This window comes from Rattus rattus, chromosome X (assembly GCF_011064425.1).
Source record: "Rattus rattus isolate New Zealand chromosome X, Rrattus_CSIRO_v1, whole genome shotgun sequence".
Classification (NCBI taxonomy): Eukaryota; Metazoa; Chordata; class Mammalia; order Rodentia; family Muridae; genus Rattus; species Rattus rattus.
In genome coordinates, this window is record NC_046172.1 from 62,061,260 (window position 1) to 62,133,348 (window position 72,089).

Genomic DNA, 72,089 nt, shown 5'->3' on the forward strand with positions numbered 1-72,089 from the left:
TTTGGGTCCCTTTCCCTAGCTTGGTTGCCTTGTTGTTCATCAGCAGGAGAGGATGTACTTAGTCCTGCTGCAACTTTCAGTTCCTGTGTAGGTAGGTTGGTACTATGTGGGAGAGACTCCCCTTCTCTGATGAGAAAGGGAGGGAAATAAGGAACTGGAATGGGATGGTGGGACTAGGAGAGAGAGGAACTATGATCTGTAATTGGAATATAAAGTGAATATATTAATTAATGAAAAAATTGAAACTGAAATAAGAAAACCAACTCCTAACGACTTACCATTACACACATAGATTGGTATGTTTCATTTCTTAGTAGAGAAGCTTCTTTCTGCAGTAGTGGTTTCCATAGAAACCCATAAGTACTCAAAAGAATAAGAAACTGTAGCATGCTCAACTCTAAATGATACAGCTACATCATCATTCTCCTTTTATTATTATATATGCTATTTATTTACATTTTAAAAGAAATCCCCCTTTCCAGTTTCCCCTCTGGAAACCCTTTATCCTATCCTCCCTTCCTGCTTCTATGAGGGTGTCTCCCTACCCACCCACTAACTCCTGCTTCCCTGCCCTGGCATTCTCTTATACTCCTACATCAAGCCTTCACAGGACCAAGGGCCTCTCCTCCCATTGGTGTCCAACAAGGCCATCCTCTGCTACATATGCAGCTGGAGCCATGGGTCCTAACAAGTGTAATCTTTGGTTGGTGGTTTAGTCCCTGGGAGTTCTAGGGTGTCTGGCTGGTTGATATTGCTGTTATTAATACTCAAGGGAGGAAATACAGAGACAACATGTAGAGCAGAGACTGAAGGAGAGGCCATCCAGGGACTACCCCAGCTAATGATCCATTCCATATAGACACCAAACCCAGCCGCTATTGGGGATGCCAAGAAGTGCTTGCTAACAGGAACCTGATATAGCTGTCTCATGAGAGACACTGCTAGAGCCTGACAAATAAAGAAGCAGATGCTTGCAGCCAACCATTCTCCTTTGAAGATTCAGGGATCACTGTGGAAAAGGGAGTAGAAAGATTTTAAGAGCTAACCCCAGTTGAAGGAATCTTAGAAAGGACTGGAAGAGCTTGAAGGGCTTGAGACCCCATATGAACAACAATGCCAACCAACCAGAGCTTCCAGGACTAAGCCACTACCCAAAGACTACATGGACTGACCCTGGGCTCCAACCTCATAGGTAGCAATGAATAGCCTAGTAAGAGCACCAGTGGAAGGGGAAGCCCTTGGTCCTGCCAAGACTGAACCCCCAGGGAACGGGATTGTTGGGGGGAGGGTGGTAATGGGAGAAGGGGAAGATGGGGAGGGGAACACCCATATAGAAGGAGAGGGGTAGGGATTAGGGGGATGTTGGCCTGGAAACTGGGAAAGGGAATAACAATCAAAATGTAAATAAGAAATACCCAAGTTAAAAAAGATGGGGAAAAAAAAGGAGCTACAAATGGTGGATGAGTACAAAGAAACAGTGTTTTCTGGACATTTCAGGGAAGTTTCACATATAAATTCATAATGGTGTGGCAGAAGTGTAAGACCCGTGCAAGCCTAAGCCAGCACCAAATCCCACTATGGAGATGTAAAGTAGACAAGACCTACTTCCTGATATGGAGCTATTAACAAGTGATTATGTCTGAGAAAGGAAACACTGTTTTCCTTTATGAGTTTGATCACTTGCAGTTTTACCATGTTTCAGTAAAAAGCCACACATCCTTGTGCACATTGACAACAGAAGTGGTTCTTGAAGTGTTTCTAAGAGTGGAAAAGAATAGGATGCAGTATTGGGTGAGTAGACATGTAAGGAATATCTAAGAGGAGTTGGGAGAGAGTAGTGAAATTATCAAAATGCATTCTACAAAATGATCAAAAGCTGATAAGCAATGAAAAAAAGGCAAACATGATAAATGTGATTTACTAAGACCCATTTGGTAGCATGAAATAGCATAGAGTGAGGGCACAGAGATGGATATCAAGATACCTTAAGTCCATTTTAGTTATACCAATGATCTGAATAAAGAGAGAAGCACCAAAAATGAAAACAGATGGATCTTAGGACTTGCCTGTGGAAATTAAACACACAGAGCTTTCTAAAGCTGAATACTGACTTGTAGTATTGAGCTTTGATAATATGAAAATTATGATGGACACAAAATATAAGAAAGTATCCAAAGAGTAAATATTTTAAAAATTATTTAAAATTTAAGACTGAAAGACAAAGGAGGGTTTGAAATAAAAAACATTTGATCTTTAGGAGTTATCTTCGTTACTGTTCTATTACTATAAAGAGATTCCATGAACAAGGGAACTCTTATAAAAGAGAACATTTAATTTGGGGCTAGCTTATAGTTTCAGGGGTTAAATACTTTATCATTGTGGCCAGAAGCAGACAAGGAACAGAGCTGAAGCAGTGGCTGATAGCTTTAACATCTTGATCCATAGGCAGCAAGTAGCAAGAGAATAAAACAATAAGCATGGCATGAGCTTTTGAAATCTCAAAGCCAGCTCACTCTCAGTGGTACAGCTCCCTCTAACAAGGCTACCTCCTTCAATTAGACTGACCATTCTAATACTCTCAAAAGAGTTCATCAACTGGGGACTATGCTTTTACCTACATGAGCGTATGGAGGCTATTTTCATCCAAACCACCACAGAAGGCCTGATGCAAACAAATTTAATATTCACACCATTTCTTTTCACATTGAAAAATAACTCTAGAAATACTCATATAGTATATGGTATTATATATTACAGACAACTGTAGAAAATATCCACATTGAAACTCTCTTGGGTCATCCCTTACTGCCATGTTGACTTATTAACTCCTCTGTCATAGATTTGTTTAAATGTTTCTTAAACTGTTGATCACTCCTGACTCTCTACTTCATCTGAAATATTTTGATATATAATGAATTGCTCCAGGTGGTAAATTTGTTATTTCTTTGGTATCACTAATGTTTAATTTTAAGAATCTCATCAGTTTCTGATGACCAGTGTGCACATGTGTGTGTGTGTGTGTGTGTGTGTGTGTGTGTGTGTGTGTGTGTGTGTGTGTGTGTGTGCCTGAGAGAGAAAAGAATGTATGAGAGGGAAGGGATGTGGGCGACAGGGAAAGGAAAAGTGGCTTGGTGAAGATAATAAACAGTACTATAAACATGATCCATGATCAGAAATAAAACTCTTTGTGGACCTGTACTTTCAAGTAGAGTGTCCTTCTTGGAAACATTTTCTTTTATATTTTATGGAAAATATTTTTATAAATATAAAAAACTAAATGCTAAACTTCAAATATTCCCATTAAATCATTCCCAAGAGAGACCTCATTTAGTGTTATCTTATAGTGAAGATATATAACACAGAATTCAGCTCTTAAATTATAAAGTAATCTTGAAAGCAATAATAATTTTCAGATCTATAATCAAGCCTTCCTCCAGATGAAAGATGAACTATCAAAAGTTATTATTGATTATTAGTTTTGTTATGCATAAACAAAATAATTTATAAGGAATATCAAAATTCTTGAGCTTAATCTACCATCTGCCTACTTTTATGGAGTTACCCTTGAATTTTCAAAGATATCTAGTTTGTTAGCAATTAAATCTCATAGTAATTCGTCTTGGTCAGTTATCTCAGATAGATATAGTTGTAATGGGATCCAAGTCAGAATATCAAAGGAGCCACCTAGTCCATCAATTTAAAATCTCCAGTGTTCCAGTGTTCACCAACAGGTTTCAGTAATTGTGAGAAAACAATAGCATTAGCCTTAACTAATGAGGTCGGTCAAAGATCCTGGGAGAGAAAAACATCAATGTACCAGGTCTGCATATATTTCCTTCATACAGGTGTGGAAACATTTTCAAGGAAGGGAGATAAATACTCCAGAGTTTGAATAATGATGTAAAATCACAAATAATCAAGACACTCAGAACTGGGTAGTTATTACATAAAAGGAACTATTGGTCAGTTTCTGTAATTAAAACTGTCTTGAAATTTTTCATTTCATGTCTTCTTTACATATACATTTCTTTAGCATAGTTCAACTGTTGATTTTTGGAAATGGAGTCCAAGGCATTTAGAACGTATCATTTTATAATAAATTTGAGCATAATGTCATATGAATTTGTATTCTCCTGAAATATATATTCACATTTAATGACTATAATATACTAGTTAAGTAAAGCTACATTATTTTAAGATATAAAGTGAATTAACTAGGAAACTGGAATCATTTGTTAATAATCATTTAGTAAAATTATTTCCAAAGTCAGGTTTTAATTTTCTACTATTTGGGGCTGCAGAGTACATAAAAGTAGGTTGACAGTAGTGTTTAATGTAGAAAGAATATATACTTGAACATGAATGGAAGACTGGCATATTGAATAAACCTTCTTCTAAATCTTAACCTCTTATTTTCTCTCTTTTATGTATACTTTTAAAATAGAATCCATCTGAATTTAGTTAATACTATTTTAAAAGACCCTTCATATTTACTGCTTTGTATTATATTTTTGAAATTCACTAAAAAACAAAACCGTTATCATTATTTGAAAATCATAAGCTACTAATTTCCAGACTCATACCAGTTCCAGGATAGTGCATTTAGACCAGTTGTATAAGATGTAGTATTTCCTATTTGACTCCAAGCTTCAAGACTTTATACTCATCATACTGTCAGTCTAAACCACAAGGTCTCATGTTTAAAAAAAGAGACTTAACCTAATGTCTACAGCTTCAGGGTCAATGTCCAGATCAGAAAAAGTAAAACAAAATTTGAGTTGTACTCAAGATCACATAATCTGAGGTAGAGTGGCTTGACACATTTGATGTCACCTTCCACTCCTATCTCTATGCATATTTCCCTGAGATTGTCTAGCATCATGATAACTGCTATGGCCTCAGATTCCAGTGATGCTTAGCTATAGGTTTATTTCTGAAGTTCTACCATCCTAGGGTTACAGATTCTAGGATTATAATAGAAGATCCAAGAGCTATAGGAACACCTTTATTTAAGCCTCTATCCTTGTCCCAATATCAGACTGATGCTTAAATACAATCTACAGACTATCCCGTATGGTTCTAGATAGCAATATCTCCCCATTTAGATTTATAGAAATGTCCTATTCATGCCCTAATTTCTAACTAGATTATATAGACATAAGCTCATATTTTATTACTTTTCTAAACACAGATTACAGACTGATTTAAGAACCAAGTGGATTCAAGGAAGCCAGGTTTTAGGGTGGTACCCACAGTCAAAAGACTTCATCCTTGCCTTCAAGGACTCAGTAGATAGGTCCATCACAGTAGATACAAATAGCAAACATAACTATGTATAAACTGAATCCAGGTGTGTTCTAGATAACTCAGCCTTAATTTCTGTAAACACAAATGTCACCCAGATAATGAACCAGCTTGTCTAAGTAGCTCAAGAGCAAGATTGCCTATCAACCCTGCTAATGCCTGACCAAAAATCTAAGCATATTAACCTATAATTATGTTTTGTGTTTAAATCAAATGTATAGAATCTTGATTTATGCCTATGTAAATAAATATGCAGATACTAACAAATGGTCATAATGATTATCAACAAACTAATAACCTTAAAGAAATGAAGACATAGTTACATCCAATATAGCTAAATATAATCTCAAAGAAGTTCCATGATTAGAGTAATTTCAACATCATTTGGGGATGGAAGCTCCTGAGTCTCTGTATACATTGGAACACGGTAAGGTATATATCATGGTATGGCTTATTTAGAGATTCTTGACCAGTTTGTGTGCAAAACCAAACAGTATATGGGAAGATAATGCTTCCTGGATATAATTCATTTAAGACAAACAATGCATATCATTGAACATATCCACAGGCACACACACACTCACACCCAGAAGAACACACAAGTATGTATTTGTTAGGGTTCCATTGTCTCCTATTAGACACATGCTGAATGGCTGAAAAATCATACATTTTCAATGATATATCAGATTCCAATAACATCAAGATGGAAAAATCACCAAGAACATCTACTGAGACCTACAGTTTGGACCCTAAAATGAGCCATTCAGGGATTTGACAATTCCAAATATACCATGCCTATTCTAGCCCAAAGATTCACTTTCTATCTTGTAGTACGAAATGCACTCAATTTATCTTCAAGAGTCTAAAGGTTTTACCAGCTCCAATATTGCTCAAAAGTACAGTCCACAAATCTCTCTGTGATTCAAACACTCTTAGTAACATAAAACATCAAAAATATGGTATTTTCTGGTAGAAAAAGAATGAGATGTGCTCCAATATGTTTCTTTGACTTTACCATACTCAATGACGTTTTCACTTGAGATTACCTGAATCATGCTTTTCAATAATTGCCTTTGATTATAGGAATAGGTCTTATGGATAAACCCCTGGTGACAAGATTATCAAGTTAATCCAAGCAACATCATCATGCTTGTGATTGAAAATAGCCTGCTGGGCCAATAATAAGATAACTGTCAATCAGTGTATCCTGACCAAAATTACTACCTTGCAAGTCATTCAGCTACTCAAGGTATGTTGATTCTGCACCTTTGCTACTGCCAGTCTTTTCAATAAAATAGCTGTCAGATTCTCTACCAACTATATATCTTAGCAACTACCAAACTTATCTAAGTTTATTTGGTAGAATATTTTATACCCTTTCACTTTGGGACAGCATCAGATGCTTTCTATTAGTATATATTAAAGCAGAGAAACAGCCCCTAGGATTTATCTGTCTTTAGATTATGATTACTTGTAGATCCTGTTCAACAGGTTCTTGGACTTTTAACAGAGTATATTGAAAATTTTTCTTCCTTGTGTGTTATTTCAATACTTTGGTTCTACTCATTTTCATAAGAACATATGATATTCTATTAGAATTGTTATACCAAATAGCAAGAAAATACATAAAATGAATAAAAAATCCAGGAAGCTCAGAAGATTTTTTACTTTACTTTGTGTACTAAGGCAATTGCAAAACTAAGTGCATTCTATTAGGAAACCTAATAAGAATTCTAAACTATTGACCTAACTACATATATTATAAGAAGATAATTTACTACTGTAATTTAATATGATTTACATTTGTATTAAACACAAAAGAGAAGTGACTCAAAGAAATCACTGAAATATTTTTCTATTTTACAGATAAAATTGATTTCTAAAGGATCGGAAATTTGCACCATCAATTTTCTTCTAAGTAAAGGATTGAATTTATAAGCAGATATCAAAAGAAAGCTCTTTTGAGATGGTTACAAAATGTTGAGTGGGAAGAATTAACTTAACTAAAGAATGGACTTAAACTTATTCACCCTAATTCTGGCTTCCTACTCTCCTGCAACTCAGTCATTTCCTTTTCCTAGACAATACAGCTTGAACAATATCAAGAAAAATATTCCACTTCAATATTCTAATGAGTCTGAAAAAGGTTATTCTTTTTGGCACTTGCATGCACATCCAGTTTTGAGGACACTTGGGAAAATTGTAACTCTTGTTTTTTTTTATTATTATTTCTTTTATTTTTTACAGTCTAGTCATAACCCCTCCAGTTGTACCCTTCCACAGTTCCTCCTCCCATTCCCCTTCCTCCCTGTCTCCAAGTGAAGCAGCCCACCCACCCCCTGACAAGTCTCCTTACTCCCTGGGGCCTCAAGTCTCTCAAGGTTTAGGCATATCTTATCATAATGATTACTAATAGGTGGCAGAACATTTTACTACCATTTTTTTCACCTGGTAAAGCACTGGTAATAATACATAATTTTCAGAGGACTACTAAACAATTCAACCAGGCTAACCCCTAAATGTAGGAGTAGCTATACAGAAGGTGGATACTAACTGAAACATGAATTGCAACAATAGAAGACAGCTTTTGAGTCATTATAATAAATATATCTATTCTATGAGACCTCTAATTTGAATTACCTAAGAAAAGGAAGTTAAATAAGGTACAATCAATATCAATGGCAACTAAGGACCATTGGATGTGCTTTGAATTTCCATAGATGATTTCACACAATAATGCCTTACACCTTTTAGTTAACTGAGGCAATAGATTTGGATTATTTTTGAGTACTTACAATCTTTGAATTACAATAATTCAAAGAAGTTAAAGTAATAAACTTAGAAATCAAACACAATACAGACTACAACAATAATATAAATGTAAGAATACTGAACAATACACTTTTGAACTATCATTCATTGTAGAAATTGGGGAAAACGGGAAAAAACTAAGAATGAAATAAAAATAAAATGGTAGTAATATGTGACCTGTGGGATATGGGAATGGCAGATATAGGAATTCAAATTTTTTCTTCAGGTCTACATTAAAATGAAATTAGAGAGACCTCAAATCAAAGATTTAAAGATGCACAAGCAAGCCTTACAAAAGTAAACCAATGGGGAGAGAGAGGTTGCCCAAATACCTGTTAAGAATACATACTACCAGATATCTTCTTCAGCTGATAAACAACTTCAGCAAAATGTCTGGATATAAAGTTAACTCAAACAAATCAGTAGCCTTCCTCTACTCAAAAGATAAATGGGCTGAGAAAGAAATTCAGGAAATGACACCCTTCACAATAGTCACAAGTAATATAAAATATCTTGGTGTGACTATCACCAAGCAAGTGAAAGATCTGCACTACAATTACTTCAAGTATCTGAAGAAAGAAATCAAAGAAGATCTCAGAAGATGAAAAGATCTCCTGTACTCATGGATGGGCAGGATTAACATAGTAAAAATGGTCATCTTACCAAAAGCAATCTACAGATTCAATACAATCCCCATCAAAATACCAACTCAATTCTTCACAGAGATAGAAAGAGCAATTCTCAAATTCATTTGGAAAAACAAAAAACCCGGGATAGTAAAAACTATTCTTAACAATAAGAGAAATTCAAGGGCTGGAGAAATGGCTCAGGCAGTAAAGACTAGGCTCACAACCAAAACTATAAGAGAACCTCTGGGGGAATCACCATCCCTGACCTCAAGCTGTACTATGGAGCAATTGTGATAAAAACCTATATGGTATTGGTACAGAGACAGGTATGTTGATCAATGGAATAGAAGTGAAGACCCCAAAATGAACCCACACATCTATGATCACTTGATCTTTGACAAAGACATTAAAACTATCCAATAGCAAAAAGACTGCATTTTCAACAAATGGTGCTGGCTTATGACAGGGAAGTAGAAGAATGCAAACTGACTATTTTTTTTTTATTGTCTTGAAATTTCTTTTCATCAGATAAAAACAATCCAATATATTTTAATTTAGCCTTATGTAAAATTTCCAAACATGGGTATAAAACAGACAGATTCTTTGCCAAAATATCACATGAATGGGTCACATGAATGGGTACTTCACTTGCTTGAATCCTCTGAACCCTGTCTCCCTGTTCATATTATTGTCAGCACTATTTTCCCTAGGCCATTACTACGATCATTTGTTATGCTCATGAAGCATTGTGTTTTCTTTTTCTAACTAAAAAACAGAATACTCCTCCAAAACATGACATGATCAGTTCTTTGCAGACACAATCCTACTTTCCAGGTAACAGTTCCTGTATTACTTACTGTCTTAGTCAGTGTTCTATTGCTGTGATGTGACACCATGACCATGACAGATCTTATAAGAAAAACCATTTAATTGGGATGTGTCTAGTTTCAAAGATTTATTCCATTATCTTCATATGGGGAGCATGGCTGCGTGCAAGTCACACATGGTAGCTGAGAGTTCTAAATCCAGATCCAAAGGCATCAGAAAGAGAGTACTACAGAGCTTGGGTTTGCTTTTCAAACCTCAAAGCCCACCCTCAGTGACATACTTTCTCCAACAAGGCCACATCTCCCAATCCTTTCAAAATGTGGCACTTCATGGTTCAAGTCCAAGTGGATCAAAGAACTCCACATAAAGCCATATACACTGAATCTCTTAGAAGACAAGTTGGGAAAGAGCCTTGAGCACATTAGCACAGGGGAAAATTTCCTGAGCAGAACAACAATGGCTCGGGCCCTAAGATCAACTATTGACAAATGGGATCTCATGAAATTGAAAAGCTTCCATAAGGAAAAAAAAACAAAAAAACAAACAAAACACTGTTAATAAGACAAAACCACAACCCTCAGATTTGGAAATGGTCTTTACAAAGCCTACATCTCTGATAGAGGCCTAATATCCAATATAGACAAAGAACTCAAGAAGTTAGACTCCAGAGAACCAAATAACTCTATGAAAAATGGAGTACAGAGCTAAACAATGAATTCTCAGCTGAGAAATATAGAATGGCCCAGAAGCACCTAAAGAAATGCTCTCCATTATGTGGATACACCCCATTTTTTTAATCCATTCCTCTGTTGAATGGCATCTGGGTTCTTTCCAGCTTCTGGCTATTATAAATAAGGCTGATATGAACACAGTGGAGCATGTGACTTTGTTGTATGTTGGAGTATCTCTTGGGTATACGCCCAGGAGAGGTATAGCTGGGTCCTCAGGTAGTGCAATGCCCTATTTTCTGAAGAACCTCCAGACTGATTTTCAGAGTGGTTGTATCAGTTTGCAATAAAAAAAACAATGACTTCATGGAATTCATAGGCAAATGGAATGAACTAGAAAATAATCATCCTGAGTGAGGTAACCCAATCACAAAAAAACACACTTTGTATGCACTCTTCAATAAGTGGATATTAGCCAAAAAGCTCGAATTACCCTAGATGTAATCCACAGACCACAGGAAGCTCAAGGAGAAGAATGACCGAAATGCAGATGCTCCCACTCCATCTTAAAAGGGGAAAAGATATCCATAGGAGGGGATACGGAAGCAATGTTTATAGCAGCGACTCAAGGAACGGCCATTCAGAGCCTGCCCAACATGTGACCCATATATATATATATATATATATATATATATGTAGTAGAGAATATATATGGGACACACACACACACACACACACACACACACACACACACACATATATATATGGGTCATATATATATATGGAGATATATATATATATATATATATATATATATATATATATATATCCGCCAAAACTAGATAAGATTGATGAAGCAAAAAAGTGCATGCTGTAAGGAACCGGATATAGATCTCTCCTGAGAGACACTTCCAGAGCATGTCCAATACAAAGGTCAATGCTAGCAGCAAACCACTGAACTGAGAATAGGATCCCCTTTGGGGGAATTAGAGGAAGGATTGAAAGAGCTGAAGGAGCTTGCCATCCCATAAGAAAACAATGCCAACCAACCAGAGCTTCCAGGGACTAAACCACTACCAAGAGACTATACATGGACTGACCCAGGGCTCCAACTGCACATGTAGTAGAGAATAGACTTGTTGGGGCACCAGTGGAAGGGGAAGTCCTGGTCTTGCCAAGATTTGATCCCTAGTGCAGAGGAATGTCAGGCAGATGGTAAGGGGGATGTATGGGGGGGATACACATATGGGGGGTGGGTGATGGGATGGGGGGATATGGACAGGAAACTGGGAAAGGGAATAACATTTGAAATGTAAATAAAGAAATATATCTAATAAAAAAAAGAAGAAATGTTAACACCCTTTGTCATAAGGGAAATGCAAATCAAATGACTCTGAGATTCTACCTCACACCCACCAGTCAGAATGGCTAAGATTAAAAATCTCAGGTGATAGCAGATGCTTACAAAGATGTGAAACAAGAGGAACATTCTTCCATTGTTGGTAGGTTTGCAAGCTAGTACAACCACTGGAAATCAGTCTGGAGGTTCCTCAGAAAATTAGACACAGTAAAACCTGAGACCCCAGCTATACCACTCCTGGGCATATACCCAAAAGATGCTCCAACATATAACAAGGACACATGCTCCACTCTGTTCATAGGAGCCCTATTTAGAATAACCAGAAGCTGGAAATAACCCAGAAGATGCCCTTCAACTGAGGAAAGGATAAAGAAAATGTGGTACATTTAAACTATGGGGTACTACTCAGCCATTAAAAACAATGACTTCAGGAAATTCACAAGCAAATGTATGAAGCTAGAAAATATTCTGAGTGAGGTAACACAGTCACAAAAGAACACATGGTATGCACTTACTTATAAGTGGATATTAAGAAGGAAGCTTTGAATAGCCATGATACAATTTACAAGCCATATGAAGCTCAAGAAGAAGGAAGACGAAAATGTGTATGCTTCAGTCCTACTTCGAAAAGGGAACAAAATAATCATGGGGAGGGGGAAGAATGGGAGGGATTTGGGAGGAAGAGAGGAGGGGAGAGGAAAGGGGGGCAAGATCCAGTATGGGAGGAGACTGCGGTGATATGTTGAGGGTTAAGAAATTGAATAAAGATATGTGTGTAGCCATGGGGGATGGGGAAGTGCAGATAGCCAACAGAAATTCCCAGACTCCAGGAAAGCAAGATACTTCCAGGACCCAAAAGGAATGATATTAGCTGAAGTACCCAACAAAGGGGAGAAAGAACCTGCAGAGACCGTATCCCGAAGGCCTCCGGTTTAGGGATGAGGTCACCTATAGTTCTCAAAATTTTAACCTAGAATTGCTCCTGCCTAAAGGAAATACAGGGACAAAGAGTGACCTGAAGGAAAGGTCATCCAGGGTCTACTGACAAATATAGATGTGAATGCTTGCATTCATTAGACTGAGCACAGGGACCCCAGTAGAGGAGTTAGGGGAAGGAATGAGGGAGCTGAAGGAGTTTGCAACCTCAACAACATCAATCAACCAGACCTCCCAGACCTCCCAGGGACTAAACCACCACCCAAAGAATCCAGCTGCATATGTAGCAGAGGATGGCATTACCTGGCATCAATGGGAGAGGAGTCCCTTGGTCCTGGGAAGGCTTGATACCCCAGTGTAAGGGAATGCCGTGGTGGTGAGGTAGGAGTGGTGTGGTGGGTGGGGAGCAACATAAGTGGGGGGGTAGGATAGGGATTTTTGAAGGGGGAAACCAGGAAGGAAATAACATGAAATGTAAATAAATAAAACAACCAATTAAAAATTACAAAACAAAAAAATGCATACTACCCTTCCAGAGGACGTGTCTTCTTCCAAACATTCAAGTTGAGATGTTAACAAGCAGCTGTGCGTTCAGCTCCAGGGAATCCTATAACCTTTTTTGTACTCCACAGGTACCCAAACTCATACTTGTACGTATAAGCATGTTCTCTCACACACAATCACACACATATAGCATTAAAAAAAGAAATAAATGAAAAATTAGAAGGAAAATTAATAAAGATCAGAAATGAGATTAATTAAATAGTAAGAAAAATACAACAAAAAGAATCAATGAAATATTTAGCTCTTTAAAACGATAAATAATATTAACATATTTTTAGTAAATATGACCACATAAAGGAAGTGCTGATTTGAATAGAAACACCAACCCTTATGCATGAATCTATTTAGATAATAGATTCATGAAATAGGAATAAAGCCTTATGAAGTTAAATACTTTGTCTCTAGCTGGTTAAACTGTTCTAGGAAATTGTCAGTGGGTGAGGCAAGTACTTCAGGGTTCATAATGTCATAGTCCTTTTTGCTCACTCTCTGATCTCTATAAGCAGCTAATATGTGCTCTCTCGGTTTCCTGCTCATGTCATCATGTTATATCTTCCTGCCATGGTGGACTCTTTATCTTTATAAAATTATAAGCCAAATAAACTCTCTTGTAAGTTGTTCATGGTCATAGAACTGTACCATAGCAATTGAAATGGAATAAATATAAGGAAAAACTTGAAAATTAATAAAATTAGAGAAGAAAGGGGCATTAAAGTCAATCTCAGTGAAAGTCAAAGAATCAATAGAGGCTACTTTAAAAACACATATTCTAATAAAAAGGAAAAAATGTAATAAATAGACAAAATTCTAGATATATTAAGAAATAATATTGAGCAAAGGTAATATAAAATATTTAAACAGATCAATGGTAAGCATGAAAAATAAAGTAATACTAAAAATTTTCCGTCTTTTGCTCAAAAATCTATGTCTGAATGAACTTATTGGTGAATTTACTTAAAGAGACCTATCATGAATTTCTTCAAAGTAGCCTAATTTATAGAATGGAGAGGATCACTTTAAACTCATACTTAAAACAGTCATTGTTACTTTAATATTAAACACGGATAAGGATTCCAAAGCATATGAAATATGAATACCCATTTCCAACATGAATGCAGATGACAAAATTCCTTAAGATGAAATTCAACATTTTATTAAAAATGTTATTAAAATAAGCATAACAGTATTATCAAAATGTTTTCATTACAGGAATACAGACACTATTCAACATATATTAATAGATAAACATTATATAAGATATTTACAGAACAATGGATAAAAGTTACATGATTATCCTAATAGATTCAGAAAAAACTTTTGAGAAATTTAATATTCTTTTATAATAAAATACACCCTAAGAATAAACATATTAAACAAAAGTATGATGAAATCATTGTGTTCTATATTATACGAAATGGCAAATTTTAAAACATGTTTTTGCATAAATAAATATCAATACAAGGTTTCCTACTTTTACCTCTATTATTTGGCATAGAGCTTGAAATCTTAGCTATAGCACTAAGGCAACAGAAAAAAGAATAAAAGAAGCTCATAAGAAATAATGTCAATTCACCCTTATTTGGATATGGTATGATCTTATATTTAAACTATAGTCATAGTTCTGCTAGAAGACAATTATATCATAACATCAACAAAGATGAATGCTATGGCGACTTTTTATTTTCAACTTCCTAAAATCTTGAATGACCTGGGAAGAGGCTCATGTTTTGGTTGGCATGAGAGAACATCAGTGGTGAATTGCCTTGATTTAATGAATTGAGTTGAAATAAAAGCATACAAGCAGGCAGCACCACACCGCGGGGCTGAGTCCTGAAGTATATTAAAAAGGAGAGTTTTTATATTTTTGGTTGTGAGCCTAGCCTTTAACGGCTGAGCCATCTCTCCAGCCCTTATACCCAAAAGATGCCCCAACATATAAAAAAGACACGTGCTCCACTATGTTCATAGCAGCCTTATTTATAATAGCCAGAAGCTGGAAAGAGCCCAGATGCCCTTCAACAGAAGAATGGATACAGAAATGTGGTACATCTACACAATGGAGACACTTCAGCTATCAAAACCAACGCCTTTATGAAATTGGGAGGCAAATGGTTGAACTGGAAAATATCATCCTGAGTGAGCTAACCCGATCACAGAAAGACATACATGGTATGCATCACTGATAAGTGGCTATTAGCCCAAATGCTTGAATTACCCTAGATGCCTAGAACAAATGAAACCCAAGACGGATGATCAAAATGTGAATGCTTCACTCCTTCTTTAAAAGGGGAACAAGAATACCCTTGGCAGGGAAGAGAGAGGCAAAGAGTAAAACAGAGACTGAAGGAACACCCATTCAGAGCCTGCCCCACATGTGGCCCATGCATATACAGCCAGCCAATTAGACAAGATGGATGAAGCTAAAGAAGTGCAGACTGACAGGAGCCGGATGTAGATCCATCCTGAGAGACACAGCCAGAATACAGCAAATACAGAGGCGTAATGCCAGCAGCAAACCACTGAACTGGAGAACGGGGACTCTGTTGAAGGAATCAGAGAAAGAACTGAAGAGCTTGAAGGGCTTGAGACCCTATATGTACAACAATGCCAAGCAACCAGAGCTTCCAGGGACTAAGCCACTACCTAAAGACTATACATGGACCGACCCTGGACTCTGACCTCATAGGTAGCAATGAATATCCTAGTAAAGAGCACCAGTGGAAGGGGAAGCCCTGGGTCCTGCTAAGACTGAACCCCCAATGAACTAGACTGTCGGGGGAGGGCGCAATGGGGGAGGGTGGGGAGGGGAACACCCATAAGGAAGGGGGGAAGGAAGGGATGTTTGCCCGGAACCGGGAAAGGGAATAACACTCGAAATGTACATAAGAAATACTCAAGTTAATAAAAAAAAAAAAAAAAAGGAGAGTTTTATTTTGTTCTCTGTCCCTAATTAAGAATGCAATTTGTACTGTTCCCTCAAGCTTTTACTGCTGTTATCTCCATCTTATGATGGAGTACTACCTAGAATTTTCAGTAAAAGTAAACACTTTCTCCTCCAAATTGCTTTCATCTGGATGCATAATTAGAGAAATAGAAAAGAAAATTAAGGAAATGGACACATAATTACAGAAATAGGAAAGAAAATTAAGGAAATGAAGAATACAAATTAATTATAAAACTTACTTTCTTTTAGACATTAAAAAAAAGCATAACAAAGTATCCATAAAAATGTCATTCAAAATAACCTTAAAATATCTAGAAGTAGATCTACTCATTGTCAAAGTCATTAACAATGAAAACCGAACAGAAAATCATTGGTGAAGAAGACACTAAGAAATTTCTAGAATGAATAGTGCTATAATGGTCAATCTGTACAATCTTTCTAAAAATTCATTGAAATTACTTATAAAATTATAAAATCTGTTCTAAAATTTGTATGAAAGCACAAATGAACTCTAGTTTCCAAAGAAATCCTAATGAGAACAATACTAAAAATGTGGTAGTACCCAAGTTCCAAGTCAACTACATATGGGGAAAGGAAGCTAAGTAGATAAATGGCATAGAATAACCAAATAGAAACCTATACATCTATAGTCAAAATAACTTCATCAGAGGGCTTAAAACATATAAGAGTAAAGATCCTCTTTTACAAATTATACAGGGTAAAGGTGATAACTACATGAAGAATATTGAAAGCAGCTTCCAATACCTCATGCTTGTAGACAGGAGCCTAGCACAATTGTCCTCTGAGAGGCTCCACCCAGCAGCTCACTAAAACAGATGCAGACACCCATACCCAAACATTCAATAGAGCTTGGAGACTTTTTTTTAATTATTCCTTTTATAGTCTAGCCATTGCCCCCCTTCCCAGTCTCCCTCCCACAGTTCCTCATCCCAATCTTCCTTCACCATGTTTCCAAGAGGATTTTCCCCCATCTCAGGCCTCCCTACTCCATGGGGCTTCAAGTCTCTCCAGGGTTAGGTGCTTCTTCCCCCACTGAGGTTAGGCCAGGTAGTCATCTACTATATATGTGTTGGGGTTCTCGGACTACCAGGCTCCTTTACTCTGCCTGGCTCAGTATCTGAAAGATCTCAGGGGTCCAGGTTAGTTGAGGCTGCTGCTCTTCCTATGGGGTCATCCTCATTCAACATAATTAAGGGTTTCCCTAATTCAACCACTGGGGTCCTCGACTTCACTCCATTGGTGTGGTATATGTATCTGCATCTGACTCTCAGCTGCTTGTTGGGACTCTCAGAGTACAGCCATGCTAGGCTCCTGTCTGTAAGCACAGCATAGCATCAGTGATAGTGTCAGGCCTTGGAGACTCCCCTTGAGCTGGACCTCAAGTGGGTCAGTCACTGGACCTCCTTTCTCCCAGTCTCTTTGCCATTTTTGTCCCTATAGTTCTTTTAGACAGGAACAACTCTGGGTCAGAAATTTTGACTGGGATGGCAACCCCATTACTCCACTTGATGCCTTGTATTTCTACTGGAGGTGGACTCTATAAATTCCCTCTCCCCACTGTGGGGCATTACATCTAAGGTCCCTCCATTTGAGTCCTGAGAGTCTTTCGCCTCCCAAGTCTCTGATATTTTCTAGAGGGTTCCCCGACCTCCCACCTCCTGAGATTGCATATTTCCATTCATTTTGCTGGCCTTGGGGTTTCTTTTCTGTCTTTCCACCCCACACCTGACCACATTTCCCTTTTCCAATCCCCCTCCCCTCTTCAATCCAGGCCTCTTTCCCTCTGCCTCCAATGATTGTTTTTTCTCCCTCCCAAGTGGAATTGAAGCATCCTCACTTGAGCCCTTCTGCTTGTTAACCTTCTTGAGTTTTATGGATTGTTTCCTAGGTATTCTGTACTTTGGGGGCTAATGTCCGCTTATTAATGAGTATATACAATGCATGTCCTTTTTGGGTCTGAGTTAATCCACTCAGGATATTTTCTAGTTCCATCTATTTGCCTGTAAAACTCAGGATGTCCTCTCTCTCCACAGCTGAATAGTATTCCACTGTGTAAATGAATCATTATATTTTCTATATTTATTCTTTGTTTGTGAGACAACTGATTGTTTCCAGCTTCAGACTATTATGTATAAGGCCTCTATGAACATACTGGAGCATGTGTCCCTGTGGCATTGTGGGGGCATCTTTTGGGTATATGCCCAAGATATAGTTCGGTGTTTGGGTAGATCTATTTCCAATTATCTGAGGAAACTCCCTTATGGAAGAGTTGGGACAAGAATCGAGGACCCTGAAGGTGATAGGAACTCCAGAGAAAGACAAACAGAGTTAACTAACATGGACTCTTGGGGACTCTCAGAGACTGAACCATCAACCAAAGAGCATACATGAGGGCCTGAGGACTCAAGCCCATATGCAGCAGATGTGTGGTGGGTTTTTATGTGGTTCAGCCGACAACTGGAGCATGGACCGTCCCTAAGGCTGTTGCCTGTCTGTGGCATCTGTTCTCCAGCCTTCTGTGGTCTGGGTGGGAAAGAGTGCAACTAGCCCTGCAGAAGCATGATATACTAGTGTGGGTGGATGCCCAGTGGGGGGCCTCCACTCTCTCAGATGAGAACGGGATTAGGAGGAGGGATTAGGAGGAGCGACTGTGTAAGGGGCAGACCAGGAGGGAGTCAACAATCATGATATAAAATGAAAAAATTAATTAATTTACAAAAATAAATGCAGTATCAAATGCCTTCTAAATTCTGGCCTCTCTACTGCTAGATTAATAGAGACCTCAGACTTAATTGGGAAGGATTTATTTTTACAGTGGATAAAAGTTAACTGAGAACATTCTAACTAGTCAAAATAGAGAGAATGAGTGACTACTGACTGCTTAGCCACAAATGGGATGTTTATATCATACTCTGTCCCCAAAGGTCAGTGTCCATATTGCAAAAGATATTGGAAATTTTCTGAGAACCAGGTCAGGGGAATTGGAGCAAAAGACTATCCTATGAACATGAAAGGAACACATACAAACTCACAACAGCTGTGGCTGTCTAAGAAAGTCATTACCAGCATCAAGCAAGTCATGGAAGTGGAAGCATCTTAAGAATACATTTAATGACATTTGGGTGAGGGAAAGTATTTTCTTTAAGAGTTTGTTTCTGGTAGGTAGGCCACTCTCTAGTGGATGGTTCCACACCTCAAAGACTCTCAACAGAACAAACATGAATTAATAGGCAATTAATATTTAAAAAGAGGACACAAAGTTGAGGGCTAAGGGGAGTTGGGATAAATCTGGGGTTAAAAGAGTGAGATATACAGACAATCAAGTACATTGTTTGAAATTCTCAATGAATTAATAAATTTTCTTAAAAAACAAAATATGATACATATATGTATAAAGAACATATCTATCAGAAACAAAGAAATGAAAAACTCATTCAATTTTCAGATAAAAATAAAGGAAAAGACTATGGAACACCAATCTATGTTTGTATAGTATCACTGTCACAGACACTTCTGATCTTAAAAAGGTCACTACCTCATATATGACATTTGTCTTCATTTTAAAAGCAATTACAGGGGCTGGCGAGATGACTGAGTGATTAAGAGCACCTGCTAATCTTTGAAAGTGAGTTCAATTCCCAGAAACCATATCGAGCGGTTCACAACTTTCTGTAACTACAATTGAAAAGAGGATATCATTACATCTTTAGTCCTGCCACAATATATGTGTCACCCATACATGTAGAACATACACTTATAAGACATCTATATATACACATAATAAAATAAAAATAAAAATTAATAACTTACTGAAAGTGATTGTAGTGGTGAAACTTCATAAATATTAGAGAACATTATATACAATAGGTTATAGTATATAATATCATAATAGTTTACAAATATTTATTATTCTTAAAGGATAGCTTTTTGTTTAAAATATCAATATATATTAAATTTCTTTTTGATGATGTTTTGAACTAGAGAATATGTTTTGAAAATTAAGGCTGAATGTACAAATATAAATTAAGGTAAAGATTAGAGGAAATAAAACAGTGAAATTTGAAAAATCTAAAATCTTTTTATTGTGGTAAAATACATACAGTGTCAAGATATTGTTTTCATTTTAAATTTAAAGTTACCTGACATTAATTGTATGGACAATGTACTCTAATTACCTCTGCAATCTATTTGCAAGGCTTTTACATTACACTAAACTGAACATTCGTATCCAGTAACTCATTTTTCTGTTTTCTCAGTGCGTGATATCATCTAACCCACAGTTTGTTGTTTCTTCATTTGTTTGTTTGCTTTGTCTATTTAAGCAGAAATAATATGTAAAAGTGAGATGTCTATTCATTTTCTTCACTGTACACTTTGCTCTGGGATTGGTGATTCTGTTGGTCAGCTGTGCTTATCTTCCACAATGGTTTTTAAGTTCTATGACAAAAGTTTGTAAAACATATCAGTGCAGTTAAATTTCTTTTTGTCCAACAGCAAGAGAACTTTTAGCTCCTTGAAATTGTTTACTGGTAACTTCCAGAAGCTTCTGGTGAGCATTTGCTTTTTTTTTCTTTCATAACTAACCAATACTGGGAGTCAAATCAACACTTGGATCTTATTCACATCCTGTTGTTCAAACTTCTAGGTTCCCTTCAAATGTGCTTAATTTTGACCCTTAAGACTAACTAGTGTTGAAAGAAATTCCTTTGATTTTTGTTTTTGTTTTCGTTTTTTTAATGAAAGTGAGAGGTGAGAGAGCAGCCATGCCATTTTTCAGAAGATGGCAGCCACCTTATCGGTAGGGAAAGGAATAAGAAGAGCACTTAACACAATTAGTTTTAATATGTGTGGGTGTGTGGAATTAATGTGTACTTGCTTGCTTTGTTTGAATTATTAAGTCTATCAGCCCTTCCCCATCTTTGGAGACAGATGCAGACGGAAACCCAAGGAGAGAAGAAAATAATGCCATTCTAACTAGAATGAAACACTGTGGTCATCATACCTTCTATTTCATTTTACCTTTGTTTTTCTTTACCTTTTTATTATTATAGTTGTGAGCATGAGTTGTCCAAGTGTTCTACTTTCATTTTAATCTCCAACAGTATTTAAAAATCAAGAAATATAAACAAAAACTACTTTAGGATTTTATCTTATCCCTGCCATAAGGCTCTGAGGTAACAAAAAAAATGTTAACAAATGCTGCTGGGGAACTGAGGATAGGGAACACGTCTTCATTTTTAGTCAGAGTAATAACTTATATAAGATCACTAGGGAAGTCATTAAGGAGTTTCCTTAAAAATCTAGAAATTCAACTACCAAGGTGTATCACGCTTGGATACATTCCTAAAATGTTCTATATCTGCACATTAAGGTATTTACATGTATACATATTATATAATATATTAACACATTATTGCTATGTATATTATGTAAATTATATAACATTAATTATGCTACATTTTAAAATTATACAATATAAATGATAATATATCATATAATGTTTTTATTTGTTTTTCTATTTAATTTTATTGGATTTTTTGTTTATTTATATTTCTTTTTTAATTGGATATTTTTTATGTACATTTCAAATGTTATTCCCAGTTTCCCGTCCATAAACTCCCTATTCCATCTCCCCTCCCCTTTTTTCTATGAGGGTGTTCACCCTTCCCAACCACTCACAGCTTCCTGCCTCCTTGCCTTGACATTCCCCTACATTGGGGGCGTCCTGCCTGGGCAGAACCAAGGGTGTCACCTCCCATTGGTGCCCAACAAGGCCATTCTCTACTACATATGCAGCTGAAGCCATGGGTCTGTCCATGTGTACACTTTGGATGGTAGTTTATTCCCTGGGAGCTCTTATTGGTTGGTATTGTACTTATGGGGTTGCAAGCCCCTTCAGTTCCTTCAATCCTTTCTCTAACTCCTCCAATTCTCAGTCCAATGGTTGACTGCCAGCATTCACCTTTCTATTTGACATGCTCTGGCAGAGTCTCTCAGCAGACAACTATATTAGGTTCCTTTCAGCATGCACTTCTTGGAATCAGCAATATTTTCTGGGTTTGGTGGCTGTATGTATATGAACCGGATCCCCAGGTGGGGCAGGCTCTGAATGGCCATTCCTTCAGTCTCTGCTCCAAATTTTGTCTCCATATCGCCTCCTATTCATATTTTTGTTCCCCCTTCTAATAATTACTGAAGCATCCACACTTTGGTTGTCCTTCTTCTTGAGCCTCATGTGCTGTGTGGATTGTATCTAGTGTAATCTGAGCTTTTGGGCTAATATCCACTTATTAGTGAGAGTATAACATGTGTGTTTTTTCGTAATTGGGTTACCTCACTCAGGATGATAGTTTATACTTCCATCCATTTGCCTATGAATTTCTCGAAGTCATTGTTTTTAATAGCGGAGTAGTATTCCATTGTAGAGATGTACCACATTTTCTGTATCCATTCCTCTGTTGAAGAGCATCTGGCTTCTTTTCAGCTTCTGTCAAATATAAATAAGGCCGCTGTGAACATAGTGGAACATGTGTCCTTGTTATATGCTGGGAAAATCTTTTGGGTATATGCCTAGGAGTAGTATAGCTGGGTCCTCAGGTTACCTTTCTGACTGATGTGAGGTGGAATCTCAGGGTTGTTTTGATTTGCATTTCCCTGATGACTAAGGATGTTGGACATTTTTAGGGTGCTTCTTAGCTATTCGATATTCCTCAGCTGAGAATTCTTTGTTTACCTCTGCACCCCATTTCTGATAGGGTTATTTGATTCTCTGGAGTCTTCTTCTTGAGTTCCTTGTATATATTGGATATGTATCCTCTTTTAGTAAAGATCTTTTCCCAATCTGTTGGTTGCCATTTTGTCCTAATAACAGTGTCCTTTGCCTTACAGAAGCCTTGAAATTTTATGAAGTCCCCTATGTCGTTTCTTGATCTTAGAGATAAGCCATTGGTGTTCTGTTCAAGAAGTTTTCCCAAGCCCTGGGTCCTGTTAAGACTGAACCCCAGTGAAATAGGGACTGTCGGGGAGGGCGTGCAATGGGGGAGGGGTGAGAGGGGAACAACCCATATGAAGAGGGGAGGGAAGGATGTTTGCCCGAAACCGAAAGGAATAACACTTAAAATGTATATAAGAAATACGCTAATAAAAAAAAAAAGAAGTTTTTTCCCCAGTGCCCATGTGTGTACCAAGACTCTTCCCCACTTTTTTCCAACTAGTTGAATGTATCTGTTTTATGGAGGTTCTTGATCCTCATGGACTTGAGCTTTTTACAGGGCAATAAGAATGGATGGATTTTCATTCTTCTACATGCTGACCCCAGTTGAACCAGCACCATTTGTTGAAAATGCTATCTTTTTTCCATTGGATGGTTTTAGCTCCTTTGTCAAAAATCAAGTGACCATAGAGTTGTGGGTTCTTTTATGGGTCTTCAATTCTATTCCACTGGTTCTATTTGTCTGTCTCTGTACCAATACCATATAGTTTTTATCATTATTGCTCTGTAATACAGCTTGAGGTCAGGGAAGGTGATTCCCCCAGAAGTTCTTTTGTTGTTGTGTATAGTTTTTGTTATCCTGGTTTTTTTTTTTTTTGTTATTCCAAATGAATTTACAAATTGCTCTTTCTAACTCTATGAAGAATTGAAATGGAATTTTGATGGGAATTGCATTGAATCTGTAGATTGCTTTTGGCAAAATGGCCATTTTTAATATATTAATTCTGCCAACCCATGAGTATGGGAGGTCTTTCCATCTTCTGCCATCTTCTTCGATTTCTTTCTTCAGAGACTTGAAGTTTTTATCACTACAGATCTTTCACTTCCTTGGTTAAAGTCACCCCATGGTATTTTATATTATTTGTGAGTATTGTGAAGGGTGTCATTTCCTTATTTTCTTTCTCAGCCTGTTTATCCTTTGAGTAGACAAAGGCTACTGGTTTGTTTGAGTTAATTTTGCTGAAGTTGTTTATCAGGCTTGGCTGAGTGGTAAGGTGATGGACTACTTACAATTTTTAAATGTTAACTTAGATGACTGACAAAATTTGAACTTTTAAGCATTTATTGTTTATCAAAACGATGTCCCCATTTTTGTATGTTTGTTTTGAATAGTTTAGTTTCCTCATTGAATGTTCTTCTCATCCTTATTAAGTGCTATCTGACAAAATCTGTGAGTTTGTTTCTGGATTACAATTGCTTTGTAGAAAATGTTGATGTAACCGAACTTCAACATGGAATTTTATTTTATTTTTTCCATCTTTATTAAATTGGGTATTTCTTATTTACATTTCTAATGTTGTTCCCTTTCCTGGTTTCCAGGCCAACATCCCCCTAGTCCCCCTCCCCTTCTATATGGGTGTTCCCTTCCCCATCCATCCCCCCATTTCTGCACTCCCACCAACAATCCCTTTCTCTGGGGGTCCAGCCTTGAGAGAACCAAGGGCTTCCCCTTCCACCAACATGGAATTTTAATTTTCTCTTTTTGGCATTCTTCTATTTCACTTTTAATATAATATAATTTCTTTTCCATTCATGCATAAAGCTTCATCTGATTCTGAAAGACGTTTTATTTCCTTTGTAAATATACTAGGGTAACGGTCAAAATTTTCCAATCTTTATTTTAAATAACAACAAATAATCTCTTTTCCATTATTTAGTAGAAATAAATATGTTTTATTCCTTAGTGAAGATTAATAATTATCAGTCCATTTTGTGTATTAGTATTTTCTGATTTTGATTTGTTATTATAGACATACAATTTAATTTTTCCATTAATTTTGATCTCTGAAACACCGATGAATTTCTTAGTTTAATACATTTGTATATGTGTGTTTTTGTTTGTTTGTGTGTGTGTGAGAGAGAGAGTGTGAGAGTGTGTGTGTGAGAGAGAGAGAGAGAGAGAGAATGTGTGCTTGTGTCTGTGTGTCTGTGCAAAGGTAAGTTTTAGTTAAATGATGAGATTTTGAGATTACTTGAAAGGATGATGAGTGATTCAAAGGTGCCTATAATACAAATTAGTCTTTCTATAACTTAGGAGAAGGTATAACCCTGATTTTTTTCTACCAATTATTTATAATTTATACAATCTTATTGAGGGGAGAAAATTTTATATACTTCGAGACTATTGTCAGCATTGTGAACCTCTTGAGACATATGACATTTGAATCTCATTAACTTCCCTTCCTCCTGTAGTATAGAATGTTAATAGGCCTGAACATATGTGAATATTATATGAAATATCATAGCTGCTCTGAATCAACACAAGAATTATCATATAAAACCTGCAGTAAATTGCTATATATTAGCAAGTAGCTATATTGTATATAAGATCATGAAATATAGTGTCTTTGGTTTTGAGGAGCATAAATCCTGGTTTTCATAGTGATAATACTAATTAATATTGTCTCCAAGAGTGTCTATGCATTTCTGTCTTCTAACATTAACATCAATATTTGTTATTTTAAAATGTATTAATGATAGCCATTGTTACTATGTTATAATCTCAATATTCCTGATATAAATTTCTATGTTGATTAAAGATAATCTTTTATTAATCTATTGGCCATTTATTACCCCTCACAAAAACTGCCTTTGAGCTCACTTGTACAATTAATTATTGTAGTATTCTCTTCTGATATTTAATTTTAAAAATTATTTTCATATTCTGGATAAATGACCATTTGTCAGGTGAATACCTTTGAAGATTTTGTCATATTCTGTGAAATGTATACTTATGATGTTATTTGATTTGATGTACAGAAGCTTTTCAATTTGATGTGATCATATTTGTCAATTATTGTCATTATTTCTTCAGCCTATAGAGGCATATTCAGTAGCTATATCTATAGCTTGATATATTTAACTGCTTTCTTTCTCATTGTGTCAACGTTCTTTTAACATGTTTGATTCATAGTGAATGATTTTTACATGACAGTTAAGAATTTGCTTTCAATTTTCCAAATATGGATACTGTTTACCTGGTACTACTCAGAAAAGTCGTGAACCAAATGGTAACTGTGTAAGTTTCTTTCTGGTTCCTTTATTCTATTTTATTATTCTATGTTTCTGGGGTTTTTTTTTTGTGGTATCACGCTGTTTTGTCACTAAGAGTTTAAAGTAGTTTTGTATTATTTATAATAGTGCTCTCTTTATCATTCTTGCTTTGGATATTAAGTGTCTGCCTTGTATCCATATGAATTTTAGTGTTTTCCTCCTTGTGTGAATAATCTCATCAGAAGATGAATAGGGCTTGCATTAAATCTATAGATTGCTTTCAGTTATATAGCAATTTGCAAGATAATAATTCTTATGAATGAAGACTATCTTTTTTCCCATCTTTATTAACTTGAGTATTTCTTATTTACTTTCAATTGTTATTCCCCTTCCCTGTTTCCAGGCTAACATCCCCCTAACACCTCCCCCTCCTCTTCTCTATAGGTGTCCCCCTCCCCATCCTCCCTCCATTACCGCCCTTCCCCCAACAATCTCGTTCACTGGGGGTTCAGCCTTGGCAGGACCAAGGGCTTCCCCTTCCACTGGTGCTATGAGGACTATCTTTACATATTTTGGTGTTCTTTAAAATTTTACGATAAATATTTTGTAATTTAATTTTATTTTTTTTATTTTTTATTTTGTAATTTAATTTTATAATTCTGTCCTTTCGTTGTTTGGGTTTTTTCCTAGGTATTTGTTTTTTACCAAAATTCAATAAAATGGAAAAATGAATAAATAAAACAAATTAATTTTAGAATGCAAACAGCAAACTAGCCTGCATTGCTGTAGTCATACTATAAACACCAAAGGAACAAATTTAATAAATAAATGAATGAGCATTGCAGTGAAAATTTTCCCAACAGTGAAAATGGAAATTTGAATAAATGTTGAAAGGTAGAGAGACCTCTATATTCATTATTTATTTCACTTTTGTGGCAAACCACCTCATAAAAAGATCTGTTTCATAGTTCCTGAAGGTTTTACTGTGGCTTACAGGTCAAGGCTAAGTAAGATCCATCATGACAGGAAAGTCATGTCCACAACAGGTTGAGACAGCTGGTAATATTGTATCTGTATTCAGGAAGCAGAGAGCAACGAATATTATTATTCTTTTTCTCATGTTCTCAGATCCTTTTCTCACTTTTATTTGTCTTGCAGTAAATGTTGGTGTTTCCAATTCAAATAATATATATTATTTTCTGATAGAAATCAATAAAAGTAACATATATACAAATGTATGTATTATATTATATTCCATTGACTTCATAGTCATAGACCGGTTTTATATATGACTTTATATCTTGTAAGTTGATAATATCACCACAAGATTACTCTTTGTCAAGCTAACACCCAGACATATAGTATTTGAGCCATAGATTTCCACCCTGTATTAGTTTGAATGAGAATGGCCCCCATTGGAACATAGGCTTGAATGCAATATTTCTGTTGCCTCATTTATACTAACAAATAAAAATATTTAGCTAAGTGTTTTGTCAAGGTTAACACTATTAACCTTGTATTAACTATTGTATTAAGAGTTTTAAATAATATTTATTACTGAAGCTACTATAATTATGTATATTTATTTATATGAAATATGAAATGGGGTACTTAAAAGTATAAATATTTGTTCTTTGCTTTGTTGAAGAGGGAAAAGAAATCATTGTCTTAAAGTAGAGTTACTGGTTTATTTTAGACGATGAAGAGATAATATCAAGGGCAGAGCTGAATAGTTAAGAAATTTGTACAAAGTTTCTAAAAGGTGAAGCTAATAAAAGAAATTTTGCATACAACCACACTGGTTTAAAATAGAGAAACAAAGCACTAAGTTTTCCAGAGTAGTTGAAAAAGAAATCATTGAAAAATATGATGATGATGATGTTCTTTTTTTTTTTTTTTAAAGATTTATTTATTTATTACATATAAGTACACTGTAGCTGTCTTCAGATACACCAGAAGAGGGCATCAGATCTCTTTACAGATGGTTGTGAGCCACCATGTGGTTGCTGGGAATTGAACTCATGACCTCTGGAAGAGCAGTCGGGTGCTCTTAACCGCTGAGCCATCTCTCCAGCCCATGAAATTCTTTTAGAACTGATTATATCACTCAACTAGACAAGAAGAGCACAAGTAGTTTAATGAAAATTCTCTAGTATGGAAAATGCCTCAAATTTATCAGAGTAGTTGATTACTCCCATGACACTCATGCCTCTATTGTACCACTAGTTATTAATTCCCTGGAAGGTTGATGCTCATAGAGTTTAGAGCTACATAATTATTTGGAAGGTTTCTCTACCTCAGAAGCCTGCATAGCATCTTCAGGCACTATGAAACAGATCCAGAAACGAGGAAGCCATCCCAGTTCTACTTTAAGTTTACTCTATATTGCAAAGAAACTGTGGGGCATCTTCAAAAAAAGGGTATCATCAACTAGCTATATTGGGTAACAAAGAATAATGGTAAAAGCCTATACTAAGGTGAAGTTTTTAAGAACAGTGGGGTTCCTTGACTAATACCTGTTAAGAAGTTATCTAACATCTGGTACACAGAATTAGAGTCTGAAAGTTAGTACACACACAGGAGGGAGAAAGAACATCAGACATTTGTCAGGCTAAGTCTAGATTGACTCACTAATTATATTTCCCAGAGGCATTTGGCTGATCACCTAGTGAGGTTCACACGTCAGAGGAGCAGAGCTTGTAGAATTCCAGGTCTTCTACAAGCTTAATTCACATGGGCAGGTGCCTGTACGAGATCTTTAAATGGGGGTGTTAGAGCCGACAGGGATATATGCCTCTCTATATAAATGGCTGTGAAGGATGGACATTTGGAATAGGTCCTGGAGCCCCTCCTCTCTTTCTTATTTGAGATTATGTGGGTACGTTGCTTTTCTTTGGCAGAAAATCTAACTGAACATACACAATTTCCTGTGATTCTGTAAGTAACCAGAAATCTTACAAAGGATCTATGAAAAATTCACTATTGTTCTACATCAGGGACCCTCTTGCTATTTGGCCTAGATCATATTGCTTTCTGAAAAATTTTCCCTGAGTGTTTTAATAATATTTTAATTAAGTAAAGGTGAAAATTATGTGTAACTTAAATGTATAACCATCTTAAATTATATAAAAATAAATTGATTTACATTTATAAATTGACCTCTTGTTGGTTCACCTTGGTAATAATCAGAAGTTGGGTATATGAAACGTCAAGCTAATCTATAAACTTGAGAACTAGGAAAATTTTGCATTATGAAATCCACTTAATAGAACTCCATTCTGTACTTTTTTCCCCATGCTGCAGGCTTATGTATGGTGCTGAACAAAATAAAATGTGGCACTTACTATTTTTTCCTTATTTTATTATTACTGAGAGCTTGATTAAAACAGATCTGATGTTGCCAATTCTCAACACATGGTAACTGAATACATTAAAGAAATTACTTAGTAAAAAGGAACACATGATGTGCTCATAGGAATATCTAACCATCGATTTGCAGGAATATCAAATAGATGGCAAGCATGAGTGTTTGCAAACTTTATGCTCATTAGATTGTTTTTTGGTTTGCTTTCCAGATGAATCTGACTTGTGTCACCAGATTAATTGCAAAGCTGAATTCATCTAGAGATCATAGCACTTTTCATTTTTTTATTTTATTTGTTAATAGTTATAATACTCCATGCAAGGAACATAATCAATGAAGCTAAAATGCTACTGAAGATTTTAGTTAATACATTTTAAATTTCTTAATTTGATTTAAGTCATAGAGACTTGTATTGTGAAGTTTATTTCAGTTTCACAGTAGTTTTGCGATCATGATTTTTCAAATACTAATTTACACCTATTTTGTGCATGAAAGGATTTTGAAATAACAAATGTAAAAATATAAACTCTTTAGCAATACTTGAAAGTTTATACACACTTCTAAAATCTTCTAGATTCATTTTGCCACTTCTTATGACTATGGCACTGGTAAGTATCCAGACAATTAAAATGATTAAGAAGAGACTGACATTATTAAAATAATTTGTTCTAAAATTATAATTGTGTTAAACTAAACGTTTTACTCAATCAATAAGTTTGTCCCAACACATCTCTGAATGAAATGGACTGTGATCTAGCTTTCAATATAATCAAATGATAAGCTATTTTCTTTAGTTCAATTTCTCACTCTAAAGATAAAATATCTAGCAAAAGTATCTTAATGATGGAAAGGGTTGATTTAGCTTCCATTGTGGAAATATAGTTCATTATGGTAGGGAAGGCATAAAAGTAGACATCTGAGGAAGCTGGTCATTGTACACCCACAGTCAAGATGCAGATGGCAAGTTCACTTGTGCTGCACTCACTTTCTCTTTATTATTCAGTCTGAATTAAAGCTCATCTAATGATCCCACACATATTCAAGGTAAGTTTAGTCCCTTCATTTAAATTTCTCTGGAAATATCCTAAGGACCTGGAAATACCCTATAGGTGCAGAACATTGTCCCTTTTATGTTTATAAGTGTCATCAAGAATAAATATCACAAGTGCACTTTGTGTCAATTGATACCCAATCATATCACTTGAAAACATTGTCTCAGGTCTACTCTTGACTTCATAATGTACAATGTATTTAGTTCATCTCTAAAAGTCCAAGTTCTCAAATACTTGCATGTTCAGGCCTGTTCTTAGGGTGACTGAAGAGTGTCTTTTAAAACTTAGATAATTTCTTAATTACATGTTTCTATAGTATCAAAAATTAAATATTTCAAATATGCAATGGCACAAAGTAAAGGTTCCTATTCTGTAAAGGAAGAGTGGTAATAGAGCCAGGAAATAACAGATCAAAGAGACCAAACAGAGAAGAGTTTTCATGAAATATCACCTATCCATTTGAACACATTGGGCTTGAGGAAACATCTGGATGTCAACAACCCCAGTTGTCCAATTCTTATTTTTGAAGCAGACACCATTACTGTTCTGGCTCACCTCTATTCCATGCCTGCAGCTATACTTGATAGATATCTCATGGTACTCACATCTCAAGCATATTAGCTTCACCATTGCATAATAGACATCACCTTCTCAACTACACATAATGGCCTGTCCATGCCACTTCCTTGGGAGTATAACTGTATAATGAATCTATGATACATTGCTTAGCCTCAGTATGTTATTAGTTAAAATGACTTTTGGGCACCTACAAGGATAAAGCTTAAAAACAAATAAACAAACAAAACCAATAGCAAACAAAACATGTTTCCTTGGGCAGCTGTCATTGAATAGAAAGTCTGTTTATCAATTCAGGTTCTCTGCTTTCTCTGTTCCACAGCCCTGGACTCCAAACATGGACTTCTGTTCATAATTAAGTTAGGTCTCCCCACACTAATTACCCTAATTACACATGCCCACAGTCTCTCCTCTGAGGGGATTATAAATGGATCACACCCATGGTTCTGCAAGTATGACCAAAAAAATTAATTGTTTCACCAATTGGTACTTGGATGTAATCCTTAGGTTTCTTGTTAGTGCCTTATGTGAGGAGAATAGGCATTTGTTCTCCTCTCCCCAGGAAGAACAATATCGCGACTTTCATTAGGATATATCAAAATTGCTTTTTTTCTTTATTGAGAGTACTATTAGAAGTATAGTGTATAAATTTTAGGTATTATAATGGGCACACACATATATGATAATTCAGGAATATATAGTATTAAAAAACATTTACCATATATCGAATATTTATTTCCTAAAGTAGAAATGACTCACTTGGACAAATACAGAGCATTTTGTATGTATTCTACTTAGTACATTAATGTAACTTTCAAAGTTGCCCAAAGCTAAACTAAGAATATTTGCCCCATGAACATACACATTTGTGCCCCAGTGAAGCAGCTTGTAAAATTATTCTTCCTATTACATCTTTGAGTCTGGAAATTATTCCATTTTTATTTCTGTCCAATTTTCTATTTAAATGTCATCACTGCTATGTGCATGAAACTTTGCTAGCTGTCCAGCTACAAAGAAAGCATGCATTAATAAGACACTTTCACCATTCTCTGCATATCTGATTGAAATGTAGAGAACAATGAGATCAGCATCCTTATTTACATACACCCGAGGGTATATTATCAATCTGTGATTTATTAAAGGTGTGGCTTATAGCTCACCTTTCTGTCACTATGAGTCTCATGATATATCTAGAAATATAGGAAAATATACTTTCCCTTCACCAAACTCTTTTAAGTACTATGGGCAGTCTATATAAAGCATGCTTAATCATTTGATAAAAATAAGGTACAATAATATTAAGAATAATGATGTCAATGATGTAAAAAGCAATTAAGTGGCATAGAAGATAGAGAGAAAATAATTTATGGAGACCCACATATATATCCCAAGGAGGTTCAGAATGAATAAAATAGCACATTATCTTTTCTTCTGCCTTTTCAATTACCATTTATCTCAGGTAACACAAACACTTAGTAAATATTTATCCGCACCCACACACAAATAGAAGTAGTGTAAGATTTATGTTACAATTTAGCAGCTTCTCAAAAGCAAAAGGGCTGAGGTTTGTTCCAACAGACTTCAAGCATTTTCAGGAAGCAGGTTACAATTTCTACAATTAGCATCTTATGTACTATTTAAATCAAAGTCAGACAGATGATGTGTTTGCAAAACAACAATCTTCTACAAAATCAATAAAATAAAACAAATGAGACATACACAAATGAATGAACAGCTTTCATTTTTCAAATATTTTAAAATATATGGAGGAATCATAAATCTCAGAAAACAACTATTAAAATGTGAAATGTTGTCTCCCTCTATGTTATATACCTACTGCTTTTTCTCTTATGTGCTCTTTCTTCCCACTTGATTTTGCCCTTTTTTAATTTAAAAACCATAATTAACAAGTACTCACAAAAGTAGTTATAAAGCCATGCATACAAATCCTTGAATTTTGGCATTCTTTCTCTTTGAATAGGAATGAGGATAGAAAAAGTACTTAACTAGTATCTTCTATGAGACAGAACACTGTTAAAACAATGAAATGGTTTTCTTTACATCTTTGAGAATTTTTTGTTTGTTTTCAAGTGTCTGGACGAGGCCAACTTATCCCTGATCAAGATGCTGTGCTTGGGAAAGCAAACAGACTGAGAAAGAAAGTGAATTTTAGTTTGACTCTAACACAGCAAGTGTGTTTGCAGTTCTTTTCCACATTGACTATTGTTTTTGTTTTGTTTGTTGTTTGTTGTTTTTGTTTTTTAAATTAGTTATTTGCAGAATTTAGTGTCTTGATTTCTAAAGTAATACATTCTAATAAAATTGTTTTATTTTTTCAAATTTCAATGTAAATACTTCTATTCCACAAACTTTATCAAGACTTATGGAATTGATGCCTTTGTAAGCTTTTGTATACTTTTTGCATGACTCAATGTCTCTATCCATGTCTTTGTCATATTTTCAAGTATCTTCAATGAGAAGGGTAACCAGATTTACCTCATCTTGCTGTACTTAATCATGGGATCTATTCTGGTTTGAAAAGTATTTGAAATACTGTATAATAAATCAATATGGCCTACCTTTACAATTTGTTCAAGACAACATTAGTTAACAGTGAAACAAATACTCTTATAACTCACATACTATTACAAAAGTACTTCACAAAAACACATTTAAAAATAACAAAGATTGGAATCTGCAGATATGTCTGAATACTTAAGAGCAGTGACACTCCTTACAGAATACCGAGGTTTGATTCTTAGCACCCACATGCTTGATCACAGCCATCTGTAATTCAAGTTCCAGGATCTTTGATGCACACTTCTGACCTCCAAAAGCACCAGGCTTAAACACAGTGCAGACATACAGAAGATAAAACATCCACACATACAGAAACTAAAATATTTTGAAAAAATAATCTGATTTTCTTAAAGTTCTATACAAGATGCAACAAGTCTCTGCTTCATATTACATGTCATCTGAGGATTTTAAAATTTATGTTCACTTTTAGGTATTTTTTTCTTTTAGTTGAAATGTGTTTGTAAGTGTGTGTGTGTGTGTGTGTGTGTGTGTGTGTGTGTGTGTGTGTATACCTGCTTTGGCATGCATATAAGATCAGAAGACACCTAAATGGACTTAGGTGTTCATTCTATTACAATTTTGAGAGTTCTGGGACTTGAACACATCATTATGCTTATGTCATCCGGTGACCGGTATCTTTGCAATCTTTGCTCTTGATTTTAGTTCTGCTTCATGTTTCAATAAGTAATCCAGGTTAAGGAAAGAACAGATACATTAGTAGCAATTTTCACACACACAAAAAAATCACAACACCACGGTAGAAAAAATTTGGCAAACTTTTTAATGTCTTAATTTCTTAAAGCCTTGCTTAGGGTTCTATTCATATCTCACTCGCTAAAAGCAAGCGACACAAACCCAGTCCATTATGTGCCAGGCACCGTACCAAATTGCTTATTTCTATTAGCCATCTCATAATAATTGGCATCCTTCTGCTCAAATTTAGGCAGCTAACCTCAAAAAATCATGCAGAAATTGTCTTATCTAAAATTATGCAGGACTGTGGTTAAAATATGTCTCCCAAATTTGAAAACTTGGTTCCTTAAACATTTTTTGGCATGAGATTTCATCATAAAAGGTCTGTACTAATGAATGGATTAATCTCTTTGTTGATTGATGGATTAAGGGGTTATGAGAGTGAATGATGTAATGGCTCTTAGTCTTCATGTGATGTCCTCTGAGGAAATAAAACTTCAGAGACTTAGGCTGGTGAAATAGCTTAGTGGCAAAGAGCACTTACATAAGGACTCTGTGCCACAGCTTGGTATTTAATTAAAGATTATAGGTAATACAGACTTTGAGGATAGATTTTAATGAAGTGAGTCACATAGATATCTTAGAAATGTTTTCATGAAGAAAATTTTATCAATGTAGTTTCAAGCGGATACAGTGAATTTTTTGAAACATGCCTATAAATTTCAGTTCAAAATGTTGCTGATGGCGAAAACTTGAGATTGCAAAAAAAAAAAACAAAACAAAACAATATTTTGGAATACAAATGAAAGTTTGATTCCCATGGAGACAGGACCCTTCATAAAATCTAATTGCACTCCATTTTCCTTACAAACTCTTCTATAAACATCTATTTTTGTCTGCATTTATCTCTTTATCATATACATATACTATATTTTATTTGAAATATGTTGATTACCAAATAGTCTCTAGACTATGAAATGGCTTCCTAAGTATTCTATTCATTTCTAACTGCACATTGCTCTCAGAGTTACATTTTCAAAATTACTTAAACCATGACATTTCTTCTAAAACCTTCAGTGACTCTCTGTTGACTCAATAATAAACTCTTAATCCTCAAGTAAGAATCTAAGGCTCTCCAAATTCGAGTCTCAAACTATGTGCCCAGACTTCTATTCCAGAAAAGCTCTTCGTATTTACTACCTTGGACTCATTTGCCCTTCCACAAATACATTCTCTCAGCATATGTATTGGATCAGATACCCATTTTTTTTTGTCAATGTCCTTTTACATATCCACTGTATGTATGAGGTTTTCAATTATGCGTGGAATTAAATTTAAAATTGATTTAAGTTTTAAAATTAGATAAATATTTCACATTATTATATGCAGAATATCATCAAATTTGGAAAAGATATTTTACTATAGATAAAACTTGTTAGATAATTAAATGCAAGGTAATAATTCATCTTAAATTTGTCTTGCTTATAATCCTAACACTTTTAGGGAGTGGAGACAGGGGGATCCTCAGAGATTAGCAGCCTGTCAGTTCAGCTGAAATGATGAACTTCTAGTTCAGCACAAGACTCTACATGTAAAAAGATGTAAGGTAGACAGTGAGGCCCGAAATATACTCGAAATTTAGTTCTGGCCTCCACATATACATACACAGGCACATACACGCACGCACACACACACACACACACACACACACACACACACCACTGTCATGCAGACACAAACTCAGATACTATTATATTCAAAGAAATAAAGAAAAAGATTTATGAGACAATATGTGTGGACACATCTAAGAAAAGTAGTCAAATGTTCTCAAAGCATGTCCAGTGTGTGTGTGTGTGTGTGTGTGTGTGTGTGTGTGTGTGTGTGTGTGTGTGTTATAGGAAATAGGAAATTTTAAAACCAGCCCACCATAAGTTAGTTATATTAGTTAAATATGTTTGCTGACAGATAGCTTTTATTGTAACTGGCCTACAGCTCTACTGTGACTCATTTCGATTTTCGTGTTCTTGTTAATCTTTTAGAGTCCATCATGTCTGTATCATGTCTATATTTGTACATTTTCTTGCATATATTGATGTCAAGTAGTCAAGCAAGATTCATATAAAGAGTGGGATTAAAAACAAAAAAAAAGTAAATGTAGCAGAGTTGGTAGAGTGTCTAGCATAACAGGAAAGCTTGGGTTTGATCCCCAATGCTATATAAACCAGAAGTACTAGTGCATGTTCTTAATCCAGAATTTGAGAGGGTAAAGCACATTTATCAAATCTTCAAGATTTAAAAAAAAAACACAAAAGACTTCAAGACCACTTTTGGTTATAGAGTGAATTTAAAGCCAGTTGAGACTTATGAGATCCTATCTAGAAAATAAATGAATAAATAGAAATGTAAAATGATAAAAGTTTAGGCAGGTATGATAGTGTGTACCTACAGTACTAGCATTTAGAAGCTATGAATGAGAAGCACAAGTTTGGGGACATGGAAAGCTATGTCTCACAAAATGTCCATCTTCATAAAAAAGAACCTAAAAACGTTCAATGTACATAAAAATGAAGTATACTTTGTCATTTATCTGTCTGTAGAAGTCACTGTTGTTATATATCTGAATAATTTTTTCTTAATAATTTTAAAATTGTAACATATTAAATCATAGTTTATATGAACTATGAAGCCATATAGCACTTTTTTTCAAAGATAGGACCGGATAATTATGCTGGAAAGAATAGAGGAATAAAGAATATTTTTAATAATGTGATGTATTTTATTTCTTTGCATTCATAGTTACATGAACTGTAAGAATATTTTAATTAGAAATACAAGCTAATTGCCAGCTTTTAATACCATTCTAATTTCACTGAATATATGGTTATGTAAAATACAAGTTTAAAGCACCCTAGAAAAGTATTCAAGAAGTTGGGTCCTTTGGTGAAAAAAAAATTAGTACTTATTAAGTAGTGTTCTTTAAATCATAAGCAAAAATGTCTGCTTTCATACCACCCATAACTAGTGTAACTTGGGAAGGATAATTTTCAAGACTGTATGTACATAGTTCTACTGTAAATAAGTATTTCCAGGTTTGGTAATAGAGTGTATGCTTTTAGTTTTAAAACGTTTACAATTTTGTATACTCATGCTTTGTTTTGTATTATGGAGACTATTTTTCTAAGGACCAGCCTCAGTTTGGAGAGGGGATATGAGAGAAGGGTAACTGGGAGTGGTGAAGCAAACAACTAGTAATCAGATTTTGCATCACATCCATGTTGGTGGCCTATGCTCCGCTGGAGGGAGACTGCTTTTCAGTCTGCTTTTAATCTAGTCTTTCCCCACCCCTCATCCCCCACCCCACGTCCCACTCTGATCTGCTTTCTTTTGCCATTTTCTGCTCAGAAAGTTCTCCAGGAGCTTTTTCTTGCTATTCTAAAAAACGTTTCTGGATAGCTCATCTCTTGTAGTCTTTTATTTTACCTATCAATTCAGTCATTTACTCCAGGTTTACAACCCTTTAATTTTAAGAACAGCAAACACATTTTTGTTTTTTTTATCACTGCAAAAATTTTAGAAATTTGTCTGCCTCTGTTAAGTATAGGTGCTAAGATAGATGAGTGGGACCCCATTCTAAAAGTACTTTTTCTATCAGACCTTGGGCCTGGACTTCCTGTGTCCCAGGTTGACTTTGAACTCAAGAATCTATGGGCCTTTGTATCTGTCTGCCTTTGTATATATTTAATAAGCTATCTTAATAATGCAGCTGCCCCTCATATAATTCATACTGCATTCTTATTTTTTACACAGTTGAGAAATATATACTTTTAAACTCATGTTTTTAGAGTTTTGTCCATAGCCTTAAATGGCTGTCCTGAAGGTCCCAGCATTTAGCATTTTGCTAAGACATTAGCCACACCTTAGTCTCCTGGACTCCTGCTGTCTCTAATTATTATGAACTCATTAACATGGAGGACATTACTTAAAGGAGGAATTAAAATATGTACATTTTTATACAAACAAGCCTTAGTCCTACTGCAGCCATTGACACTTGGGGCCCATATCTGCTGGTCCTGTGCCAATGACAGGAACCATGACATTCTGTCCCCAACAAGGTCATGCTAGACTGGCATCTTTTTTTTTTTTTTTTTTTTTTTGAGGGCAAGTGTGGTTACTGAGAACTTGGCTTGATTGATGCAGACTGGAAGGAGAAATAAAACTAGTAAGAATAAACCAACTGCACCAGTGACAGGAAACATGCCATTCTGTCCCAACCAAGGCCATGCCAGAGCTGACACTATTGAAATCTATGTTTTATAACATGACTATCTTCAATGTTTATATGTGATCAATATAAATACAAGTTAAAACAAAACTAGGAAAAGTAACTAAATCTTATTTTTTAATATTATTGAAACAAATTTGTGACTTTGTGTGTGTGTGTGTGTGTGTGTGTGTGTGTGTGTGTGTGTGTGCGCGCGCGCGCTCGCGCATGTTCATTCCTAATGGTTAAATGATTCTCACTCTCCAGCTTTGCTGCCTTTAACATGCATCTTGCAAAGGTTGGCCTCATACCTTATATGCAGCTTTTTCTTGGCAGAGGTCTCATGACACTGGCATCCCCATTTAGCATCGAATGCAACCTTTGCTTTATTTCCACAGCTTCACACAATGGCTGCTCAGGGACTCTTCTCCTCACAGGGTCTTCAGACTTCCTCCCATGCTATAGGTTTTTTGGCCTCAGTAACTTTCTGAAAGTGTGGGGACCTCTTACTCTTGCATTCTTTATGACTCTAAAGCTAGAACTAGTTTGGGATGTAATCCTGACACATTGAATGACATTTGCAAAACCTTGTGTTTGTTGTTTTTTTTATAGGAGCAGAAAGTATTTTTTTTAATTTTTTATTATATATATTTCTTTACTTACATTTCAAACATTATTCCCCTTCCCGATTTCCTGTCCATAAGCCCCCCTCCCTTCCCCTCCCTCCCCATACGTGGTATATTCCCCATACATCCTCCTTAGTGCCCCCTTATTCCCCTGCACTGGGGTCCATCTTTGACAGGACAAAGGGGCTTCCCTTTTCCCTGGTGCCCCAACAAGGCTATTCTCTGCTACATATGCTGTTGGAGCCCTGGGTCAGACTTTTGGTAGTGGTTTAGTTCCTGTAAGCTCTGATTGGTTGGCTTTATTGTTCTTATGGGGTTACAAGCTCCTTCAACTCTTTCAATACTTCTTTTAATTCCCCGGAAGGGGGTCCTATTCTCAGTTTGGTGGCTTGCTGCTAGCATTGAACTCCGTATTGGACATGCTCTGGATGTAGCTCTCAGGAGAGATCTACATCCGGTTCCTTTCTGCATGCATTTTTTAGGTTCATCAATCTAGGTTTGATGGCTGTATATATATGGGCCACATGTGGGTCAGGGTCTGAATGGCCATTCCTTGAGTTGCTGCTCTAAACTTTGCATCCACATCCCCTCCTATGGATATTTTTTCCCCTTTCCACACTTTGGTCATCCTTCTTCTTGAGCTTCCTGTGGTCTATGGATTGCATCTTGGGTAATTTGAGCTTCTTTGGCTAATATCCACTTATCAATGAGTGCATACCAAGTGTGTTCTCCTGTGATTGAGTGAAAATGTATCACTCAGGATATATTTTCTATTTCATTCCATTTGCCTATGAATTTCATGAAGTTATTGTTTTTGATAGCTGAGTAATATTCCATTGTGTAGATGTACCACATTTTCTCTATCCATTCCTCTGTTGAAGGGCATCTGGGTTCTTTCAAGCTTCTGGGTATAATAAATGAAGCTGCTATGGACATAGTATCTGATTCTCTCTTTTTACCATTTTGTAGCTTTGTTTGGTGGTATCTTGGACTGTGGGTAGATATCTCTTTATTCCAATCTCCCTACCTCTCTATCTCTACCTTAATCTCCCTAGCATTTTGTTGAAAAAATTGGTTTCAATATTTTTTTCTTTTTTTTATTTCAAACTCTACCTGCTATACTTATTTACAGCCTATTTGCTGTTCTGTTTTTCATTAGACTGATGATTAATAACCATGTGGGAAAGTCAATATTAGGCCGTATTGGTCTCTGAACATTCATACCATTTCTTTTTAATTTAGCTTTGGGCAGGGAGAAGAGAAGCAAGAAGACACATATTTGCCAAAATGCAGAATGGTCTCTAGCCCAGTTGATAATATTGTTCTCTGAAACATCTTGAGCCCGGTTTCTACAGTCTCCATGGCTCTCAGCACTACTTCTTCCAGGTTCTAATTATAATGCCTCATTAAACTTTATTTATAGTATACAACTACTTTCATAGTCTAAATTTCCAAACTGTTTAATATTTTTCCAAAACAGTATAGTCAGGTCTATCAAAACACTATCTCATTTCTTGGTACCAACATCTTTATTAGTAACTTTTCTCTTGCTATGATGTCCTTCCCAAAGAACAAACTAATTAATTGTCCAGTACTAAATGATCAGGTCTGAAAACATTTATACAAGTAACATTATATGGACTCAACATGTTATATTTAAGAAGCAACATGTATATAAATACATACACACCTATTATAATAACGGAGGAAATACAATCTCAAAAATAATTTTGAAAAAAATTACCATGACAAAGGGAACATAAAGAAGCAAGGATTTCTGGGCTACAATTCCAGAAAGTTAGAGCCCATGATGGTAGAACAGAAGCAGCAGGTGGCAGGCAAGGTGTTTTGAACAGCAAGTTGAGAGCTCACATTCTGAACTACAATGCATGAAGCTGAGATTACAAACTGGGAATGACACATACCTTGGAAAGCTCAAAGCCTGATGCCAGTGACATACTTTAGAAAGTCATACATACTCTCCCCTTCCCCAACCAGTACCACACAGCTGGGGCAAAGTATTCAAATATCTGAATACTAAATATATGAGAGAGATGATATAGAGATAGATGGATGGACTGATAGACAGAGAGAGAGAGAGAGAGAGAGAGAGAGAGAGAGAGAGAGAGAGAGAGAGAGAGAGAGATTACATTGGTTTATACAACTGGAGGCTGAGTATCCAATAATGGCAGTCTGTATGCTCCAGAATCAGAGAACCCAGTACTTTCTCAATTTGAGGAGCTGAAAGCCTGAGAATTGGAGGAAGTAATTACGCAGTCCCAGTTGGTGGCCAAAGACTAGGCAGCTCCCTGAAGATATATTCCTATAAGCCTGTGTCGAATAACTATTGAAACTTGAGTCTGATATCCATGAGCAATAGCAGCAGCAACAGAGGCACTCATTCTGGAAAATAAAACTTTTACACACTATCTGGTATCCTTTTAGAAATCATTTTTGTTCCATGTGGACTCTTACCTATTGCATGGTGCTATCTCTCCACATTCAAGGCTAGCCTTGTCCTTTTAACTGTTTTCCTACATGGAAATAATGTCTACAAATGTCCTCATAGGCAAACTGTAATGTATACTTCACTAATCTGGCCATCTCTCAATCAAAATAAAGTTGGTTAACAAAATTAATCAAAATATTGCTTAAGAAAAACCTCTTTCTTCCATCATTTCTTCCCACATTTGTCAGCTATTTTGTAGTAGGGTTTGAAAATTGTTCTTGATAATCCTTGTAAAAATTCAGTGTTCTGCATTTTTTAAATATTTATTCCATTATTCCCTACACAGTGTGTGTCACCCCCTCCCAAAATTAGATAATCAGCTGTTTCTGACACGAGGAATTTCCTATTTCTATGCTTTGCTAATTACATTTCTTTCTTGCTAGATTTTTGTGGCCTTTACTTTTGTTTATGCATCCCTGTCCTGAAGTAGTCAGCTGATATGTTCACATAGCTGCATGATTAAATAGTTCCTTTAAGTTTCCTGTTCAGATTTAGAGCACAGTATTTTAACATTTATATAACATTCATTCTCTGTATATTTTATAATGTATCTGATATTGAAAATTCTTGGTTGGACAAAAATTAAGTATAAAACTTATTTTTAATTATTTAGCTGACTGAATGAAGACAGAAAAGAAAAGTAAGTATCTTATTGGGGGATCATCCCTTAGTGAATTCACTAATGACATCCCAACATTTATGTTTAATAAACATTCATTAAATACCTACTGTGGCTCAAAGATTGCATTTTAGGATTTCTTTAATGAACAAGAAGGGTCTGTTTGCACAATGAAATGGGAGATTATTGTATTTTCTAGTAGTTATCACAACTATCTCAGTGGTCTTTCCAATTACTTGTTTGGAAGTCTGGTGTTGGTAGCATAGCCCTTTCAGGTTCCACACCACCACCAAAAATGAACAGACTAACAAACCAAATATCCCAAGCACTGTTTCCGTCTTCTGGTTTTTTATGCCCTGTTTCATATTGCTTTTATTTTTGTATCTGCCCTGACAATCTCTGCTTATTGTGTTTAATTCAAATCAAACGTGTCCTTCCTGCTGTGTTCAGTCAGTATTTTACAATGACTTACTCTGAATTCCATTGACTCTCTTTTTTTCCCCTACACACTAGCTCTTGGAATATTGCCCAGGTACTCATAGGTATTCACAGTCATATTAACTTTTCTTTTCTGGGCAATGATGGCTTGATGACCCTGTTCTCTTACAAGTTCACATAGGACAGATGTTGACTGATTAGCTAGTGATTGCATAAATCTGTTTCTAATATTTTTGTACTAGTGGCAAGCAGAAAGAAGGCCAAAACTTTCTTTGGTGAGGACCTGATGATTATTCACCTCTGTATTCTGAAATTAGGAATGAAACAAAATATATAATATTTGGCATTTAATCTTTACAATGCATGTATTATTAGCATATGCATTTGTATGTGTATATGTAAATTCCACAACACACATGCAGAATTCAGAAAACAACTTTTTTAGAATTGATTCTTTCTTTTTGCCTCTACATGGGTGTGAGCAATTAAAATCAGGTCATCACTGCCATACATTTACTGAGATATCTTGTGGGCACACACATAAATTTTAACATTAATGTAGATTATGGCAAACAACTGATACAAGGAAATTGGCAAGGTATTATGTATTATTTCTATACTTGCATTTTAAATGTGTTTTATACTTTTTAAAATTATTTCTTTATGTGTTATTTGTATTATTTTTTGCATACATGTGTGTTTACAGTGTTCATTCAGAAAATGTGGAGGTCAGAAGACAGCTGACTCTCCTGGGACAAGAGTTGCAGGTGTTTTTGAGCAACCATGTGGGTGCTGGATAGTGAATGTAGAACATCTAGAAAGACAACCAGTATTCTTAAATGCAGAGCCATCTCTCTAGTCCTTACTACCTTTTACAAATTTCATAGGATACTATTTTCACATGCATTCTTCAAAGATTTTAAAATATAATTTTAAAAATTAGTAATCTTAAGTTTTAGCAATTTTATCTGTGTAGCTTGTTAAAAGATTCAGTAAAATAAATAATCGGAAAATGTAAGTGTTAATATTTATAAGTTGATTAATATTACTCATCATTTCTGACTCCACTCCCATAACTTTTGTTTGCTAACTCTTCAGGCTAAAAACTGAAACTGAAATCTTAATTTTTGGTCTATAGCCAGAAACCAAAAACTAGTAGACAGAGGATAGGATATTTGAAATTCATATATTTAGATTATATAAACTTTTTTCATTATTACTTGTTTGATTAAAATTTATTAAAATAATTTATATCAGTAGTCTCCCATATCGTATATAAATACCACATTTACTTTTATACATTATATATTTACTTATATGTCTTATACTCTAGGACAGTATGAAAATCATTTGCACTTCCAGATTTTTATGAGTAATATAGAGTAATTTCAACATTGATATTGGCTAAATATTATTTTTACCTTAAATTTTAAGTTAAATTAGCATATAGTTAAACTTAATTCTAACATAAGACAATTGTTAGATACTGCTGGAAATTAGTAGGAATTAGAAACCAATTTTCTTGAACAAAATTGTTACCCCTGGCTTTGATTAAGTTTAGCAACAAATCCAGCTACCAGGGCATGAAACCTTTTAAGTATTATAAGGTAGACCATTTTTCACTAGTGGTTTAATGTTGAGTGTAGAAATAGATAGACTAATTAAGCTAGCTACCTAACTGACAAAATTTCAACAAATGGTATCAAAACTTCTAGCTGGATTACTTTGAAAGAACAAAAGTTCTTCTGTACTAAGATCTTAGTCTTGGTCTTAGTACAGACTTCTGATCCAATAGAGGTTCACTCAATCCCATGGGGGACTCTATAGCCAGTTAGTTTACAGCACTCTGTGTAGCAGGACAGGGAAAGTAAATTTATCATAGCTGCCTCAAAACATAAACTGTTCTTGATTCACTCTTGCCACTAATGGGGTTCCAAGACCAAGAACCAACTCACTCCAGTTACTTTTGTGAGCAATTAGAGCACCTCAAATTGCCTTTCACATTACCACTCTCCAATTAAGCATATTTACATGGTTAGCCTATACTAGTGGCCCACATAGATATTGATCTGGAACTGGCCCTTATTATTTATCTCTCCTCTTGTTGTGCTTTCCATAATTTTCTTTATAGTCACAAATTTATCACAAATTTTGGATTATTTACTCAACTGTCAGGACTAAAAAAGCCTTTTCCTACAGGGACTCTACTCAGCCCACCTTGGATCTCTCTGATACTGATTCATAGTTACTCCTCCTACAGTCTTTATTCTTTGAACCCGTGAATGAGAGGATTAATTTACTCCTATCAACAAGGAATCCTTTGTCATTAGACTCAGACCAGTCGCAGAGATGCTTCACATAGTTAGATAGGAGCCAGGATATCTGTTTGATACTTACATAAGGAGGTTTCCTTTTTAGATTGCCTATACTGTATGTCAGAGTATAAGTCAAAGACCTGTTACTACTGGAGATTCCCCTGATAGAATTATAGTATATCAATATACTTTCTGTATTGTCAGTAAGGTACATTTTAATTCCTCTGTGAGTGAGTTCTAAAATTTGGCAACACTATACAAGCCTAACTATCATGCCCTGGATTGTATCCTAAGTTTTTCACTGTGAATTATAGTTGGATAAATCCAGACAAGCAGACTAATGAGTTCTAATTTGTTAAGGATACATGGTAGACTCAACTCTGGAAAATGCCAATGATATCCTTTAGCCAGAAATGTGTCTCACTAACAACAATTCAGTTAGGCATGAGAAGACATAAAAGCCCCTATAGCAAATTCATATTTCAACTTTCCAAGGAGTTCAACCTAACGAATTAACTGGAACAGTGAGAGAGTTAAGAGCATAACCTTTATCCTACCTGTGCCCAAAGAATTATACTCCAGAGCAACCAATATTCCTGGTGAACATCCAAATATGTCTTACTGACTTGATGTTAGGTTAACAAATGAAGAGAGACCTTATGGGAGATTTTGGGCTGCTATCATTTATAAGACAAACATAATAGACTGCAAACAAAGAGACTTTTTGATAGAGAAGGACTTGACCCCTAGATCCATGGGACAACTTTACCTTAAATGTGCCAATAATGAATACACTGAAAAAGAAATCAGAAAACCTTGTCTTATTAAAAGCTGCCTCAAGTATAGCAAAGACTAAGTCTTGTAAAAAAATAAGTCAGAGGAGAAAAATGAAAGAATATTATCTGTTCAACTGAGAGCAGAATTTACTGGTCTAAGAAGTTGGCACACTTACATGTGTGTCTTTTATCTGAGAGAAGAGAACTGAAAATCAGATTTTATAGTGGAGAGTAGGGAGGTGAAGGACCGGCCTTAATCAGGCCCAGAAGAAAATTTATTTTCTGGATAAAATGTGGTTTTGAAGCTGCCAAGAGGGCCAGAGTTTCTGTTTCTTCTAAACTCCAGGTTTCAGGGTGAGGGATAAAAGTCATATTGTTTGTTTTTGCAACCACTGGGCTCCAAGGACATATGAGTGTTGGCTAAATTTTGGAATCTTTTGGACTGTAGGCCTTAAAGCCTTAGGTTTGTTTTATGAGCTTAGTACTGTGGTAATGGATTTCCTTTATTCCAACCATTTTATATATAAAGCATTGGGATCAGGGTATTTTGTCTGGCTACTTCCTGTTTGCAGAGGGGTTATTGTTTGGAAGTTTTAGGGTCTGGAGTGATTCTAAAAGGAACATTGTTTTATGTTATCCTGTGCTGTGGACCACGCGGAGGTGGCAATTTAATTCAATCTACCTTGGTGAGAACAATGGATCTGTTAGAACTTTTTATAGCTTATAGATGATATGTTATTTGCAGGAGCTTGGCTGACCCATCAATAGGAGCAGTATCACAAAGTCCTGCACCATCATACATGGCAACTTCTTGTAAGTAGCATCATGGAATTTCACATTTAATTAACCTGTTATTACTTATGTACTCCAAAATATATCCAAGACCACTAGAAGTAGGAGGAAGGAAACATAGGAATCCCTAGTAAGGGTTTCTAAAACTCCATAGTGTCATTATCTCCATTGCTGCTATTGTAGACATGGATATCACTACATTGGCCTGCTCTCGTTGTCATAGCTACCAAGACAAAGCTAAAAATGACATCGTCTCAAGACAATGAGCAGAGGAAAATGTGTCATTCAGTAACTCCCTAAGGCATAGAAATAGGCAATAACCTTTGAAAATGACTCCTTATTCAGGAAATAATAAAAGTTTACCATTTTCTCCATTGACAAAAGATGACTATTGAGTACATATAAAGAGCTCCCAAAATTAAGCAACAAAAAAGTAATTTAATCCTGCAAATGTCAGAGGAATCAACTAAGATATTCTAAAAAGAATAAGTTGAAAGATCCAATAGTTATATTAAAATTGTTCAGTGTTCTTAGAAATAAAGCATACGCAAATCGAACTACTCTGAGATTCTCTCTCATCCTAGTCAGAATGGCTGTGTTTAAAAAATACACACAGCAAATGCTTTGAGAGATGTGGTGATATAGATTCCTTGTATTCCCTTGATATGAATGCAAATTAGCATAATCACCATTGAAATAAACTTGGAGTTTTCTCAAACCTAAAGGAGAACCCACAAAAGGGTCCAGCTATTTCTATACTTTGTATATACCTGAAAATGTCAAAGTCAGTATACACTAGAAATACTGGCATACCCATGTTCCTCAGAGCACAGTTCACAAAAAAAAAAATCAAGATTTGTATCACCCTACATGGCTACCAACAAATGAATAAATAACTAGAATATGGTAAGATAAATAATAGAATATAATTCAGAGATAAAAATAAAATTATTTCACTTGAAGGAAAATAAATGGAACTGGGGATTGCCATGTTAAGTGAACTAAAATCAACTCAGACAAATATCTATTTTTTTTAAAGAGGTGAGTAGAAGAGAACTCTTTTCAGGGAAAGCTATGACAGAAAAAGAAGGAAGGGGGACACGTAACCAAAATGAAGAATATGAATATGATCAAGTACATTTTGCACATGAATGAAAATATAATGCAACTCATTATTTTGTGCAAATGAAACACACCGTTTTAAAAGAAAAGCAAATAGATATAGCACTGTGCAAAATACAGTTTATTGTTTATTGTGGTATTTAGTGACAGGATTGTCTCCTAAATTGCCACAAGACTAAGCACGTGGTTGATGTTTTAAGTGAAAAGAAGAGTGTACATACTGATTATGGCAAATGTGACAATAAGTTAGCCAAATGTTTATAATGACAAAAAGTCAAATGCATTGATGATTCCTGCTTTTTATAAAACTCCAAATAATTCTACAATGGTTTTGTGCACACATAATTTTCTGAGAAACAACAGAAAAGCAAGCTGTTGTTACTCTGGGGCAATCATTGTTCAAGATGACATAGTTCAACTTACATTAAGCTCAATCCATATGGCAAGGTTAAATCTGAAATTGTCAAGTATTTCTTTTCCCTGCTTTGAATTTTCAAAATGAGCACTTTTCAAAAAATTCATGTTTTAATGACTTTCACATCTTGAAGTTTAAAGATCAGAGATATAAACGATGGAATAAAACCATTAAGCATATTTTAAAAGGCTTTGTTACATTCATTTTAAACTTACAAATCTTAAATTTAAAACCAGAGTGTGTATATATATATATATATATATATATAATTTAATAGCATCAAAAAAATCAATCATATTTTAATTCAAAAAAGCATCATAATGTTTGTGTCGTATCCCTGTGATCTCAAGAGGGTTCACAAATTTGAAATCATTCTGGGCAAAATAGAATGTACAAATTCAGCCTGAGCTATATAGAAAAGACTTGTCACAAACAAATACTTCAGAATATTACTATAGCATTTATTTTATACAACTAAAATTATGTTTTAATAATAAAAACAATTAATACTAATGAATCAGTATAAATAAGGGTATTTTCATAAACAGTAATAAAAATTTCTAATTCTTCAGAGAAAAGAATCAGAAGATCATAACTTACAATTCTAGTTCTCATTTATTTTATACATAGGTTCCATCTGGGACAAAAAGAGTATTAAAGTGAATAGAGTAAAAAAAAGGAAGTAAGAATTATTTTTCATCTCTTTCCATGACTATATGGTGTAAAGTGGTAATTTAATATCCTCTACAGAACCCTCATGACTCCATATCTCTTAGATGTTTTTCTACAGGAGCCCAGACATTGTGCCATAAATCTTCCAACAGAAATAAGAGAAACTGAATAATATGGATTGGATAGGTGGCACATTGGACAAAACACTTACATTCCAAGGATTGTGGATCACCAGGCCCTTGAGAAGTAGAAACAAGATATCACTCACTACTCAGAAAGCTAGCTAGCTAGCTAGACTAGACAGAATTGTCAGGCTCCTAGTTTGGGAGAGACACTGCCTCAATAAAATGGAAAGTGTTAAAGGAAATAACCACACACACACACACACACACACACACACACACACACACACACACACACACACATATATATATATATATATATATATATATATATATATATATATTACACAGACACACACAGAAGTTTAACCAAATACATGCAAACACACATATGCATATTTATATATCACACATACATACACACACATGCATACTTGGGAAAACTATTTCTTCCACTCTCATTATTCTTTAGTTGCTTGCAGTTCTCTACGTAGAAATGAGGCCCCATGAGATTTTTCCTGTACAATTTTGCATGTCTATTTCTGTTGTTCTTGTTCAGCTCATGTTTAGGCATTTACTTTGGTGAGAATTTATGAATGTAGTTTCTAGCTCTCACAGAAAATTCCATCATCCTCTAACTCTCACATTCTTTGAAGTCTTATTTCTCAGTGATGCATGATCCTTAGATGTGATAGTTGGCTTGGAGATTAGTCAAGAGTGGGTTTCAACTATATTTCCTGTTACAAAGTACCATGAAACTATCCAAAAGAGGAAATCAAGCAATAATCCTACCCACCTATAATGTCTTTAGACTACACAATGACCAATATGTAACTATAATCCTAAACATGTAGTAGTAGAACACAGTAACTCACAACTCTGTAATCTATGTAAGAGTCATATAATAGGGAAATCATGCCTGATGGTGAAAACCCAGCCAACCACCCAGATAGTGACCCACTATAATTCCTATGTATAGTCTAAATATTTCTACTTGTACTTAGAGAGAAGTGTACTCATCCCTCATCAAGAAAATTTCTCTTTGGAACAGACAGATATCATTATAGAAATGCTAAGGATTCTTGGTTAGAACTAACTTGCCATAAAATTACCTTAAGGCCAAAATTCTAGATTTAATTTTTACTTGAACCTGCTTTAATCAAAGAGGTTGGAATCTATTCTTCCTGACAATCTTCTATCTTATAAGAGAAAAAAAACTTTACTAGAAAAGAAAATCTAGTATGAAATGAATCCTTACAATATAATTTACCTAGTTTTAGGAGAAACACTGGATTGATTTCACTGATGAAAAATGAAATGTTAATTATTATGAAACATTTAAATCTATTTTTGTGGTGTTTTTTTAAAGTTTCTAGATTATTATTTAACACACCAGAATGAATTTATGTAGTATAACACATCAGCAGAGTCTCTTAATGTAGGTTGGGTTTAAATATGTACCTGCTTACTTAATTTCAAATATTGCAAATTGAAATTTTATAACTCTTGTTAAAATGGTGAGATAGCAACAATAAAAGGACTTCAGGGGGAATCACTATCCCTGAACTCAAGCAGTATTACAGAGCAATAGTGATAAAAACTGCATGGTATTGGTACAGAGACAGACAGATAGACCAATGGAACAGAATTGAAGACCCAGAAATGAATCCACACACCTATGGTCACTTGATTTTTGACAAAGGAGCCAAATCCATCCAATGGAAAAAGATAGCATTTTCAGCAAATGGTGCTGGTTCAACTGAGGTCAACATGTAGAAGAATGCAGATCGATCCATGCTTATCACCCTGTACAAAGCTTAAGTCCAAGTGGATCAAGGACCTCCACATCAAACCAGACACACTCAAACTAATAGAAGAAAAACTGGGGAAGCATCTGGAACACATGGGCACTGGAAAAAAATTTCCTGAACAAAACACCAATGGCTTATGCTCTAAGATCAAGAATCGACAAATGGGATCTCATAAAACTGCAAAGCTTCTGTAAGGCAAAGGACACTGTGGTTAGAACAAAACGGCAACCAACAGATTGGGAAAAGATCTTTACCAATCCTACAACAGATAGAGGGCTTATATCCAAAATATACAAAGAACTGAAGAAGTTAGACAGCAAGGAGACAAATAACCCTATTAAAAAATGGGGTTCAGAGCTAAACAGAGAATTCACAGCTGAGGAATGCCGAATGGCTGAGAAACACCCTAAAGAAATGTTCAACATCTTTAGTCATAAGGGAAATGCAAATCAAAACAACCCTGAGATTTCACCTCACACCAGTGAGAATGGCTAAGATCAAAACTCAGGTGACAGCAAATGCTGGCGAGGATGTGGAGAAAGGGAACACTCCTCCATTGTTGGTGGGGTTGCAGACTGCAAGCCATTCTGGAAATCAGTCTGAGGTTCCTCAGAAAATTGGACATTGAACTGCCTGAGGATCCAGCTATACCTCTCCTGGGCATATACCCAAAAGATGCCCCAACATATAAAAAAGACACGTGCTCCACTATGTTCATCGCAGCCTTATTTATAATAGCCAGAAGCTGGAAAGAACCCAGATGCCCTTCAACAGAGGAATGGATACAGAAAATGTGGTACATCTACACAATGGAATATTACTCAGCTATCAAAAACAATGACTTTATGAAATTCGTAGGCAAATGGTTGGAACTGGAAAATATCATCCTGAGTGAGCTAACCCAATCACAGAAAGACATACATGGTATGTACTCATTGATAAGTGGCTATTAGCCCAAATGCTTGAGTTACCCTAGATGCCTAGAACAAATGAAACTCAAGACCGATGATCAAAATGTGAGTGCAGATCGCTCATGAGAGACACAGCCAGAATACAGCAAATACAGAGGCGTATGCCAGCAGGAAACCACTGAACTGAGAACGGGACCCCTGTTGAAGGAATCAGAGAAAGAACTGGAAGAGCTTGAAGGAGCTCGAGACCCCATATGTACAGCAATGCCAACCAACCAGAGCTTCCAGGGACCAAGCCACTACCCAAAGACTATACATGAATTGACCCTGGACTCTGACCTCGAGGTTGCAATGAATATCCTAGTAAGAGCACCAGTGGAAGGGGAAGCCCTGGGTCCTGCTAGACTGAACCCCTAGTGAACTAGACTGTTGGGGAGAGGGCAGCAAGGGGGGGAAGGTTGGGAGAGGAACACCCATAGGGAGGGGGGGGGGGGGTGGGGAAGTGTGCCCGGAAAGCGGGGAAGGGAATAAGATTCGGAATGTGTGTAAGAAATACTCAAGTTAAAAAAAAATGGTGAGATAGAAATAGTAGTCTGGAATTTAAAACAATGTATTTTGATTTAACTTAAAAAATCCCTATGTAACTTATGCTATTTTAATAATTGAGAAAAATATATGAAAGCTTAACAAAACATAGAATATAGTAATGAATTATTAAGAACTTAGCAGTTATGTTCCAGTAATCACTATGGACCTTCACATTTCTCAAATGGAAAAGGAAAAAATAATTCTCAATGATTCTGTTTTATATTTGAGAAAACTATAGATTTTGCTTACTTCTCTCACAAACAGATACTTTTAGAAAAGAAAGTTCCTTTTTTAAAAAATTGAGGTCAGAAGAAATTGTGAGATTTATGCTGACGTAATTTACATTATGTAATTTACAACTAAGAGAAAACTTTAGAAAAGAGTGAACTAAATCTCACTTGACTAGTGAGGAGACTAAAGGTTTTCAGAAGTTAACTCATAGAAGGTTAAATACCTACTAACACTGAATTCAGATTTTTCCCATTGTACCTTATCGCCTAATTGACCTTAAAATTATTCATTTTCCTGGGCAAACAGTATTTATTCCATATACTTTTACTTTAACATAAATAAAATTGGGTGAAATGTTTTACTTTCCTTAAATGAACTTTTCCTTTCTTAACACAACAAATTTCTCATATTTCAAATGACTTTTGTATTTTATTCTAAAAAATATGTTTTGGATAGGCACTTAAATAATTAACCCTCCAGTTAGTATTTTAGTCAATTCTAGATTGGAGTAGCCCTATATTGATAAAATTGGATCAGACTTTGTGGATTTTTGCATCTTTTGAATGTTTATGTAGAACATTCTGAAGCAGCAATTAAAATAATTAAGGAGGGTGAAAAAATCTTTAGCATGCAACAAAGATTTCTGCAAAATGTTAATTTCTGTCAAATAAGTGAATCTATGCACAGATGCCTCCTGACAGAGGCTGTGATTTTGAAATGCTTTGCATGCCAAATAACTTGTTTATCCCTTCAATGTTTGCCAAGTTTACTGTCAATTTACAAATAATTTCCATTTTGCTGTTTATTCCACTGCCTTTTGATGGATATGTCTTCCAGACTCTTATCTAGCATGTAGACAAACTAATTAATATTTTCCCTTCAGGCAAATATTTTTTCTTAGATCTAAATGTGGGTTAGATTCTTATTCGTTTCCATATGCTTTGTTCTGTCAATCATGTATGTTTCTGAGTTGCTAAAAATGTACTTCAGTGGATGTCAACATCCATGTCTATAGTGTACATGCATGCACACATAGGAGCAAAAGAGAGAGCGAAAGAGAGACAGAAAGAGGGAGAGACAGAGACACAGAGAGACAGAGAAATTGTGAGAAAGAGACAGAGAAAATAGAATATTTATTGAGTCTATACATAGAGACATATATTGCAGATAGAACTATAAGAACTCTCTGTAATAAAAGTAGATTTGCTAAATCGATTTCAAAGTAAATGTACCATACAAAAAATTGTCTGTCTATTTCCTACTATATTTGATTTTACCGTGTTTGAATACTGATATTTCTGAAATGAAGATAAAATAAAAATCCTCACAGAACTAAAGATAAAATAAAAATTATACACTATTTATTAATATCCCCAGTTGGTAATTCCTAAGTTTCTATATTGATTCTAACTAGCTAATAAGAAAAAAGGCATATTTTTTTTACATTATTCATGATAAGGGTGAGAAATGAATTAGAGCCAAACTTATTAGGTATACATCTAAATATAGAGAAATACATTTTGAAGACATCCAAAGACATTTAGCCAACTTTGAGATAATAAAATAGCACATTGTTAATGAGTATACTTTCTATGAGTAAGATGCTACTAGATTTTAAACAGTTGTGATTTTATATCTTTATTTGAAGGTGGTATAATACATACACCTATGATGAACTTTTAATGAATAATAAGTTTCTGAGCAAGAATTTTCATATAAATCTTTATTTTGTACTTTCTTGGCATCTTAAAATATGACATCTGGGGCTTGAAAAATGTCTTAGAAACTGCAAGCACTGACTGTTGTTCAACAGACCCAGGTTTGAAACCTAGTACTTGGGGTTGGGGATTTAGCTCAGTGGTAGAGCGCTTGCCTAGCAAGCGCAAGGCCCTGGGTTTGGTCCCTAGCCCTGAAAAAAAAAAAGAAAAAAGAAAAAAAGAAACCTAGTACTTAAACAGTGTGGCACACAATACTCTGTACCTTCAACTCCAGTAGATCTGGCACCTTCTTATGGCATCCATGGGATATATATATATATATATATATATTCCAAAGATATATAGGCAAAACAGTCATACACATAAAATAATAAGAAAACTGTATCTGTCCAGTCCATAAAAACAAGAGAAATATTACTATTTCTGGTTTTGGTTATTTTAGAACATTTTTTTTACATTGTATATGTAGACTAGTTAATCAGAGAAGAAACATTTTCTCTTCAGGGAAAACTTATAAAATCATAATGATCTGAAAATCATTTATTAAACTTTTCCAAATATAATTATTCTTATCAGTTATTCTGGATATTGAACCACAGAATCTGGAATATTTGTTCTCTAACAGCTGTACAAATTATCAGTTTTCGAATGATTTTCTTACCCATGTAGTAGGGAAAACTATACCTAAGCAGACTTTCTATGGAAAAAAGTGACAAATACATGAGTAACTGGTAAACTGTGGTGTTTTTACATTGTCCAGTTGGTAATTCCTAAGTCTCTATATTGATTCTAACTAGCTAATAAGAAAAAGGATATATATTGTTTGACTAATACGTAGTATTTACAAGGATCGGCATAGCATAAACTATAGAGACTGAGTCACACATTTTTCACATAATCTATCAAAATAGTGAAATTTAAGTCAACTGTGTTGAAATGAAGCACTGAGAAAGTTGCCCTGAGAGCACAAATAAAAGTAAATAAAAATGTGAAGACCTAAGTATTTTCTAAGTAATAATTTTAAATAGGTTATATTGTCATATTGAAAAAGACGAGAAATTTGGCAGCAAGATGGACAATAAAATTCGGGACTAAAATAAATTCTCCAAAAACAAACAAATAAATAAGGTATAAATATGTTCTTCTGTACAATTTATATTTGTTAGTTGTTTACTGTGTGAGAAGACAGGATGCTTCAACAGGTCCTTAAAGGTCATGTATCCAATACGTCAGATGCTCTCAACTGTTTTTCCCATTAAAATTAAATGACATACTATACCTGCAACATACCATTTTCTGTGCATATACTCAAATATTATACAATTAAAAGTCCCTGTATTCTTTCATCCATATTAGACAATACCATATGATAAGAACTAAGGAGAAAACAGAGACATAGAAATAAGATATGTCAATTCTATTCCAATTACTTTATACTTACTTCCATTAAGTATTATTATTAACCCTATTATATAGAAAATGGAAGAAGGCACAAACATGTCACACTTTATGAAGTCACACTTCACAAAGAACTAGAAGAATGATTCAGAGGAAATATCACTTTACTATACTGCATTTCATATTGAGAAAACTATAAATACCCTGGAAAACTAATCAGTGTCAAATCCTTCATATACATTTTGATGATATTTTCAGATGCCTTGGCTGTCATTTTTGCTGGATTATGACCTCTTTAAGGGCTAAGCAATATATCATTAACATTTTTATCCATGACAGCAGCATCTGGTACCTAAAAGTTTCACATAAATATGTTATGAAATAAAGAATGGCTTATTAAAGGGAAGAATTCAATTAAAATTATGATAAAGTCTTCAGCCTATATGAATATTAACATATTTATTAGATTCTTAACACTGTAACATAATATAGACTAATTTTACTGGTACATTTAAATATCTGTATTTTAAGTAATTTAAAACAATCTTTTGTTATTTTTTGCCATTCTGAATCTGTTAAAAATATTATAGTTATTTTGATTTGCTTTTCTATAATGGATAGAGATGAGAAACATTTTGGTATATTTCTTAGCCATTTTTTCTTTTGATATTATATATGTGCATTTAATAATAATTTAAAAACCAATGGATTTAAATAGGAGGTAGGGGTTTATGAAAGTGGAGGGGAGGAGGGAAGGGATATATCGTGTAACTATATTATATTATAAAAAAGTATACAATTTCGGATTTAAGAAAGTGGAAATATTAATTTATTTTTATTGGATATTTTATTATTTACATTTGAAATGTTATCCCCTTTCCTGGTTTCCCGTCCATAATCCGCCTATCAGAAACATCCTCCTGCTTTTTCTATGGAGTGTTCCCTCAGCCATCCATCCAACTCTTCCTGCCTCTGCGCCCTGATATTCCTTTACACTCTGGAGTCGAGCCTTGACATGAACAAGGGATTTTCACACGGGTGCCCATGAAGGCCATTCTCTGCTACATATGCAGCTGAAGTCATGGGTCTATCTATTTGTACTCTTTGGATGGTGGTTTAGTCATTGGGAGCTATGGTTGGGTGGTATTGCTGTTCTTATGGGGTCGTAAACCCCTTTAGCTCCTTCAAACCTTCCTCTAACTCCTCCAATAGGGACCCCATTCTCAGTTCAATGGTGTGCTGCTAACATTTCCTCTGTATTTGTCATGATCTGACAGAGCCTCTCAGGAGACAGTTATATCAGGTTCCTGTCAGCAGCACTTCTTGACATAAGCAATAGTTTCTGAGTTTGGTGACTGTATGTATATGGGTTGGATCCCAAGATAGGGCTGGATGTCCTTTCCTTCAGTTTTTGCTTCAAATTTGGTCTTCATATCTCCTTCTATAAATATTTTGTTCCACCTTCTAAAAAGGAATGAAGCATCTGCACTGTGGTTATCCTTGAGCTTCATGTGGTCTGTGGAATGTATTTTGGGTAATCCAAGCTTTTGGGCTAATATCCACTTATCAGTGAGTCCATACCATATATGTTTTTCTGTGATTGGGTTACCTCACCCAGGATATTTTCTGGTTGCATCCATATACCCTATGAATTTTCAAAGTGAAGTCACTGTTATTGATAGCTGAGTAGCATTCCATTGTGTAGATGTATCACATTTTTGAATCCATTCCTCTGTTGAAGGGCATTTGTGATCTTTCCAGCTTTTGGCTATTATAAATAAGGCTGCTATGAACATAGTGGAGCATGTGTCTGTGTTGTATGTTGGAGCATCATTTGGTTATATGCCCAGGAGAGGTATAGCTGGGTCCTCAGGTAGTTCAATGTCCAATTTTCGAGCAACCTCCAGACTGATTTCAGAATGTAGTAGAGTCTGCAAAATCCCATCAACAATGGAGGAGTGTCCCTCTTTCTCCACATCCTCGCCAGCATCTGCTGTCACCTGAGTTTTTGATCTTAGCCATTCTCACTGGTGTGAGGTGAAATCTCAGGGATGTTTTGATTTACATTTCCCTGATGACTAAGGATGTTGACCATTTCTTTAGGTTTTTCTCAGCCATTTAATATTCTTTACCTGAGAAGTCTTTTGTTTGGCTCTGGTCTCCATTTTTTAATAGGATTGTTTGATTCTGTGGAGTCTAAGTCCTTGAGTTCTTTTTATATATTGGATATTAGCCCTCTATTGGATGTAGGATTGTTAAAGATCCTTTCCCAATCTGTTGGAGGCCATTTTGTCCTAATGACAGTGTCCTTTGTCTTACAGAAGCTTTGCAATTTTAGGTAGTCCTGTTAGTCATTTCTTGATTTTATAACATAAGCCATTGGTGTTTTGTTCAGGAAAATTTCCCCAGTGCCTATGTGTTTGAGGCTCTTCCCCATATTTTCTTCTATTAGTTTGAGTGTATCTGACGGATGTGGAGGTCCCTTGATCCACTTGGACTTGAGCTTTGTACAGGGTGAGAAGAATGGAACGATTTGCATACTGTTACATGCTGATCACCAGGTGAACCAGCAGATTTGTTGAAAATGCTATCTTTTTTTCCACTGAATGGTTTTAGCTCCTTTGTCCGAGATCAAGTGACCATAGGTGTGTGAGATCATTTCTGGGCCCTCAATTCTATTCCATTGATCTACCTGCATGTCTTGGTACAAATAACATAGTTTTTACCACTGTACTCTGTACTAGAGCTTGCAGCTCGGATGGTGCTACCACTAGAAGTCTTTTTATCGTTATTGAGTGATAATTTTGGGTATCCTCTCACTATTTTCGAAATGTGAAACGGAAAAATCGCTTTTCTAATCTATGAATAATCGACTTTGGAATTTTATGGGGGACGTCACTGAATCTTGCAGATTGCTTCGTCATAGATGAGCCATTTCAACAATATTAATCCTGCCAGTCCGTGACTATGGGAGCTCTTTCCATCTTTTGAGATCTTTCACTTTCTCTTCACAGAGACTTGAAATTCTTGCTGTACTAGATATTTCACCTATGTCTGTCATGCTCTACACAGAAGTACTTTTATATTATTTGAGGCTATTGAAGGTTGTTGTCTAATTTCTTTCTCACCTGTTTTTCCCTTTTGCGAGCAGAGTGAAGGCTACTGATTTGTTTGAGTTAAATTTTTGATATCCCAGCCACTTTTAAATAGTTAGTTGTGTAGGTTTAGGAGTTTCTGCTGGACTTTCAGTCATGTACAAAAGCAGTGCCATCATATCTTCAAATAGTGATATTTTGATCATGGCCCTCTAATTTCAGTGTCCTGTTGACCTCGCTTGTTGTCCATTTTCCTGGCTCAGGACTTGAGCAGGTATACTGAACAATAGGGTATTTCGTCCAGTCTCTAATGGGATTGTCAAGCTTTCTCTTCATTCAGTCTTGATGCTGCACATTGCTGGATAGTAAATACTGTTTAGTTGAAAGCGAATTGTTGACTTTCCAAGACCTCACCAGTAAGCGAGTGGAAATTTTCACAAAGCTTAGCATCTATAAATGAGATGTTCAAGTGCGTACTCCCTGAATGTGTTTATATAATGGATTAGGTTGACAGATTTCCATGTGTTGAACCAACCCTTGCATCCTTGCAGTGAAGCCTAGCCTGATCACATTGATGGATGACTGAGGGGCACTTGGTATCGTCTTTTGAGATTTTATTGAGTATGCATCGATATCTGGCATAGGGGAATTGTCTGGAGTTCTCTTTCGCTGAGTCTGTGTGTGTGTGGTATAGGTATATGCGTTAATCGTGGTCTGTCGTAGCTGGAATCGATAGTGCCTTCTGTCAGTATCTTGTGGAATGGTTGACTTTGGCTATGTTGGCTCGTTCTCATGAAGCGTCTGATTAGAATTCGGCACCCATACTTTCCTGATCCTGGACTTGTTATGCTTTGAGAGACTTTTACCTATCGTCGTATTTCTTCAGGAAATTATGGAACCTGTTTAGATGGTTTATCTCATCCTGATTCACTTGTCACTGACGACGAAAGCTTCGAAGCTCCTACTTCATGTTTGTAGTGCATATGCTGCTTGAGCTTTTAGGTAAGCTTTTCTTGAAATGGTAAGTGCCTCGTACTTTGGGAGCATATTTATTTAGGACTAGATTTATCTTGGTGGACCCACACTTTAATGAATATGAAGTGGTTCTTCCTTGTATCTCGATAACTCATTGTTGTGAAAATTTTATTTTGCTCGATATTAAAATGGCTACTCCAGCTTGTTTCTTGATACCATTTGCATGGAAGTACTTGCCATCGTTTCTACCTGAGCTAATGTCTGGCTTTTTCAGCTGATGATGCTTTTCTGTATGCAAAAATGCTGCTCTTTTAGGCATCCATTCTGTTACTCTCAAGGCCTTTTCTGGGGAAATCATCTCCACTGATGTTCAGAGAGATCATAGTGACTCAGTGATTTTCGTTTCCCGTCATTTTTGTAGTTGTAAATCTGTGCGTGAACGTGGCTATTACTCCTTTGGATGAGTTGAAATTACATTACTCTTTGTCTTGGGTGGTCTCCCTTCAAAGTGGAGTTTTCCATCTTATACTTTTGTAGCCTCGTTTATGGGAAGAGCACTTTGGCAAATTTGGTTTGTCGTGGAATATCTTGGTCTCTCTCATTTCACATTAACTGATAGGTTTTGCTTGGATACAGTGGCCTAAAGGGCTGGCATTTGTGTTTTCTTTATTCTTTGTATGATATTTTGCCTCATGCATCTTCTGGCCTTTCATTGTCTCTGGTCGAGAAGTCTGGCTCGAATTCTAATAGGTCTGCATTTATTACATTGAATTTCTTCACTGCTTTTAATATTCCTCGCTTGGGCATTTGGTGATTTTATTATTTTATAGGAGGAATTGGCTTTCGGTCCGTCTATTTGAGTTGTAGTTTCCCATGTTTATTGCATCTCTTTAGATTAGGGAAGTTTTCTTCATGGTTTTGTTGAATATATTTATTGGCCTTTATTTTTGAACTTTGTCGTGCCCAACCCTCGATCAAAGGAAGACACGACCAGCTAAGATCTTCTTCATAGCGTTTTACTCAGGAACCCTGATACAATCTTTCGATTCTCGGGAAATCCCTGCACCACACTTAAATACAGCAGAACCCAGTGTCACAAATGGGGACAGCGAGAGGAATAAATTTTGCAGCCAACAGCTGGTTATGCAGGAAACAGCCAAATTAAGGACTGGTTTTTCTCAAGGACTTGTTTTTCAAGGACTGCTTTTCAATGAGTAGATGCGTAGAAAACCGACTTGTTTTTCTTAATCTAGGAAGGGCGAAACGCGCTTCTTCCCCAGGGCCCGGACCCGCAGCTCTAATTTCTTCTATACCTATTATTCCTCAAGCGATATTCCTAGTTGTGTCCGATTGATTGGGTTAGAACTTTTACGCTTTTTTAGCGCTCTTTCATGGTTTTGTCAATGTTTTCTATGGTATCTTTCTGCCCTGAGATTTCCCTATCCATTTTTATATTCATGAGAAATGCTTGTGTCTGTGATTCCTGATCTTTCCTAGCTTATCTCCAGGATTGTCTCCTTTTATCATTTAATTTTTCTATTTCCATTTTTGGATCCGAGTCACTGTCTAATTCTTCACCTGTTTGTTGTGCCTCCTGTGTTCTTTAAAGGAATTTTAGTTTTTAAGGACTTCTGTCACTTGTGTTGTCCTGCATTTCAAGGGAGTTATTTAAGTAAAATTCCAAATTCTAGATCATCAAGAGTTTACTTATACCATATCTTTCTTTTCTGTGTTAGTATCCAATGGCTTGCTGTAGGGGCACTGGTTCTGTCGTTAATGAATTTTGGTTTCCTGCTGCCAAGCTAGATTTTTGCCCTTTGTCTCTCACAAGCTATCCGTTTATCTCTGGTGTTAACTGTCCCACTGTCTCTAAAAGAATGCACCTCCCATAAGCCTGTATGTAGGCGCCCAGAGAAGGCGCCCTCCCAGCTGAGTCTGCAGGAGAGCATGTCACAGGTCAGCTCTGGGCACAGTGGAAACTGGAAGGATCTTGTTTGAGACTGTTCTAAATTCCTGTTTCAGAGGGCTTCCAGTGGTGTTCTTGACTAGAATGGAAAAAAGTGGTATTTCTATAATTTCAGGATTAACGCACTTTTGGTGATTGGCTTCCTCCCACCGGTTGTGGGGGGTAGAGAGGGAACTGTATATGGCTGTCTCTTAAATATTAACTTAAATGCTCATTATACTTTCCATGTCGCTCATCACAGAAAAATTGAGTACCTGCCTTTTCCTATCTCAAATAAAACTACAAAGAATACAAAGAATCTACCAAGCAATAAAATATGGAAAACAATTAATCTTATAAATTTAATCAAACAAAATAAGAAATGAGAAAACATGAAAGAACTAAAGTCTTAAAATTCACCAAGTTGTATATTCAGAAAAACATGGATAACCAATAATTCAACCCTGATTTTCTCAGAAACCAAAAGAATCTCATATACTTAACAAAATATAGTTCTTAACTAACTATTCCTACCCAAGGCGTTGGAGATCATGATTCCGGCTACCCAGAAGTAGAAGTCCTTCATCATGAAATCAATATTCTTCCTATACATATTCAATCGCATACTGGCATTGACTTTACATTTCTTGCCCCTTATTCTGTTCGAATGATTAATCCTTCTTTATTTTAGTTAAAAGAATTCCAACCAAAAATACGGAAAATGCAGCTTAATAGCCAAAGATGTTAAGTATTAGATAATTTTGCAGAGCAATCACTAGTAGCTGCCTTTAAAACCAAATAAAGAATGATGTGGCAGCTAATTCAAAGAAAAGTAGCAGTATATTTAAACAATGGGGTACTTCTCAGCTACTAAAAGTATAATGACTTCAGAAATTCTCAGATAAAATGGATCAAAGGAAAATATCATCCTGAATGAAAAACGTCACTGTAGAACAGCACATGGCATGCACTAACTCATAAGGGAATTAGCAAAAAAATACAAACTCACAGATTATACAGAGTCAATGAAGGAAGAATCATGATGACCAAAGTCATTCTTCTGTGGGAAGAAAATGAACAGATAAAGAGGAGGAATCTGGGAAAAAGAGAGGAGCAGCATGATAAGGTATTGAAGGACAAGGAGAAGTACAGAGGGTCAAGGAATTTGAATAAAACATGTAGTAGTTGGGGTATTTAAATTAGCTAATTAGAAAGTCCCAGATGCCAGGGAAGCAAGAGGTCCCAAGACCAACAGGGACATACGAAGAAAATTCAAAACATATGAGGTAGTACCTATATACTATATCCAGTGGATAGCTAGCCATTTCAGCATGGGCCCACCAGCCATCTCAAAAAATGTTAATCAAGAACTTCTCTCTGCCTGCTGAAATGCAGGATACATAATTTAACAGCGACTGATGGGAAGGCCATGCAGAGACTGCTCCACCTAGGGATCAACCTATATGCACACACAAAACCAGACACTATTAAAGATGCTACAGTTTCACATGGTGGAGCCTGGTATAATTGTCTCTGGAGAGGTTCCTCTAGGACCTGATCAAATGAGTAGGTAGATAGAGCTAATCATCAGACCCTCACATCATACATTCCATACATCCCTGAGAAGTAGGTAAAGTCCTTATCATGAACTAACATTCTCCAGTGATCCTGCTAAGAGTTACAGGGAAGGATTATAAGCTAAAGGGGATTGAAAGTTCTTATAGATGAACAACAATACTAACTAACTGGACCACCAGAGCCCTAGTGAACAAACCACCAACCAAAAAGTGCTACATGGAGGGACCATGGTCAAGCCACATAGCAGTGGATGGCCTATCTGACACCCAGAAGGGAAGCCCTAACCTGTTGAGGCTTGATAACTTAGGAAAGGTGGATGCTAGAGGTGTAAGTAGGGTGGTGGGGTTAGGGGTGGGCACCCTTCAGAGGCAAGGGAGGATGGGATGTGGGTGTTTGTGAAGGGAAGGAGAATACCTGAACAAAACAAATAAACAACCAATAAAGATACAATTCTATTCACAGAAATGAAATTACACAGTGAGCATGTTTTAATGAAACTTATAAATCTACTTCATTTTGCTTAACTCTTCCCTACTCCTCCCATGCTCACACCTTCCTTTTCCTACACTATCTCGTTTACAGCCCATATTATACCTTTAACTTTAAAGTTCATGCTCACGTCTTCCATATTTCACCCACCAAGGCTCAGTGGTTATTATCCATCCCATGGGTCCATTTTTTACCAGTTCTTTGCCCACTATATACTCCCAACTCTTACATATTTTTGACAATTAGCTGTTAGAATCCAAATATGAGGGAGAAAATATAGCATGTTTCTGTTCACTTACCAAAATCCATATTTTCTTTTACATTTTTCATTTCTTTTCTTTACATCAGTAAAATTCACGCACAACATACCACATTCTAGCTAATCCACTCCACTTTTGCAAAATTCTCCATTCCATTGTTATTGTAGAAAGAACAGAGATAAATACCTATATGCAAGCATCTGTATATTCTGGTGGACAGTACTCTGAGTATATGCACAGGAGTAATACTACTCTGTTATATGGTTGTTCTAATTTATGCTTTTACAAGTCATACTAATCTCTATGGTAAATATATGGCTTTTCACTCTCACAGACAGTAAATGGGTTCCCACATCCACACCAGCATCCACATTCATTATTTGTTTCTACAGTAGTCATACTGTCTGAGTTGGAATAGAACATCAAAGTTTGAATCACACTTCTATTTTTTTAGTTTTTTCTTTTTTTTCTTTATTAATCGATTATTTCTTTTTTACATTTTGATTGTTATTCCCTTTCCCGGTTTCTGGGCCAACATCCCTCTAAACCCTCCCCCTCCTTCTATACGGGTGTTCCTCCCCATGCTCCCCATTACTGCCCTCCTCCAACAACCATGTTCACTGGGGTTCAGGCTTTCAGTAAGACCAAGTGCTTCCTCCCATTGGTGCTCACTAGGCTGGTCTATTGCTACCTATGAGGTTGGAGCCCAGGTCAGCCCCATGGCGGCCTGCAGTGGCTTGTCCCTGGGCTCTGGTTGGTTACATTGTTGTTCATATAAATCAGTTTCCAAGCTCTTCCAGTTCTTTCTAAGATTCTCAACAGGGGTCCCATTTCAGTTCAGTGGTTTGCTGCTGGCATTCACCTATGTATTTGTTGTATTCTGACTGTGTCTCTCAGGATCCATCCAATTCCGGTCGTGGCCTGTATCACTTTTCCTTCATCCATCTTGTCTAATTGGTGACAATATGTACATGTAAAGGTGCTCCAAAATGGGTGTTCCTTCTGCCTCTATTTTAATCTTTGCTCCCTATTCCTGCCAAGTATTCTTGTCCCCCTTTTTTTTATTAACGGAGTATTTCTTATATACATTTTATGTTATTCCCTTCCCGGTTTCCGGGCAAACATCCCTCCTCCCCTTCTTATGGGGTGTTCTCCATCCTCCCCTTGCTGCCCTCCCCCAACAAATCAGTCCACTGGGGTTCAAACTTTAGTGACCCTGGCTTCCCTTCCACTGGTGCTCTGGCAGGATATTCATTGCTACCATGAGGTTTATCAGAGCTCAGGTCATCCATGTATAGTCTTTAGTAACAGCTAGTCACTGGAAGCTCTGTTGTTTGGCATTGTTGTACATAAGGAGGTCTGAGCCCTTCAAGCTCTTCCAAATTTTCTCTGACCAAACGGGGTCCTATTTCAATTCAGTGTTGCTGCTGGCATGTCAAAGTTTGCTGCTGTATTCTATTGTGTTCTCAGAGAGATCTACATCCGCCCTATCGGCCTGCACTTTGTCGCACCATCTTGTCTAATTGGATGGCTACATGCACATGGGCCACATGTGGGCAGGCTCCTGAATGGGTGTTCCTTCCATGCCTGTTTTAATCTTTTATTCTCATGCCATGTATTCTTGTTCCCCAAAGAAGAGTGAAGCATTCATACTTGAATTAAATCTGGCCTGAGTTTCATTTGTCTCAGGCATCTAGGGTAATTCGCCATCAGCTTAACAGCCTTCTCATCAATGATATACCATGTGTGTTTTTCTGGTGATTAAATGTACCTCACTCAGGATGATACTTCTTCCAGTTCAATTTCATTTGCCCATGAATCATGCAGTCATTGTTTTTGATAGCTATAATTTATTCCATTGTGTAGATGTACCACATTTTTCTGCATCCATTCCTCTGCTGAATGTAAGCATCAGTTCTTTCCAGCTTCTGGCTCATTATAAATAAGGCCATGATGAACATAGTGGGATACATGTCTATATATATACAGCATCTTTTGGTATGTGTCTAGAGAGGTATAGCTGATCCCTGCAAGTAGTTCAATGTCCAATTTTCTGGAACCTCCAGACTGATTTCCAGAATGGTTGTACCAGTCTGCAACCCACCAACAGTGAGAGGCCTCTTTCTCCATCTCATGCTTGTTTTTGACCTGTTACCACTGTGAATTTCAGGTTGTTTGATTTGCATTTCCATGACTTGATGTTGAACATTCTTAGGTGTTTCTGTTATTGAATTTAATAAATGCTTTCATCATCTAATTTGGAATGATCATGTGGTTTGCCTTTCAGTTTGTCATAAGAGCGGACTGGCTTTTGATGGCTTCAGATATTAAATCCATCCCCATGCCTGGAGATGAAGCCTCACTTTGATCGCTATGAGATAGTTGTTTGGTGTGCTCTTGATTCAGTGCCTTGCTGTGAATTCATTGAGTATTATTGTACGATATTCAAGGGAAATTGGTCTGAAGTTCCTCTTCTTTGTTGATCTTTGTGCGGTTTGTGGTAGGAGTACCTGTAGCTTCTGTTAGAAGTGAATTCTAGTGCTCCAATCTGTTTCATAATTTTGTAAATAGCTTTGATAGTATTGGCATGAGGTCTCCCTAGAAGGGTCTGCACTAAACCGTCTGCTGACCTGGGCTCTTTTGGTTGGGAAGACCTCTTTAATGACTGCTTTATTCTATTAGAGTTATGGGGTTAATAAATGGTTTATCTAAATTTAATTGAATTTAGTACCGTGTCTGTTCAGGAAGGCCCATTTCCTGCAGATTTCAAGTTTGTTGAATATAGGCTTTTGTAGGTGTAAAGATCTGATGAGATTTTTTTTTTGACTTCTCTGATTCTGTTGTTATGTCTCCCTTTTCATTTCTGATGTTGTTAATTTGGCCACACTCTCAAATCTCACAATCTGGCTAAGGGTTTATCTATCTTTTTGATTTTCCTCAAAGAACCAACTTTTGGTTCTGTTGATTCTTTCTATGGTCCTTTTTGTTTCTACTTGGTTGACTTCAGCTCTGAGTTTGATTATTTCCTGCCTTCCACTTTCAAACCCTGGAGTGAAATTCGCTCTGTGTCCTTAGACAACCAGTCAGGCTGCTTGGAGCAAGTTATTCCCATTGTATTCAGTGTTGCTTTTGAGCTTCCTGAGGCAATCAGAGGCCTGACTCCCCGCACCTGGGTCCCAGATGGTACTGGGTGCTTCTCCCTGAAGGAAATGTGATGAACTTTTCCACAGGTGCCTGCTTGAAGGTTTGAGTTTTCTCCATGGATTGGGTTCAGAGAACTGTTGTTCAGGTCCCTTCAGGTTCTGAGAGTGTTCAAAGCAGGAACCTGTAGCTCCAGTGCCCTCACCTTCCATTCTGCAATTCACATTTCTTTTTGTTGAAGCTAGTGATTTATATTGAAACAAATCTTTAAATAGGCTTAATGCTGTCACATTTCTGGTTTTTGATATTCTGTTTTATGTCTTACCTGTGTCTCATAGCTATGCTAGTTGTTCAGTTTTATCAATTTTTCAAATGGTCATTAACTCCTCATTCAACTATAGCTGGTACATACTTTTCTCTTTTCTTTTTTCTTTCTTTTTTCTTTTTTGGTTCTTTTCTTGTTTGGGACCTTAAACCCACTCTTATGCAACGAGCCAAACTCAAACCCTTTCTTCTGTGTTCTATATGTTCATTATCTGTCCTTTGTTAAGAATTGATGCTCTTCTTATCTCATTTCATCTATCTATTCAATTATCACCATGTTTTTTTTGCAATTTCAGTCACAATACATCTTATAATCAGTTGTAATTTGATCATTGTGAAATGATGGGTGGATCTGATTGAATTTTCCGTATTAGTACTGGGCCAGCATCATTTGCTGAATAGGCTATCTTTTAGCCAAATTTTTTGTCAAAGATAATGGCCAGTGGGCTATTTTAGATTTTCGTTTATGTTCTTTTAGTCCACATACAGCTGTCACTGTGGCTCTATAGCTCGAAGGTCGTGAACCACGTGACTTATACATTCCATTTCTTGAAATTTACTTGGACAACCAATTAAGATTTTGCATAGATGGCTTTCGTTTATGAAGAATATTTTGAAAACTCATGGAGATTTCATTGAATCTGTAAATTGTCTTTGGTAAAGTCATATTGAATGCTTAGCTGCGAACATTAAGGATCAGTAACGCCTAAAAATTTGCAAATTCTTCAATACTGTTTTTCTTTACAGAACTCTTTTATCTCGCTTCTTTAGCTCATTCTCAAAGAATTTTTCAAAGCTAATAAGAACAGATCCTTTCAAATTTTAATATCATTATGTTGAATATTGGCAGAGATTAGCTACCTTACATATTAGACAGAACACACTGCAAAGTCACTTCCTTTAAACATTTTGTACCACAAAACAGTTTTCTAGTCTTACCCATTTTGATAATGACTTCTATGAAGAATTATCAATAAAAATTATAATAATCAACTACTAAGAATACGGAAAGAAGTCATATGATGTCATCGATGCTGCAGCTTCGACATACAATTAATATAAATAATAAAATGGATAATGAGTGGTTCAATACTAATTATGATGATGTTTTATGTTAAAGGATAAATGTCAAATCAGGTAATATGAAGAAATGAATTTTCTGTATTATACTATCTATTGCAATTTACATTTTCAATAACTAGATGATAATGATGAAAACCAAAATATGAGCATATGATAAATTAAAATATACATATACTTTATTACTTTTTCCTTCACAAATAAAATTAAACCATAGTTGTTCCTTTAATATGTCAGTGTCAATATCGCATTATTAAACACAATAAAAATGAGTTTCTACAATTACAACGGTATTATCTTTTATTTCATGTATGGGCCATGACACCACGAAATATAAAATTGTCTCTGATATTTAATAAGAATTTTGAAGAATAAACCGCCTTTTTCCTCGTGGAAGTTCTTTAACACTTTTCAATTCAATAATTCAAAAAGTTAGTTTTATCATTCTGTCTTTTTAGAATTTTCTGTTATTTCGTTACTTTATTCTTGAACCATTACCGTGTAATCCACCGACTAACGATAATGGTACCCTTCGCCAATTTTAGATCGAATCATCAGCTTTAATTTTTATTTGTCACTTTTTCGTCACTATTGTTTTCAACTACCCACATACTCTGGATATGATGACACTGCTCATCTAAAGAATCGACAAATTTTCCTGTTTCATATGCAATTTCAACATGTCTTCAAAAATATGGAAAGCTTTTTTAAAAAACTATGTTTATTAATTTTCAGACACAGTATTTTACAAAATTTTCTAAGGTTTTCAATCTCATGTAGAATGGATACTTCAGTACTACGTTTAAAATCCTTAGCTCTTAAACATATTTGTTCTTTAAACAATTGCCCAGAATGAAATAATATTCAGATTTTCGCTTTTAAAATTCTATAAATATAAATCATTTTTTCATGCTCTCAACCATGCATGTGTCTTTTTTTACCAGCCTAAATGCAGTTTTTCGTTACAAGATTGATCAATCATATCTGGTTGGATGGTAAGATATATAGTATCAAAAGAGGAAGAAAAGCAAACAATGCAAACAAACAAACGGGAGAGAAGGAGAAGTCAGCATGATGGAGAGGAATGATGGAGCACACACAGAGAAAGAGCACATTCTAGGCACTGCCTAAGTAATGGGTCTGAAGTCAGAAGAGGGATGAAGGCCAGCCAACAAAGACTGCAGTTCATTCCACCATTCGTAGCTAGTTGGGGCCAAGCTTTCATTGATAATTAACAGGAAGTGCGAGGATGACAGATCTGCATCCTGCTTGGCTGTCATCTGAGTCAATGAATGAGCTATGTAAAGTATTCATTGAACTTCCAGACTTTGGGCTGAAGAGGGGGTGTGATGACTGCCTATACCTCAAATTTAGGAGACTTTTAAGATACTTTATAGGGCTGGAGAGATGGTTCAGTAGTTAAGAGTACGACTGTTCTTCCTAGATGTCCTGAGTTCTAAACTCACAACCAGGTAGCCCAACCATCTGTAATGAGATTGAGACCCTTCAGTGTGTCGAAGACAGCTACAGTATTTAAGACAATAAATCTTTCAAAAAAGATACTTTGTGTTACCAGTCAAGTAGTCTATACCTCAAAGAGATGTCAGACTAGCATGTTAGGTCTGTTTTGCATGGAAACAATTGGAGGAGATACAACCACATTACATTAATAAAGGAGCAGAAAGAGTGCTGAGGTGAACTGACTCTGCTTCCTCTGACAACATGAATTCTTTACTACAGAACAGGGGATTTGGAAAGGAGTTTAACTAGAACAATGAAGCACTTGTTGCAAAAAGTAAGAGGAGGGGAGGACACAGAAGTCCTGCCTTCCATCATTAAAATGAACTCTTCTGATCAACACCTTCACAGCAAAATTCTATCTCCATATATGTCACTAGCATCAACATACAATCCATCAAATTTTCTTTCCTTGATTAACCTCTACTTGGGAATATCAACATTAGGTCAGGACTGACAATGTTAGAGTCTTTGATGATAGGTTAAATTACATTGACAGGTCTCAGACAGTTTAATTAAAAGTTAAACAGAATCAATGATTCAAGAGTAGTGTCATGGAATACAGAACAAAACACAGTTCACTTGGCTTTTGAAGTTCTTATTACAATTGTGTAGACGACAATTCATTTCACACAGGAAATGAAACCCAGAGGAACTGTATGGATAAAAATAGGAAAGTTAAAAAAGAAATCAAGAAGGAGGGGGAGGTAGAACTGTCTCATTGAAGAGCTGTGGATAGACACATATTGAAAAACAGACAAAATGAAGTCGAGAGAGAGAGAGAGAGAGAGAGAGAGAGAGAGAGAGAGACTCTCAGTTCTAAGGGAGAAATGTGAAATCCTATAATCCAAAAAACTTTGAAAAGGCCTGTGTTCTTTCACAATGTTGCTGTTTTAAACTAGTGTGAAATGTGGGATGTCGGGTACAACCAGACACTACGTTACAGGGTTGGGCAATCAGAGCCACAATAAAATTAAATAATGAGACAGTCCCATTAGCTAGGTAGAGCCACCAGGCACCCTGGCTCCAGGAAAATTCCACAAGGAAAAAATATGACTTCACAGATGGGTATTCATTCCAAGATGTTGGTTTTAAATGAAGTCAGTACAGGCCTGGTGACAGAGTTGACACAGAGGCCCTGGAGGGGAATATGAATAAATATCAACACATCAAAGAAGGAATTCACACTGCATCTCAATGTTCATGTCAAAGCTTTCCAGATCTCTAACTTTTTCAGTCTTGTTGATTTTTGTTGGTCTGCTTCACTCCCTGATATGGGATTTTTGGTGTAGAATCTTTTAATTTGGGGTCTGTGCCCATGAACAAACCCCATAAAACATACACACACACACACACACACACACACACACACACACACACACACACACACACACGCCCAGGCCTGGTGGCTTCTATTGAGCCATGGATAGCATCCAGTTCAGTATTGACCCAAAAATCAAATCCATGGTCTCAGTTCTCTCCTCCAACTGCTCTCATTCTCCTTTGCTCTCCTCATTTACCCTTTCTGTATAGATTCAAAGATCAATACTACACCCAAAGGGTCCTGCTTGGTATTGGACAAGAAATACATCAAAATATCACAAAATCCAAATATCAAATGTCGGGTATATCCAAAAAATATTTAAAAATATCCAAATATCAGACAGAATAACATCAAAGCAATCATAAGAGCAGTCTGAAATATTATTCTCATCTGAAACTTTGATCCATAATTTCAATTGTTCTCATTTAGAATGTTTAAATGCCCAAAATTGTCTCTGTCTGAAAGAGTTTTAGTCAAGTTAGATATTATGGCAACTCCTTAACTTGAAATCATTACAGTCAGAGGTTTGTTTTAAATGGAGAACCAGAGTCTCACATCTGACTGCAGAAGAATAGCCAATAATTTCTAAACTTTGTTACCACCTCCAATTTGAGGCAACAGACCAATAGTGTGACACTTATGAGCCTATATTACTTACAGTTTCAAGAACCTCATCTAATTGAAACCTTTCTTCTGATAGCCAAGACTAACACACCACCTT